Genomic DNA, 72,089 nt, shown 5'->3' with positions numbered 1-72,089 from the left:
ATTTTGCCTGTCCCAGTCCTAGCTGCTGTCTTCTGGTTTAAGATATTATTTTACTATAGTTGACTGGTTTAACCCCAGACACAAGAACCATATTCTGTCTCACTATTTCCTCCATCCCTCTCCACTGAGATAAGGAGAATAATCAGAGGAAAAAAAGGAAAAACCCTCATAGGTTAAGATAAGTTTAAAAATTAAAACCAAGAAAAATGTAATATTAATGATAATACCAATGCTGATGCTGACACTAATACTAATAATAATTGAATTCACAGGAAATATCATGGATTTCATAATAATTGAAAAATCATGATATTGAATTTAAAAACTTTTGCATCAGATCTATAGGCATGAGCAATAATAGGTAGAGGACATATTTGTAAATTAATTTTTATTTCTATTTTCTCACTCATGAGATCAAGGATTTGTCTGTTAACAAATTACTGTTTTAAGTTCTGCTCTAATAATATATACTTTGAGACAGAGAATCTGTTTCTTGATTTTTTACATGTGTACTTCAACAAAATGTGTGGACAAGTCAGTCTTAAATCTCTTAACCAGTCTCTACCTCATGTATCACAGAGGAAGGAGGTCTGTGTGCAAAGGTTGCTTTGGAGAGTGTTCCCATCACAGCTGTCTTCTGTGAAAAGCTCTGTTTGGCCTCATTCTTCTTCTGTGCAATCTCAGATTTCTCTGTTCTTGGGGCGTGTCCCAGGGTCCTGAGACCTCTGTCATGAGACATGCCAAAGACCAAGGTGGAAAGATTGTTTGCAGGAGAGTTCCCATAACAGCCCTTTGGAAACTTCCTTGGATTGAGACTCATTTTCAGTACCCTGAGTGCACTAACTGGCCTTAATTGTTCCGAAAAACTCCATCTAGATTCTCCACCCCAGCAACCTTTACCCAGTGGCCCAGGAGTTGCATTAAAGTTCAGAGCTGGGGCTGCCCTTTGTCTAAGTTGAATTCTGTGTTTGTACACTATGTATGCGTGCATTTTTTTTAGTTATATATAAGCAATAACACTGAAAAAAGAAAACAAATATCCTAATTTCTTGTTGCTACAACAGAAAGCTACATAAAGATATGCTAAATGTGTTCCTAATTTCACTTAATGACAATGCTAAATCTCAAAGCCTTTGTAACATTTCAGAGTGACTTTTTTTCATTTTTCCTTTTAAGGAAATAAAAAGGAAAATGCTAAACAGACTAAAAGACTAAATAGCCTAAGCAAAGGGAAAATGGCTTATACAGTCCTTTTTATTTGCTAATACAAGCAATGTTACCATGATAGTCTCTTTTTTGTTTTTTTTTTTTTTTTGAACAGAGACAGCTGTGAAATCTAAAGAGGTAATCAAAGTGCAATTTTTGTTTTGTTGACAATTTTCTACTTTTGATTTCTGTTTTTCTCACTGGGAACAAAGAAAACTTTGCTTTATTGCCTAACTTAATTTCAGAAAACTTGATTGTTTTGAGACTGCATAGAGCATGTCTCAAGAACTTCTGTAGAGGGATTTGGCTACCCAGGTGGAAAGCCAGCCAGGAAGCCAGGAAATTGGAGCAGGCTGCCAGGTGGGAAGCAGAGCAGCTGGACAGCCAGGACAACCACGAAGCCCAGTGAGATGGGCAGGCAGCTCCTTCACCCAGCACCGTGCCAGCTGGCTTGCAAGAGGTGGAAGGGAAGCCTCCCCGTATGCCTGGTTTCCATAAAAGATGCAGAAAAACCAGCTTGTTTCCAAGGAAAACAGCATTTTTGTGGAACCAGAATCCTCAGGTGGGAAATTGTTTTAGAAATTGTTTCAGCCAGGAGTCCAGGCAAGGACAGAGTCATCATACAGGAGGCAGATCTGGGGTCCCTTCCAAAAAGATCAGGGCAACAGAGCACAGGGCTGAGCAGAAACACTTCCACAGGGCAGCTCAAGCCAGAACTGGCTGTCTGCTCTAGGGCTTACACAGAACTCCCAGAAAAAACTAACAGAGAATGCATGGATAGTCCTTCCAGGTAAGGCTGGAAATGGCAGACAAAGGAATTTAACGCACTCACAATCATCGCACCTGGATAGAGCAAAATTGATGTTTGTGAAGCCACATATGAATTCCACAATGGGGTGATTTGGTTGCATCTTTTTATTGTCTGTATCAGTTATGCATTAAACATCAAAGCCAAATAGGAAGAGAAAGGATATAGAAAACTAAAATAGAATGCAGAGTCAGTAAATCCAATAGTAATGAATATGTTATCTCTGCAACTGAAAATGCAAAGTGCAATGGTCATTTACATCCCATATTTTCCATCCACAAAATAAGTTACATAATGGTGTACTTTTCAGAATATGGACTGTAATACTGAGTATTAAAATCTATGAAAAAAGACTACTGTGTCTTTGAAGGAAACTCTGATATGTAGTATATCTTTCTAATAATGAACTTGTGTCTCTCTAGAAGAGTACTCACTTTTATTCATAATCTTAAGCCACAGAAGATGATGTCTGCACAGGGCATTCTGTTGACTTCAGTTATTCTAAATACCATTAAAATATGGGCTGCATTTCCAAGTTATATACACTGAAGAGATGAAGAGATTTCTACCAGTATTATGTGAGTCATGAAATTTAACAATTTCAAAGCAAACTACCTTCTCACTGAAGTCAGCAGTGTTCAAATGAGTTATCTTTACCTCCACCTGTTTCACTGAACAAGAACTAATAGAGGTGTATCCTTGAAAGTGAGTGTTACATTGAATCAAAGTTGAAATGAAGGTTCTTTTGCCTTCCGTGTGAAAACCTGATTTTGATTTGCAGTGAAATTTGTTTCAAAGAAAAAGGCTGTAAATACCTCATTACACAGATGCAACAGGATTCCATTCCTTCCCTCTGCCTCTTTCTTTCCCTCTTTTTTTTGTTGTTTTGTTTTGTTTTGTTTGTTTGTTTGTTTTTTTAGATAAGTGTTCATTTTCCTTCTTCAGGTCTTTAGCCTACTCTCAATTAAACCTGCCGTCTAACTTGTGGAAGAAAAAACATGGGGACTCTACATATACAAACTTCCCACATATGTAAGACTCAGTTTGAATGTACTGCATTTTTTTTCAGCTATGTAACATTATTCATACCAGAATTTATAATTAAATAATGCAGTAGGGCAATGTTAAAGGAGAAAACACAGCCCCAGAATTGCACAATTCAGAGTGGAGCTACTGGGGCCTGGCGTATTTCCAGTGAGCTCCTTCTAAATCTTCACTCGCACACTCATACTCAGATGGGATGCCTCTTTTTTCAGGCTCAATCCCGTATTTCCTGCAGAAGATTCTCAGGTATCAGATTTTGTAAAAAAAGGAATAATTCAAAAGTGTGGTACAGCAGTAGGTCAGCTTGAGCTGGATGTCTCCAGAAATGGACCCAGAACAAAGAAATCCCTGGGCAAACAGACCCTTGCCATTTATGCACCCATCCTTCACATGCTCTCCACACACCTTTTCAGTTCAGTGGTAATTTTTGGTTTGGGGTCCTCTAACACTTAATCAGATTCTTTCTCTTCTTTCCATCCAGGTGGAGCATTAACTGCTATCATCTTGATGAGTTTCAGCTTCTGCTGACATTTTCAGCCTCCCTCCTTAGCTCTGGTGTGTGCTTCTTGTGTACCTGCTCTATGGCAGAGCCTGGGAAACTAAAGCACTAGATCTGGAATAATCATAACTTAGCAACAACTAAAACAGTGTGTTATCAACATTCTGCTCACACAAAAGCCAAAACACAGCAACATACCAGTTACTTGGCAAATTGTTAAGAAAATTCACTCTATTACAGCAGAAAGCATATCTAGGTGAAGGTCCCCAGCTTATTGCCTAAGGCCTCAACAAATGCAGCTTCTCAGATAAAGCAAACAGAGCTAAGCAATCAGCATGCTAAACCACATGGCATTATAACAATAACTGACTCATTCTGTTTAAAGCTTATTTATTTAAGCCAAACAACTGATGTCCCACAACAGGCACAGGCACAAAAAATACAGTTTTATTTAAAAAGGATTTTTGAAATGGCTATGCATTTGTTTCCCATAATGATTAAGGAGTAGAAATAACTGCCTGTAAATGCCTGGCTAGTGGAGATCCCTCCAGAATGATTATTTAGACAATGCAGTGCTTTGTATTGAATTATTCATCCTTATCCTAAAGAACTTAGTGCCTGAATTATAAGGTTATGGAGGGACATATAGATCCACATGCACCTATCTGGCTGATACTTCCTGAAATTTCACTGTCTATCTGAATTCCTTAGCATAAAATACTGAGCAAAAAATCTAGCTGTTCCACATCCTTCCAGTAATTTCCACTCTAAGCAGTGTGATAAGTGGCAGACCAGGTGGAAAGGTGGGATTCCTACAGCTACTGAGTCTGAACATCAGTCCTGTGATGCTGCTACAGACAGCAGAGCAGCATCCTGCCCTGTTCCTGCTCCAGGGCTTGGTTAAACAGGATTACCACTGTACTCTGAACAGAGAGAGACATAGCTCTCCCAGGATTTGCCTGGGAAACTGTGAGAAGCTGTGAGAAAGCTCAGAGAAAAGAATGAGAAACAATTCTTATCTTCACTTGTTGTACCTGATGTTGTGCACATGTGGAATGTGTTATGGAGATTTGTTTACCAAATGGTGATTTCTTAATTGGCCACTGGTGATGCTGTTTTGAAATCAAGGACCAATCTGATCAAAGATGTATCAGACTGTCTGCAAGAGCAATAAGTTTCTTAGAAGTATAGTATAATAAAGCAATTAATCAGCCTTCTGGAATGATAAAGTCAATGCTAATTATTCCCCTTTGAGGGGCTCAGTGTTATGATAGGCAGCAAAGGCTTTTTGCAGCAGAGGGACAGTGGGAAGGGGGAAGTGAATGCAAGTTCCCCTTTTCTGTATTGGGCCAATCACTGGACAGTTTTCCTATTTCTTTGGGAAAACATGTTTAAGAAGAAGAAAAGAAAAATTGCTGGATAGGTGGAGGAGGAGAAAAGAGTGAGAAACTACATTGTGAACATCAAAGTCAGAGAAGGAGGGAGAGGAGGAGGTGCCTGAGGTGCTGGAGCAGGCATTCCCTGCAGACTGTGGAGTGACCACTCTGGAACAGAATTTTCACCTGAAGGACTTCAACTGCTGGGAGACACCACACTGGAAAAGAGGAAAGTATGAGAAGGAAGGAGTGGTAATGAAAAAATATTATGTTCTAACTCACTTCCACACCCATTCCTCCCTGTGCTGGTAAGGGGTAGAGTAGAGGAGTCTGGAGTGAAGGACTGACATTGAGTTTTAAGAGATTGTTTTAGTCTATGTTTGTCTTCATTCCTTACTACTCAAATATATTTTAATTGTCAATAAACTAATTTGGCCTACAAGTGTTAACTGTTTGGCCTACAACATCACTGCTAAGCAATCTCCCTGGTTTTGTCCCCACGTCCCACTGAGGAGGGGGCTGAGTGAGCAGCTGGGTGGACATTTGGCTCTTAGCCAGGACTAATCCAACAGTACCAGAAAAATCAGATTTAATTAATGTCCTCTTTCTAGGAGAAGGAAAAAGACTCCTAGACTGACTTGGAGCCATAATTTGGACCCTCTTTGTTTTCTATGATCATAAATAGTGCCTCTTCAGATTTTAGTGTTGCAAAATTAAATGTATCTCCCTACTTTTCAAGAATGATCAAATCTTTGTGCAATGCATCACTTATAGTCCTACCTACATTTTCCAAAAATGTCACTTTATATGAGTCTGATATAAAGTCCATTATCATTTGATTTGGTAGGCTTTGAATAGCACTTCAGATTCCAGAACAATTTTAAGAAAATGCCATTTCTAAAAAGCACTGTTATAAGTAATTAGAGAAGTTAGTGAAACAACTTATTAGTGAATTTAACATGACTTTATCTAAAAGATACTTCCTTATAGGGAAATCAGTCACCTTTTCTGCATCTTTAGTTAATGATTTGAAAACAAAAAAAATCTGAGTTTTTATCAATGAGAATGTATTATCAATTTGCAAGTCTTGAACTTATTGTGACTAGCTAACTCTTGATTCTGTATGGATTCCAAAAACTGTGAAACCTCTGGTTTCCATCAAAATTAGACAGTTTCCACTTCCACTGGGAGTATGCCCACATGAAAAAAAAAAATCTACTCATTTACTATTTCATATTTTTCAATTTTTTCATATTTTTCTTCCCCATTTTATTTTTATGAACAGGGTGAATAAAAATACCTATAAAAAAGGTAGGTGGTTTTTCATTCGTGTAAGAAGCTACCAAAAAAGAAGAATTGCTTGTTTATCTTCTAGTCTTTTCAATCACATCTGACGTGTTGCCTCAGCTACTGTAGTTTCCAGAGTTTGCTCATTGTGAATATATACAGTTCTCAAAAAATTCATGTAAATACTTCAGGAATACAATTAAGATGGTTTGTCCTTAACGTCTACCTGTTTTCAAGGGAAAAATAATAACTCACCATCCATGTTGAGATGCCTAGATCTATGAACAAGGAGAAAAGAGTGGATGTTGTGCACCTTAACTTCATCAAGGCCTTTGACTTATTCCCTCAGAGTAACCTTAGAGCTAAATTGGTCAAATAAGAACTCAGTAAATGGGCAGTTGAGTGGAGGTGAGTCAAAAATTGGCTTTCCCATTGCGATCAAAGGGTAATAACAGCAATAGAAACTCCAGTTGGCAGCTGATTGCAGGTGATATCTCTCAAAAATCAAAACTGTGACCTTTTAAAATCTGTACAATAGGATCAGACAGATTTGAGGGCAGAAGCTGATATGCTGACAAGGCTGATATTCAGAGGTACCTGACAAGTAGGATTGGACAAATGGGCTGACAGAAAATTAAGAAGTTCAAAGACAGTAAATGCAAAGTTGTGCCCCTGAGGGGGAATAGCTCCATGCACTAGGGCCTGTTGCAGCCTGTCTGTCTGGAGAGCAGCTTTGTGGAAAAGCACCTGAATCTTTTTCCACAGGGTGCGGCATCCTGATGGGCAGAATGGGAAACAAGGACAGTGTAGCCTGAGGGGAGTGGCACTGGTCAGCAGAAAGATCATTCCTCCCCACTGAGCCCTGTTGATAACATATCTCATTCAGATTTGGGTCTGCAGCAGAAGACAACATTGAATTCCCAGAGCTCTCCCTGGGTGCCATGGCCTTGCCAGGGACAAATGGTTATGTACTGACCCTTATAAACTTTGGCTGTAAGAAAGGGCAGATGCACTGGTGGAAAGGAGTGAAAAATGTTTACATGTAGATTAGTAACCACAGCAACCTAAAAGGAGCATGAAGTAAACTGCATCTGTAGGTGAAAAGGCTGAATGAAATTATCAAAACTAGTATGCAATTGTGTGACCCACATACTGCATTGGAGCCTTACAGGAGGAAGCATTGGAGTTGGGTTTTTACAGCTGGATCCACAAAAAGGTACGTTACATGTTTTACCCAAATATGGAGTGCAGAATCCGAATATCCTCAGTTGGAAGGGACCCACAAGAATCATTGAGTCCAACTCCTGTCTCTGCACAGGGCAGGCCCAGGATCCCCCCTGTGTCTGAGACCATCATCCAAATGCTTCTTGAGCTCTGTCAGGCTTGGTGTTGTGACCATTTTCCTGTTCCAGTGTCTAATGACCCATTGGATGAAGAATCTTTTCCTAACATCTACATCACAATATAAACTTCTCCTGACACAATTTCATGCACGTGGGATAACCCCTCCCTTTTCACTGCTTGCTGCCAATACAAGTGTCATTCCCAAATGTCTGATGGGGCAGGTGCAGGGAAGCAGGACTGTGGATCTATGGCTGGCTCTGAAGGGAGGCTGAATCTGTAAGAGATCATGTGTGAATGGAATAGATGTGTTTCAAAAATGACTAGAGGTCACTGAATCTGGTAGTCGAGGTTAAATGACAAATGAGTCTGAGAGCAAAGATCTGATGGGTTCTGATACATGCAAACACACAGAGAGCAGGCACTCTGACACAATTTATACACTGGAGAGAGATCACCAGGGCAGTCAGGCCACTGGAGAATTTGGCTTTGGAGAGAAGACTGGGGACCTTGGCTTGTTCAACCTTCAGAAAAGAAAGATCAGGGTATTCTTTCTGATGTTCTGCTCTGCAACTGCAAGGTGATGATGGAAGGTGTAGAGCAGATTAGGACACTTTCAGAAGGGTGAAGTGAAATAAGAGGGACCAGACATATAAAATTTTATAAGACAAACACAAAGCAAACTCAAAGCTATGTGTTACACACAGCATTTTATCTCTACTTTGTATGAGAATTGAGAAGCAGCAAAGAATCAGGTTATAGAGTACACTTTCAACTTCTCATTTCTTTTGAACAGGAAAGAGCCAGTGCATCAGAAAAAGACCTCTGGGATGCTTTTTATACACATCTCAGACTTCCATATCTTTAAATTTATATTCAAGGAGCCAAATACAACTACTTGATGATTCTATGATTTTTGGGCAAAAGAAACTGTAATCTGTTCCATCTTCAAAACATTATTTTTCTAAAATTAGGCTAAAAGTGGTGGTGAAAATCTGACTTCTAAAATTATCTTTTCTCCTAAAACACTGTGGAGAGGTTTCATTGTCCCATCACCTCTAATAATGAAAAAAAAATAATTATATATAAAAAATCCCTAAAATTTTGGTATTCTTAGGTCTCATCATCAATAAAATAATAACAACCCATCATCTGATTTGCATATTCTCAAAGAAAAATGAGCAATATATTTAGTGGGAAAAAAAGGAAAAACTTGAGTGTTATTAATTTATCTCAGGGTTTAGATCATTATTTATCATTGTCTAAGTCGTAAATCGTTAGTGGGATAACAGGTCAACTGTTATTTGACCTGTAATCCCACTCTTAATATCTATAGCCTCAAAACATTTTTAGGAAAGTAGCACTTTGATTTTTAAGATTATTTCTTTCCTTTTTTTTTAAGATTAGCTGCTTCTTTTTCTCCTTATTCATATTGTGACAACTAAAATCCAGATGAGCTGATAAAAAAATATCAGACTACTTCAAGAGCACAAGCAGTTTTATAATTTTTTTCACACTGTATTTGCTTTAATTGGTAGATGATTGTTTTGAGTGGTGTATATATCAGCAGACTTTGAAAGGCTTCTTCTCTAACAAGTCAAAGTTGCTGTCAAGCCTACTGCTATTAAAGGTCAATAACTGATCTCAAAGTTGTAAATGACAGCATTTACATTTCCTTTGAGTAAAGACTTAGAGTTTTATAGAGACATATTCATTTATTTAAAATAGAAAGATAGAAAACTGAAGAAAATATGTCATATGAGTTCAGGGGGGAAAAATTAATTATTTTTATCTTTTAAAAGTAACATTTACTATGAAAAGAATATGTGAAAATAACAGTTGAGAATTTATCTACTAATGCTTAGGAGAAGTTTGTTGTTCTCATATCAACTCAAAGGTGCTTTCATCTTCCATGTATCTTAGTTTTGCAAAATACCCAATGGTACTGCTGGAAGTCATTCATCCTAGGAGTGTTCAGGATGATTACAGGAAACCTGTGTGAGTAAGTAGGGTTCTTAGTGCAACTGATTTGAAAAACTTCTCTTGTTGCCAAGACTCCAAATGGGTGACAAGCTAATCACCAGGACTACATGCAAACTCACATTCTGTGCCTTTCCACATCCTACAAATATGCATGTCTGATCAAATATCCATGGAAATTAAAATACACAAGGCTGGTTTCTGTTGGAGTCTCTTCCATGGGTCATCAGGCCATGCCTGGTGCTGACTTTCAGGGCAAAAATCTTGAGAGTGCTCTTGGCCTAACATTTACAGACTTGAATTGTAAAGTAGCATCACACCAATAGCTGCATGAATAAAATACCAATTCCATCACACATGCACAGAGTGGGATCTCAAAGCACTTGATAAGCCAGTCAAATAATAAAAAGTCCAACTTTCTAGACCTTTGTCACCAGTAAGTATCAGTTTCGTAATCAAGTATTTTCCTGCTTGCTCCTGCTGCCAACATCCTTTGAAAAGACGTCATTGCTGCAGCAATAAGCTTTATTTCTTTGTCCTCTCCTGCAAGTTATTTGCTGAAGAAAACAGGATTCTTACATTGATTTCAATGGGTTGTATGTAATGTGCCACTTGTTAAATAATGACTGGCAATTTCTTAAGTCGGCAGAAAATCAGTTTTCATATTAAGTATTAAGTGTGAAGTACAGCTACCTTAATCAGGTATTTGTTTATTTGAAAGAAATTGAAATTTCAAAGGATTACATTTTTTTTTGTTCTTGTTTAAATCTTGTAGTCTTCTGATGTTAAAAAAAAAAGAGTGCAAAATAATGCAAGTTCTTGTTGCTTAAGATTATATCAGTATATGTATTTTGTCTTATTACTTTCTACTGAAAGACACTCTCTGTAGTTCTGAAGTACTTGGTCATTACTCCCACAGAACAGAAGGCAAAGGATCTTCACTGTTAGTGGCAGAATAAACAGAATAGGAAATTCCTGTTGCTAAGTACAATAAAATACAGTTTAGGATTGAGATAACTGGGCTGGGGGAAAAGCTTTAAGATATAAACAAGATTTCATTGTATTGAGGCATATAAAGGCTGCAGGATTTAGGACACACCGTCTAATTTATCTTCCCTTATGAGAAAAGGATCAAAGAAAGATAAGGATAATGTTTTGGGGGTGTTTTTCTCCCCAGGATCTGCACACAGGCAGGGGTTTTTTAACATTTATGACATGCTGGCCTAGATGAGGGATTGTGTGGGACTGCTATGCAGCAAGCTGCTGAGCTGCAGTGGGACTGGCACTGCATGAGAGCTCTCAGAATGCTCCATCCCAGGGCAGGAACCTGCACAGGTGGGGCTGAAATTGAGGACTGGTTCCATACTGCCAGCATAACTCACTGCTCCAACCAGCAGCACCACTGGGGATTTACTGACACAGACATCCCTCCTTTGGACTGCAGCTGCCAGCCCCTGCCCAGCTCCTCTGGCTGCATACCAGGAGGAGGATGGAGGAGCCAAAGGGAAGGCAGAGGAGAGCTGCTGCTGCTGGTTGGGAAAGCCACAAAGGCTTTGGACTGAGAGGCTCACCCTGGAAGGAAACACCAGCAAGGGGGAACTGTAGTGACAAAATGTGGAGTGCAGAGGTTCAGGGACATCATGCCATGACCAATATGATCCAGTGAAGCCAAATTTATTATCCCTAAAAAGACTATATTTATAATAAATATTTATAATAATTTATAATAAATCTCTACTGTCCAAGTGTCTCTAGCTAACACATGATTGGTTAATCCTGGCTGTTCACATGTCTAAATTAGAATGCTGATTGGGTCACCTAATTTTGCACGTGTCTTGCTGTGGTCGTGTGGCCCACACATGACTCACTTTTTTCTTACTTTCCCAAGCTTGCTGACAAACTTGCTGATGACTCTTCTTCTTGTATCTCTTTCAAGGATATACCGACCCCATTTCTGAATATGTCCATTATTTTGTTTGTGAACGTGTCCCTTGTCCATGAGTACAAGCAGGCTGGATTGTGCATCGGCTGAATATGGCCATTGTCTAGCAAAAACTCCTCAATCTGCAAAATACTCTCAACAACAAAGCACAAAAAAAATAACCACCAAATTTACCTGTCTACAGGAAAAGGAGGAGATACAGCAATCTGCAGATACAAGATTAATTATTCACTCTTTTCTCCTAACAGCTCTGATATTTTTCCAGCTGCAGTGGTAGCTGATACACAGAAACTGAAAACACCTGCTACTTTTCAGATCAGAGGACACAGACTAACACATATTTTCTCTCAGAGAAGTGTTTGTTTTCCTGTGAATCAAACAATCTGGATTTTTTACCCATGTTGGGCTGGTTTTTCCTCCACTTGTGGAAATGCTGTCCTCCTTTTATCTCATGTGAAGTAGTGTGATTGAGTTTTCTTGTGAGTGAGAATGATCTTTGTCTTTCACATGAGGCTTATAACATTATGTGGTGTCTTCAGTCACCTCACAAATTCACGGTACCAGCACCACTGTGCCATCACAAACATCAAGGAAATGTTTTATGTCTTAAAAATAAAGCTTGAGCAAAATTTAAAAACAAAACAAAAGGAACAAATGATGGCAGAAACACTTGTCATACAAAAAAAAAAACCAACTCCAAGCAACCAAACAACTCCAGCATAAACTGGAGCATAAACTCCTGACACAACAGTAAGAGATATTGTTTGAAAAAAAATTTTTGCTCACTATAGATGTATGTTAGAAGTATCAAGAACCTCTAAACTTTTTTTTTACTCTTGGGCTTATTGTTTCTTGTGACATTTTGAAATCATTCCTTTTTAAATGCTCTCCAAGAAAATGAATATTAGCAGGTTCCTACAAACTTTAGCTTTACTAAGATTTTTTTATATCTGTATTTTGTCCTGGAAAGCTTTAAGACCTGACATTTCTGCATGGACAAGAAGTATATTTCCTTTTTCAATAATGTTCTATTCTACCCAGGCTGTAAAGACACAGTTTAATTAATTTCTGGTTTGCAATTCAACATGCAAATAGAAAATGACTGCATTATTATATTGAATTATATTTTTCATCACAAATGTATAAATTTTGTCATTATAGCTATTTTTTTTAGTTTTGCTGATGTTTATGCCTAATTATTGATCATTTAAGATGAATACTTAATGTATTAATAATTAATGTATTTTAGCTTCTAGAGTTAAAATGTTAACATTTAATGTATTAACTTCTAGAGTTTCTCTACTTTCTTTAGCCTAAATTTCACTTCTGCTTACTTTCCAGTTTGTTCCTGATACAGACCCCACTGGACAAAAATGTTCCTCCAACTTATTTATTTGATTTTGGTTCAGGACCTTTTACTCTTTTTTGCCTAATTTAATTTTCTCAAGGTCTTCATCATCTCTTTTTTTCCCCCTTTAGCTGATAGTCTTCCTCTTTTCTGATATTCTCATGATTTTTTTTCCTTCATCCGGTGATTTTATTACCATCTATCTTATCTTCAAAATATGTCTTCATCAGTGTTTCCTGCTTCAAAAACACTTCAAAACCTCTCTTCTTCTGCTTATGCTGTTCTTCCGCTCTTTATTTTTCTTATTCAATCCACCATTCATCTTCAAATGCAGAAGTGTAAAACTAATAAATAAATTTACATAAATAACTGAAGCAAGAATCTTTTGTTTAGTGGCTCTTCAGCTGAAAGTTTAATTTCTGGACCCACCCCAGAGTTGTTGACACTGGGAAAATCTGGGGCCTCTCTCCATTTCCTTCTTCTCAGTGCCAGGAAGAGCAGTTGTTGTCTTTTTAATATGAGAATAAACAGATGTAGGATTATATCACAGTCAGACGGTGCAGTAATGGGGTTGTGTAGAAATCTTAGAGTGATGAGAAGTTTTTGGCATTTTGTCCACGTTTTGTATGGTTTCAGGTCAGCAAAGTGACTCACTTGTTATCTTGTGAATTCACAGAGCAGAAGACTCCAAAGCACCTACTGCTACATTCCAGAGGGGGCAAAAATGTCTGCCCTTACCCAGCTTATTGATAATATCAGAGCTAATTCTAATTTGTGAAGAACCCCAGCACTATCACTAATTATCCCATGCATGCTAGGTGTGGAGCTAAACCTATGAAAATATTTACTTTAAGATTGTCTATAGCTTGTTCTTCATTCTGAATTTCACAAATTAGAGATTAAATTCATTATAGCTTAAGAAACAAGAGCAGTTTTACTCTTAATTTCAAATTATTGAAACAAAGAAAATAAAATTATATAATTTTTTTTGTTTTGTTTTGTTCACCATTTTCTTCATAGAGCAAAGATGGAAAATTTTGAAAACTTTGAAATTTTATTCTGAAACATTATGAAATTCCAACCCCAAACATATTATTCTTGTTTCAGACAACCTTTATGTATAGTAAGAATTTCTAATTTGTTTAAAGCAGTTTATTCTCTTCTCCATGATAATTCTATTTCCTCTCTTATTTCAACAAATCACATGGTAGAAAACCTTTTTTTTTTATACAACTGATTTAAATTTTCATTTCATCCATTTAAATTGATAGTTTTAGAAGGAGGGGGAAAAAGAAAAAAGGCAAGGAGTAATTAATTAAACACTTCCTCAGTAACTATATTTATATACTTATATATTGCCCATAGAGGTGGTTGAATTATTTTCTACTTTGCTTTGTTCTAAAAATATAAACAAACTGGAAATTGACCTGGAAGCAACTTTTCTGGAGGGAAATCTGTGGTTTCTGCTCTTCACAGATGTTGACACAGAGGTTTGATGTTTAATGAAAAGCTATTTTTAGCCACGTAGGAAGAAGAAAAGATAAGTCATCAAGATGTAGGCAATTTGTAGGTTATTAAACCTTGGGGAGTTTTGGTGTACCAGACATTGACCATGTTGCAAATAAAACTACATTATCAGCTGTGTCCCTATGCACTCAACTAATGAATTAATGCAGAAGTTAATTAATACCATAAAAATGATTTCCTGACCACTGGTTTACATTTGAAATTTATGTGTGTTGCAAATGTACATTTGTGTAGAAGACATTTATTAGAAAGGCATTTCTTAATTAAAAAAAACCTACTAAACAAAACAAAATAACAACAAAAAACCCCACATACTTTTGCATCTTTAGTATGGTATTTTACATATGTTCAGAAAAAACAACAAACTCTTTCTATGTGATCACCATAAGAAGATTCTCTGTGCTCCAAGACACACAGAATAAATCATTCAAATATACTAGCATGTCAAATTGAAGTAAATTCATTCAGGGAAGAACTCTTTGTTGTGAAACTAAAGGAAGATTAAAAAAATGAATAATAATAGTGATATGTAGGTCATAAATCTGTTCCACTGGTTTTCATATTAAAAGACTGGAAGATATGTTTGCAGGAGCTATACCATAATGAAATAAACATAGTATGGGTCATAAAGGATTTATATAATTCATTTTAGCGATCTTCAATAAAAAGTTTAATATAGTGTTGGAAAAAATAAACTGTGACAAAATTCTGACTTCCCTCTCTTCTTTTCCTGCTGCAGTTTGTTTATTTGTTTGCGTTTTGTGAAAAAAAAAAAGACTAAGGTCTTTAAGATCTTCACTAAACATCTTTGACTTTTTCTCATAACTCAGACAGAAAGCTCTGGGAAATAATACATTATTCTTACAATGTAATAATGTCAGATGATTTTCACAATATGACCTTAGTAGGGAATTTTCCATCTGTCCACGAATCCTTCTCTTCCCAGCCGGAAAGGAATGATTCCACATTATTGTCCTTGTTCTTCCTCTGGAAGCTAGACATGACACTGTAGGTACATGACTATGTAGGTAGATGGATGCCTACATACATGATGAACAGAATTTATCCCCTTCTCCAGCGCTGCTGCAACCAAGAAAACACATTCTGCATTATTTCTTTATTTTATGTAGTGAGTTTAAGTCCATTTGAAAGGTGAGAATGGATCATTAAAGAGAGAATTAGTACAACTGCACAAAACTATTTGAGATGGAGTCATGATTTTCAATGGCATGGTCTCATATCTGCTAAATTTGGAGTGAATGAGTGAACGAGTGACGGGGAAGGAGGATGTAATAGATCCTCACTGTTCTAGGGAGGGTGTGGTGGTGGTGTGGATGTTTTCAACAGCAGAGGACATTCCCCATCAATGTCTGAACAGTGCATCATGCTCCAATGGGGAGCTCAACAGATTGACAAAGGAAAATACATGAATTGCATGAATCCTTTGTAAGTATTTAGTGTGGAAAGATAATTGAAAATATCCGATAGTAAAAATAGGATAAGGAGACGCAGGAGAAATTAAAGTTTCATTGCATATGATTTTTTTTCTGAATATAGGGATCAGCTGGAGGAAAACAAGACTTCTTTACAGTACATCTGGTAGAATGGATATTATTTATGAGGAAGCTAATCAGAAGGCAGCTCTATGATACTTGCAGGCTCTGTAACATTTTCAGTGGGGTTTTTTTCCGCTAGGTGCAGCTAGAGCTTGAATTTGAAATTTTATTTGATAAAATTAATGTAGTGCAAAAAGAGAGGTGTGTTTTTAATCAAAGACCCTGAAAAAAGTAATTAAGCCTGGATTTACTGACAAAAGTACATAAGTAGGCACATGATAATTGTGTTTCTGGTTCTGCAAAGCACTGAAGAACCCACTTTTACGTGAAGTCTCCTTTAAGGATGACAGTTCCATAGTTATTACAGAAAAATTTAGTCAAAAAAAGAACAGAAAAAGGTCTGGTAAAATAAGAGAAATGGAAATGCTTTATAGTGGCTTCAAATGTAAACAAAAGTGAGAAAGCTATTAAGATGTTGCTTGCATCAATAGCACAGGCCAGATCAAATACATGATTATGTACTGTTGACATACACAATATAACTCCAGAATGCTGTTAAAACAGTCTGGAAAGGGGGCTTTATTCTTAATTTTTTATTTTTACTCCATATGAGAGTACCTTCCGGAAGATCTTCTAGTTTACTGGATTGTTATTGGGTATGCTTTGCTAGCCACAATATGCTCAACAGAATAATTAACATTTAAAATGAAACTTGGTGTAGTCAGGACATCTTTAAATAGTTGCCAGGGAAATAAAGGTTCATAATATCTGAATATAAAAATAAAAAAAACTTGTGGAGCACAAAACCAATAGTTGACACTAATTTTTTTATAATGTTTGCTAAATCATTTTCAGAAGGTTAACAGTAAAATGTAAACAAGGTCAACTTAAATTTTCCTGCTTCATTTTTGTCATCTGCTAGAGGAAAATCTACCATTTCTATAGAACAATGGGGGGGGTTTGGAGGGGAGTTTTTGTGTGCTTTTATTCCTTCTGCTATGTAGGTTAACTTATCAGCTGCACTAATTGGAGAAAATGGATTCAGTCTCAAAGGAATCTTCACATTGCATCTCAGTAGCAACGAGCTGTTTTGGGAGGTAGAGACTTATCTTGACAAAACAGTTTTAGACACCTGGAGAAGATGGAGGAGGAAGAGCAAAAAAAACCTCCAGAGACTGACAGCGCAATATTGCAATACTAATTTATTCATTTTTCTTCATATCATTATTTCAGGATCCCTCCAGCAACAGGGGAGATGGCTGCAATGTCATTGTGTCCTGCAATAGTTCAGTAGCAGAAATATGATGTGCATTAAAAGTGACAAAGTGATAAAGACAGAGTGGAATCTATGCTAATATAATTGTTCAATAAAGAGTGAGTGAAATTTCAGTTTCTTTGTGATTCTTCAATCAGATGCATATATGTAGGTGCATTTTCCATCTTAGAAAACTTAGGTATCATTTGAGGGAAAAATTATGTAGGCAAGAATGATAGCAAGTGGGATAATTAAGTTTGTAAATTAATGAGTAGATATAAGATTGGATTGAAATCTAAAATATTTTGTTACTGCTATATCCCTATATTAGTTTCTCTCTCTTTCCTCACTCACATGCAAAACTTAAAAATTGGTTTCATTCTCTGTCAGAACATACATGTTTGCAATATTCTTACAAAAGATGATTCACAAAACCATGCCAAAGGGTTAATTTTCACCTTTTATAGTCAGTAGTAAAGAGCTTTCAAAAAAATTCCCTAACTTAAAGTTATGGTAGAAGAATTGTTATTAGAAGACTCAGGAGGTTATAGTAGAAAGATTATAGGGGTATTCTATTAAAATCAACAAGGTGAAAACAGATGGTCATACCTTATTTTTGATGAATCCTGCAGCACATGTTCATAAACCATCAAGATATTGGGGAGAATTGAAGAATGTAAATCTAGATTAAAACTGAGAAAATGGTGAAAGACAAATATTGTGATCTGTGCTACACCAAAGTACAATTACTAAACTCCTGTTAGTAAAAGTGAGGTACATTGTATGTGAAGTTATAATGCAACAAAGGCCCAGTGTGTGATCACTATATAAACATCTAGTAGGATGAAGGACTTGACCTTCTGCAAAGAGTGAAAATGCAAAGCAGCAAGCATAAGAAGACATTTAGGTTGCACAAGTTTTCCCCTCTGCATTCCTGTCCTTGGACATACACCATCTTCTGTAATACCTAATTAGGCTTAGATAATGATGATGATAATGATCACATTTTTGGTCTTAGCATGTACACAGGTGAAAGGATACCAATGAAAGACTATCCCAATGTCTCCAAATTTGGTGTTGAAGGTCTACCCAAATTTTTACACGAGATGAGCAATAACTGATCCCAGGGCCCTGGAGACAACTGGGCAAGGGATCTCCAGCACAAGCTGTGTTCTCTTTTGTCTTGCAGGAGACGATGGGGCATGTGGGGTGCAGTAGGAGGAACAGTGCCAGGAGATTGAGGGAGGTGATCCTGACTCTCCACTCAGCCCTGGTGAGGCTCGTCTGGAGTGCTGTGTCCAGTTCTGGTCTCCTCGGTACCAAAGAGACTTCACGCTCCTGAAGTAAGTCCAGCAGAGACTGACAAAGATGTTGAAGGAGCTGGAGCACCTCTCCTATGAGGAAAGGCTGGAGAAACTGGGCCTGTTCAGTCTCAAGATGAGACTACTGAGAGGAGAGTTCAACAACACGTCTCCAGAGATTTATAATAGAAGAAATGGGAATTGAGTAAATATCTACTTAACTACTAAAGAAGTGACAGTCACATAAATACATGCAAAAGACAAATTGTTACATTTTCTCAGAGGAACAATGAAATGGATGCTAGATTTCCGGTTTCAGTAGCACAAGCATAAATTCTATTACAGTGTTAAAATAATTTCCATTATTAATATTTTTAAACCCTTTTTAATAATAATTGAGTGCTTTTCCTTATCCATGAGTAACGTTCATCTTGACAAATAATATAAATGCAAATATTTTGATATATACATAAATTTTTCACTTATGTTCCTTAGGCTTATATGGATCTGTAAACATAAAAGAGCTGATACCTGCACTTTCCAGTTTTGATTGTGTTCTGAAATGAGACAGTATGCCTTATAAACTTGTAGAACGTGCTGATTTAGTAAGTAAGGAGAGTTTATTGAAAGAAGATCACAAGGAAACTGTTACAACTTTAATCCATACAGCTAAAACAATATTATTACTTCATAGCAGGTATTACTTTAGCTCTTGGCATCAATAAAGTTGAAATACTCATTAGGAACTGTTCATTGAGTTAGGCCTGTCTTTTATTTATGAAGTGTTTGCAAACCAGTAACTTTGTTACAAATTAGATTAATCTTCATCAGTTTTCCATTAATGGCTATTGTAGACACATTGTATATTATCCTATAGATTGTTAATCTCGGGAAAGTGAATACTTCTTTGCCAGTCAATATTTGAAATCTGCTAATGGAACTCTGTGACAGATGACTTGCTACAGGCATGGTTTCTCTACCCTGATTAGATAGAAAATTAGGATCAGTGCCTGATGGTCAATATTTCAAGAATAGCATGCAGGAAGTGTTACTATTTAAGACTTACAAAGAGAACTAAGCCTTTTAAACTGCATCATTCAGCAGTATTTCTACTCTTCATTTGCACAAGTAATACTATGGCTATTTATGTGATGTGTGATGTAGTCAAAAGGAATCTGTGAATACAAGATGGTCCAATTTCCACATTTCCACTCTCCTTATGAACCCCAAAACTTGGGGGTTTGTTTGGTTGGTTTGTTTTTCTCTGGCCAGTAGGGATGCTGCAAATGTTAAGATCTGCAAGGACATCTTTAAAAGAAAAATAAAAATTCATGAGTGTCTCTGGGCTCTACAATTGTATCTTAGAGTACCTAAAACTAAAATGCTGTGACAAAACAGGAAGATCTTTTTCAAGTCTTTAAAATCTCTTCTCAATGTCTGATCAAGCCTTATTGCCTTTTAAAAAGATGTATCTTATATGCAAATTGCTGACTCTTCCTTCAGCTTTTGTAAAGTTTCTCCAGGGAATCTTACACAAATCTAGCAGGCATTCCTCTGGAGATTAATATTTATTCATTATAGCACAAACACGAGCACAAAATTAGGGCTTCTTCGTGAAACTGTAGGATTCATATGCATTGTAGTTTTTAAATGAGAGCAACCTGAAAAATCCTAAATGGTAAAAATAGCAGCACATTATACAGTATTTCTATTATTTAAGTTGAAACATAAGGATGTTTCTGCTTGAATATAGGCTCCTATTCCTCTGCAGATTTCAAACATAATGTGACCTGCACGTGTAGATCTTTTCAAAGTGTTGCTGAGCAAGCATTGACACCCAAAGTTTCTCACAAATTGCCTGTTTCTCCACTCAAGGTCATGCTCTATTAAGGCTTTGATACTAGAACAAGCATCCCAGAAGGTTTGCTCTGAACCATTAGCTGCACGTAGCCAGACTGCTGTAACATCAGCCCTTCTCCTGACTGATTCCTTACAGAGGAATTTTTTATTTCAGAGTATTGTATGGATCTGTTGGAAGCCCTATTGTTAAGCCAGGACTTGTTAAGTTTGCACAGTGGTCTCTTCCACAATAGATTAGAGAACTAGAATGTGATATGGCCTCATACAGCCTCAGGTTTCTGCTAACATTTTTCAGCAATAGGTAATGTTTTATTTCCAATACATAATTTTGCATTATACCATGTCAGCACCACTGATTTCAAATTGTCCTAAAAATCTGATTACGATAAATCTACAAGCTCCTTCACAACATTTCTGGGTTTGGCTAAAGTTATATGTCTGATTTCTGCCTGAGAATTAGAATATTTTCAAACCATGTCTATTTGGTTATTGTTGTTTGGGTTATTGTTTTTTGTTTAGTTTTGGGGTTTTTTTCCATTTTAAAATTGGTGCCCTGAGTCAGATTTTCCAGCAAAGACAATAAAAGATACTCAATGCTCTCATTTCTTGGTCATGTTGATTACCATGATTGATTAGCATGTTCCAAAAATGTTCTGATAAGAAATTTTCATTGCCACCTTGTGCATTTCTTCTGAACTGTTCAATCTACTACTTGGTCACAATTCGTTATAAGAAGAAAAGTCTTAAGAAACATCTTTTTGCGTTCTTATGAATGATGTCAACAAGGCAGGTTGCAGTTCATGTCAGAAAGACAGAGTTAGAAGAGCTGAATAACTGCTGCCCTTTTAAACTTTTGTGAAAGTCCACAGAGATTTTCTTTCCCTGATCTCACACTGGGAGTTTCCAAAAGTTTTCTAGTTCTAAATTAATTCTTCTATTAAATGTGTTCCTGTGCCTATAGTTATGTTATTATTGTTATTACTTACTGTATTTCCTTTACTCTGCTTTTCTTTTATTCTTTAAGACCTGTCTTGCCAAGATGAACTATTTAAAATTAATATTGAAAGGATGTGGATATAGGTAAGCTGCTCACATACATTTTCTGCTAGGAAATGATATGCTATATTGAAGTTTGAATTTGTTTTGTTTCATATTATGTTCATATCTTAGCTGCCGGATATTTTTAAACAAAAATAACTTGCATTTCAGGAGCTGTTTATAGAAGCTTTTCATTGTTGGTGTCCCATCTGTCACATAGCCAAGAGAGAAAGAAGAATCTGTGCAAATGACAAATAAACCCAGCAAGTTAATTTTCTATGACCAAGTCTTGTTAATAATTAATTGTGCTGGATTCCTAACCTATTATCGTTTAAATAGAATGCAGATTTGACTCTAATTGAGATGAGAGAATGGATTAGGAGGAGGTTTAGAGAAATGAAAAAAAAAAAAAAGCCATATCTGAAATTCAGCAGTGATTCTTTATTAGGAGGGATGAGCAGAAAAGTATGCTTATGCATCACAGAAAGTGGGACTTTTAAAGAAAAGCAAAAGGGAGTACATTGAAGAATAAGTCCAATAAATTGCTGCCTATTAAAACTGTCTCCCAGGCCCTCAAAGCAAGAGCACTTTGGGTGCTGTGTTATTATCTACTTTAACAGCAGTGTCACTAAAAGACATGGGATGTGTGCTGAAACGTGTGATTTGCTGAATATGTATTAAGGGATCCACAGCTAAGATTTCTGTCCATCTTGCAGTTGTAGACATGGCAGTAATGAGAAGGTCATCTCCCAGGCATAATTGAGGTCAGTAGATTATTGCTCAAAACACCAATATAGCGTGACAAGGGAAAGAACTAGCAGATTTAGTTCAATTCCTTGTAAGCCAAGATATTGCTTTTCGTCCATTTAATGTAGGACAGGAAAATCTTGACAGAACAAAAGTATATCTGAATGAGACTGTAAGAGCATCAATTTCTTTGCTATAGAAACTCCATCATTATTTTACCAATCTCCAAATTTACCTTATGATATAGAGAATGCTGCCATATAGTCATAATTACCTAGAGAACATTTTTTCATCATCATCTAAGTGTTGCAGAAGAAAAACAATACTGCTGCTTAATGGAGATTTAAATAGGTAAGCACTATGCTTACAGCAGCTGTTTAGCTCTTCTGAAGCCATTATAATACAAGCAAAGAGTAACATTTCCCCTGCCTGTGATCTCTTTTCAGTTACTGACCTCCTCAAATTGTTGCATGCCTATAGAAATGAGGCATCCCTTCAATAATGAAGAGGCAAATTTAGGGGTTGACTTTCACTTTCCCCCTCTTTTTCACTTGGAGTGCTATTCTTTCTGCTCTACAAATTCAGTTCATTATGTAAATAAAACACTCATATCAAACACAGCCTGAGTGCCACTTAAGTTGACAATGTTAAAGGACTTGATGAATGTCAAGAAGCTCTTGAAGGAAATACAGGGAAAATGTGGCCAGAGCTATGTTGCATTCATCATCAAAAGATGAAGAAAGCTGAAGATCAAGATCATTACGTCTTCCTTGAAGATACTCTAGGACTATTCAGCTCCAGTCCAATACAATCATAATTAGCCAGATTTTCTAGCAGCTTGACAGGAAATACTTACACTCTAGGTCCCAATTTCTGTTTGAAGGAAATACTCAGCTGATCTGGAAAGTTAAGCCTCTTCTCTTGGGTAAAGGGAGTTGGTCTGACCCATCTGAAGTGGGTTGCACTTGAAATGAAAAAAAATACCTTACCTGCACAAAGAGAGCTAATCTCTGCAAAATCTACTCTTTGGGGGTTACAATAATACTACAAACAAACCCTTAGTTATATTGCTACTCTGGGATTTCTAATCACTTCCCAGTTGGTATCACCTGAATATGCATTCTGGTCATCTGCAGAGCCCAGCACAAGCTGAAGCCTTGGAAGCCTCTCTGTCCCCCTCACTGCCCTGTTTCTGATGTGAGCCTTGTTGCAGAGGTTGGAGTGGGAGGAATCCCCCTGTCTGGGGGAAGGAGGAATCAGCTGGCCAGCACACGGTGAGAGCTGTCAGCAGCATGCCTACTGGGCAACAAAGACCCCAGGAGCCCTAGGTGTGACTGTGAAAGAGGAATGTTGACTTGTAAATGCAATGAAGAAGCTGCTGGACTGAAAATTTCATCTCTTTAGATAAATGCTCATTTCTGTGTTAAATATTCTTTTGGCTGAATGACTCAATGGCCTTTTTCTTTTTACTCTTTCACCGTTTCATTAGCTATCATTCTAGGTTTAAACTCATAAATTCTGGCCAATGCATCCATTTTTCCTAAAAACATGTGTTTCAGAATTACATGACTGCTAAGGTATCAGTTGGGTACCCATTTCAGTTTGGCAATATCTCACTTTGTACTTTTATAAATGTAAATACATTATTTAGGAATACTCTTTCTATACAACTGCATTCCAGGTCACAGTGAAGCCCACTAAGCAGAGGTTAAGTAATAAATCATTAAGTTCTCCATGCATTGAATTCACCTCAAAGGAAAGGGTTACTTATGGCTCAAATTTAACAGGCAAAGAAAACAATAAACAAGGTATAGAGTACAAAAACTGTCAAAAGTTTGATTTTTTTTTTTTCCAGCAATCAATTTTAAAAGGATTTAGCTATACTGCTGCAAGCTGTGTGCTTGCCATTAAATCAAACTGGCTGTATCTTGTCAGTATAAGATAACTTATCAGGAAACTTCCAGAAAGACCTTTAAGAATTTGTTATTCACAGAATCACAGAATTGGTCAGGTTGGAAGGGACCACAGTGGGGTCATCTCATCCAACCTCCCTGCTCAAGCAGGGCCATCCCAGAGCACATGGCACAGGACTGTGCCCAGGTGGTTCTTGAATGCCTCCACGGAGGGACACTCCACAGTCACCAGCACAGGAAAGAACTTCCTCATGCTCAGATGGAACTTCCCATGTTCCACTTTGTGCCCATTGCCTCTTGTCCTATTGCTGACCACCACTGAGAAAATCTGGCTCCATCCTTCGGACACCTTCTGAATGCAATCCTTCGTTGTGCTTTTATGTACCCTGAACAATGATTTCACTAATGATAGCAATCCAAAACCAGGACACTGATAGTGAACAAAGGATAGAATGATACTGTCAACCAATAACTAACACATTTTTTCCTCTCAGACAGTTGAACTAGGGTGTGGATGATTTTTCTTCACAGGATCTCCAATTACTACAACAATAGCTGAGATGCCATGGCCATACCAAACAGAAAGAAAGCCGTGCAAAATGGAAAGGATGGATCTGCAGAACTGGAGAACTGGTCACAAGGATCTGATGTCCACACTATAGGCATTAGATTTTAATTTGTCTCACTTCTAGTCTAGTCCCATAAACTGAACATATTTTTATCTAGAGCATCTCTAAGTGAGTCCCTGGAGTTTCCAATTTTTGCTTCCAGATCTTGAAAGATAAAGCTGTATCACACCCTGGGTTCAACTCACGTCCTTTAAATGAGCAATATGGCACCACTGGATGTTTTTGGAGGTCTACCTGGCCTACAGCTGCCTTTGGAAATCACCCCAGGCCTCCTGTAGCATTTGTGCTTCCTGTGCCAGGACCGGACCCTTGAGGTTCTTTCATGCACTCTCCGGGGTCTCACAATTGCACTGAACACTTTCATAGGAATAACTGAATAAAGAATGGATCTCTGTAAGTAAAATGGGGAAATAAGGTGGAGAATAATTGTGATGTGCTCACTCCTTTAACACTTGATGCTTTTTCATATTTTATTGGCCTGCCTGTGGGGTGGCAAAGAGTTCCTTTAGAGGACTTCTATCTCTGATTAGAATAATCAAAAAAAATTTATTAACTCTGAAGAAAAGACTTCATAGGCTAACTAAGGAAATACTGTAGAGTGATTCAGAAAATAGAGATGGATATTGAGGAATTTTAATGACCTAAAGTCTCCATACTCTAAATATAATCTGTTTTCCTTTTGGAGGCATATCTTTGGACATTAGTGAGGGTCTGGCAAAAGCTGCAGCATGTACCTGAATGGAGTGGTACTAAATTGAATAGAGATGAGATAATAATTTTTAGATTACAGAGGAAAAAGTGCATCTTTTATTAGAGGAAAAGCTAAGGCTAAATGCAAAAACTGTCACCCTCCAATTAAGCTGTCTGTGCATATTTAGTAGTTTGGCCATCATTACTTCAGTACTAGACACATCTCAGCAAAAAAAAATTTAAATGAGTTAAATTTTTGTTTAATTATTACTCAGACGAGCTTCTCAATTTAATATATTGCTGAATATAAACAACATTTAAAAAAATTAGAACTTGTTTTTCATACTCAAGAATGGAAATATATTCTATCTCAGGAGTCACAAACCAATTAAACAAAGGAAGAGGAAAACAAATAAAGATTCCATGTAACAAAGGACAGAAATAAAATCTCAGTCAGGAGAAAGTAATGACCAGAATCATGATTTGCTTATACCCATCTCTACCAAGAGAAAAAAAGCTGCCTACTGAGAACATAAATAAGACAAATCAAATACCTCAGGATGTATCTGAAGAAATTTTATTCTTATCAGATAATGAACTTGGGTTTTGTGATGAGAATGCTAATTAATTCATTTGTAATATAGATAGCAATAATAAAGATAAAGTGACTGTCCTGGAAAGATGGATCTGATTATTTGCTAAAGTTAATCAGAAATTAAAGTGACAGAAAAAACATAATGTAAAGTCTGATATCTGACTTAATAACAGAAGCCTATAACTTTGAAGGAAAACTTTGATAATACCAATATTGATATGCTGAGACAAATATAAGGAGTTAATCTTTTGAATTTTAACTTATCTCTTAAACTCAAATATAATACAATTCATTTAGAATATGATCCCTAAAAGTTTTGCTAGAGTGACTTTTTGCACAAATATATTTTCAACCTCAACCTTTGTTTGTACAAGACAAATTTATATCAGTACCTCTCCTATCCGAAACCTCTCCTTGTTCCTCTGAAACCCATCATGGATAATTAGTCATCAAATAAAATTTAATGAGACTAAAAAGCACAGCTTGGCCTTTTGTTCTGAAACCCTCAGCTCCATTCTGTACCACTGTGGACAGCACCACCAGATCTGGAGTCCTATTTGACTTTTATAATTCTAACTTGTCCCATTGATTCTCTCCTCATATAATACATTAATGACACAGCATTTTCTGTTAATGTAATTCTAAATTTCACCAAACTCATATAATTTTACTTTTCAGTACAGAAGCATCTTTATTTTAGTCTACATAATTTGTCCTTCTAACAACCATGGAGATGCAATAATTTTTATAGGTCAAAATGATGCTATTTCTCCTCTGTGTGTCTTTCTGTTAGTGATCTTCTCCATCACATAAACAACAGTTTTGGGGGAGTATTGGTTAAGGGTCAAAATGCCAACAGGTGTTCTCTTACCCTCCTCAGCAGGACAGGGGAGAAAATGTGATGAGAAAGCTTGTTGGTCAACATAAAAACAGAGAGGTCATGTTCCTGTCGCCATCATGGGAAAAACAATACTCAGTTTGAGGAAAAAATTATTTATTTTTTGTAAGCTAAAATAGATTTGAGTGGTAAGAAACAGACAGAAACCTTAAAAAAGTGCCTTTCCCCATCCCTCCTTACCAGGCTTACTTTTAGTCCTTCACTCTCAACTCCTCCCACCCTGTGCAGCACACAGGGAGTGAGGAAAGGGGGATTTATGGTAGATCACGGAAATTTCTCTCCTTATTTTTTTCCTCGGTATCACTACAGTCATGAAATTAATTCCCATTCCTAACTGGATTAATTTTTCATTTTTCATTTTAACCTCTTCTGGGGAGATAGTTGGTTAAGAGGGACCACAGATATTTTTTTCAGTAAAATGGCAGCTGCCTGGCACCAAGGAGTAGTTTTTTTCTTTCAGAGTAGGAAAAGGAGAAAAAGTAAAACCAGGAGGGTCAATTTTAGAACAACAATGACAGCAAAAAAATAAATCATAAAAGGTCTTGTAATTAGTGCGCAGGGATGTAAAAAAAATAAATTTATATAATTTAAGATCTATAATATTCAGTGATATTTACAAATTATATATGTCCTGTTAAATAACAATTAATTGTTCAATCTATGGAAGAATCTATAAGAAAATACAGCTGTGCCATCTCACTTGATATTGACTATCTGTTAAACAAAAACTAATAGAGAATCCTGACATTTTATATTGGTGCATGCCTAAATTGCTCTATTTTGTCACAACAGTGTTTCCTATTAGCATTGGAATACATATTTACTTATTTCTTTTTTTAATGGGACATTTTTTAGTTTATTGTATTTACAGTCTTTAAAGCCAACTGAGATAAAATGAGTGTCCTCAAAAACACTTAGTAAACAAGGACAAGGAGTTATTTCTGGGTCATGAGTGTATTCAGCAAAAAACATTGCTGTGTGACAAGCCAAGGGAAAGGGAAAGGGAAAGGGAAAGGGAAAGGGAAAGGGAAAGGGAAAGGGAAAGGGAAAGGGAAAGGGAAAGGGAAAGGGAAAGGGAAAGGGAAAGGGAAAGGGAAAGGGAAACTAATTTGCTGGTCAATAAAATAACTGGTGTGGATTGCCCCAGCTCATCCTCATCTGTTCATAGTCTCCATTGCAGATGTTCCTCTGAGTATTTTTGATGCAGTAACAATATGATTTCATCAGGACTGTTGCATTGCAGTGTGAGACTGTGTTTTTACCAGACACAGATGTTGCACTCACTGATTGGCTGTTTACCTTTCTGCATGTGCATTATCAGCAAATGCTTACTGGCCACCTATATCACTATTTTCTACTTGAGTTACCTTTTAAGATTTGTGTGTTCCCTAGCATAAGGTTATCAACTAAAAACTCTGAGGCAATAGCTGGAAAAGGAAAATTCACATTTCAGTGGCAATCTTTTCCTACATATCCCAACTTTACAGGTGAGATAATATTTCCTGAATCCTCCAGCATGAGGCTGTGAGGCTAACAGCACTTTGGGACAAAAAAAGAAAAGGTACTGCCACAGCAGTCTGGGGCTGTGTGTGTGTGTCAGGTTGAATACAAAATGAAAGGCAGACTGTAGTCCTAGAAGTGAAAGACAGCAAACTTAAAAATGTAAGCTTTACATAGCAAAGCACTGTGCAACACCAGCAGTGGCTTGTGCAGGGTAAAAGAGTCTCCCTTGGTTTCCCTCAAATTCCACTGGTCTAGTCCTGAACAAAACCAGAGAGTCTGTACACCAACCCATTCACCAGATCACGCAAAAGGAATCTCATTCGTCACCCTTTATTTCCTGAGGAGGTGCCTGCTATGAAATTGTACACGCTTTTTGTACAATCACAGCCCACAACCAGAACCTTCAGTGGCACTAAGTCAGCAACTGAAATGAGCCAGAGCGTTTGCAGCAGGAACAGATAACTTCAAATGGTTCAGGGATTAATTTGCTGATGCAGAAGACAAAAGGGGTGCATGTTGCTTGCTGTCTACACAGGAATTAAATTTTTCCCTTATACTATTTCTGATGCTTGCCTTGATACACCTCTAAATGGGATTATCTAAGTACAGCATTTTTAGGCCTATAAAATTAAGTAAGCACATATCTAAAGTAAATGAGCTCAGAATTAGCCCTAAAATGAAAATAGCCCCAAAATTATATTTGGTTTGGTTAGAGTTGCACTAACACACCCTAGTACTTGAGCTGGTGATTTGTCTCTATGATTTTATGGTTTTTAGGCATATTGATTTAATTGTATACGTCTGAGTCTCTCTCATTCATGCACAGTGAATACTGGGAGGACTGTTCTGTCTTTTGGAGGTACCTACAGGAAACTGTAGAACATCCTGGAGAGTTTATCTACATTTAAATAGACACAAAATAAAAAGGTCACATCAAAAGTTCTCAGAACTTATCCTAAAATTCCTGCGATAAACAGTGAGCAATGAGGCATTAAAACATGAGTAAGAAGCCAAAATGTCTTTTTAAGCTTTGTTATTAGAAGCAGATAAATTATACTATTTTCAGTCCTTTCCTATACACACCTCAAGAAAGATAAGAATTTCTGCATATGTTTAAACTAAAATGAAGTTAAATAACTGAGTTTTACTACATATTAATTCTAATGTAAAATATTTTTTGTTCATACTAGCTAAGGCTTTACCTAATAATATTTAATCTTGACATAATAATAATAAATTTCAGAACAACAATAATATGAAGTCTTAAGATTTAATAAGTAGGTACAAGGCAATTAAATAATAATTTAATCTAATTTTTAAGTTTTCATGAGCACATGTAAGGCTTTCATAAATCTAGGTCTGCACATGCTTTAGCATTTTTTTTGTTGCACAGAAATGTAAAATAAAACCATGCAGTCAAAAGAAATATGTAATTTTCTGCAGTTCAACAAATGAGAGTCCACACAATGGGGAGCCTTGTCACCTACTTTCACTGCAGTCAGGGGTTATTTCTTGCATACCTGCCTTGTTTTACCACCACAGCAGTGAAATCTGCTGCTTTGCAAAGATCATCCCTACCTACTGGCAATGGCAAAACGTGAGAAGAGCTGGATGCAATTTCACAGCATCTGACTGTGGCTGCCAAAGGCCTTTCACCCTTCAGCTTGGGAGCAGCTGCTCTCAGCACAAGCACAGAGTTCTCACAATGTTTCTTGTCTGAGAGATTAAAAAAAAAATAATAAAATTCTTTGGCTAGAGGAATGACAGTTTTGCAAGGCTGAAATAAACAACTTTAAACATCATGATGATTTTCTATTGAGCCACAAATTGTGCATTGATCAATACATTAATTGGACTACAACCTACATATCAAAAGAGTGTTCATGCCTTTGCAGAAGAAGGTAACAGTTCAGGCCATCTCATATAAGAGTGCCATGCTTTATGTATCCATTCCTTCTTTCTTTTCAGTGACATTCTACTGGAACATGTTCCTTTCTTAGCACAGCCTGGCCTATTATCAAAAACCAGCATGTAATACACATGTTCATGGTTTGGTACTGATTGAGGTTAATTAGTGGTGCTCCTTACATAGATGTCTGGAATTATAACAAAAGGTTCAAAACCTACAATTAACAGTGGCAACTAACCTATAATTTTTGTTTCCAGCTCCTCTACTAATTCTGATTATTATCCACTGCACATCTGATTTCTTGCCATTTTCTTTGACCTCTTCACAGCAGAGATGAAAATTTCATTGTTTAGGTAAAAGTTCCATGTAGTTTCTTTACCATGAGAGACAAAGCACTTTAACCTCTCACAGAGAGTTTGGGAGCACTACTCCACCAAGACATAAACTATTAATCATAATTCTTTGTCAATTGCATTGCATTAAATGTGTTTGAATTTAGATGCCCTTACAGTCATAACTGTCAAGTGGAAAAGGTATTTAAATTGTACAGCTAGGACTGCAGAATTCAGTTTAAGACTAGTATACACATTTTATCTGACAATTTCTGTATGAACCATTCTGAAAGAAAAAATATTTAGGAGAAAAATATTTATGCTGCATTTTCTGCAATATTCTCCATGGAAAGCATCCTGAGGAAGTATTCTCCTATGAGCATATGCAGATATAAATTTTCCTGAAACTGGAACTAGAGATCTCTAAGGTAAATCTGAACCTTGACTGGTTTTTGAAGCTTGGGATCGGTAACCAAGACTGGTGTGGTGGATTCAGTGTCTCATTTCAGAGCCCTTTTGAACTCCTTCTGTTAATGCTTGAAACCTGCAAAATATTTAGGAAACACTTAGATATCAAAGTTACATCTCATTAAAACAGAAGTAAAAGGGATCAGTGAATTCTTTCAAGCTTATGCTGTCAAGTAGTCTGCATGTCACTGTCTAAAAATGCACTACACTTGAAAAAATGGAAGGTTACACTACCTCTCACCTCTGAAAGGAGATGAAACAGTACATGGCACTGACATTTGTCCACTAAAGAACATTCAATCTTTTTAAATCCTTTCAATAAGGGTCAGGGAGTCAGAATTCCCTCATGTCAATGACAAAAATATGTCTGTTGTGCTGTACCAAAAAGTGCTCACAGCCAGTTAGAGTTCACAGAAGATGTCTCAAAACTCCACCCATGCTCCTCAGCTTGCAAGAAATATATACAAATACACATAAACAGAATTACACCAGCAGAGTTCCTCCTTTCTTAGCTGAAGTCCGTAGTCTGCATCCCTAGTTATTGGTCAGGGGAATTACCATAAATATTTCAGGCACATGACACAATGGATGCACAACAGAGATCCTGAGACCCTTCTCACAGTGCAAGAGAAATGGCTTAGATCCTGTTGCTGTATTCTTTCTTAACTGAAGTTGCTGTATGGATGAAAGAAATCCCTTGCCTGGTATGGCAGCCCATGGGCATCCCCTGGGAGTCTTTACCCTTCCTCACCCTCCTGTGTCATTTTTGGCCTTTCAGCTGCACCTCGTGGTGAGCTGGACTCCTGAGCCAGCATTCAACCCAGGCCCTTGGTTTGCTGGTAAAGTTGTGAGCCATGTGCAGAGCCCTGGTGCAGTCCTGTGAGTATTCTGTGGCTGGCTGACAGGTTGTCACAAGTGTAGACACTCAGGAGTCAGTGATTTATTCCAGGCAGCCTATACACAAGGGAAGTTATTGACAGTATGTTCCTCAGACATTACTGACTGGGGACCTTCATCTCCAAATAGTAATGAAATATGAGTCGTGCTGATTCAGAAATAGGAAATCAGAGTCATGCGCCTCAGAAAAATGCCTTTGAGTTTTTGGCACAAGAGTCGTAAACCGAACCTTTAAAAACTGCAGGTGTCAATTTCTTTTCTTTTAATAAACATGAATATTTCCATACCCAAATGATTAACTGCCTATACATGTCCTAAATTAAGCACATAAACACTGTCATGTCAGCCATATGGTAGCTTTTAACACATAATCCTTCATACCTCTAAGACAACTTTGTGTACATTTACTCGCAAGCCCAATAAAGCATTCCATTTTTTTGCCATTTAATGTAGGGAGAGCGACTAAAACTAGAGTTCATTGCTGATAAATGCATCCTTTACGTTAGTTGCAGGCTATTTTCAATCTGCTGACATGCCTGTCCTTCCTAGTGATTCTTAAACAAGAGATGTTCTCCAGCATGCCACATGAACTCCTAGAATATCTACATTGATGTCAACAAAGAGGTAGTGGAAGTTACATCTATGAGCAATTGGAATTTTGATGGGCATAATGCAAAGTTCTCTTTAAAATAAATACAAATTTGAAAAGGGAACCCAAAACACTATGTGAGTTTTTTCAAATTAAACCTTCTATACTTCTACTGCTTTTCAAGCTCTTCACAGTCTTTATCACAACTCAAACACGTGTAGATGTCATGAAGATTGTCATCCTCCTGTCAGTACTTACCAGTTTAAAGAAGATAATCTATCTTTGCTTTCTATTTTCTCTCTTCCTTGTTTTATAGCTGTACTTTGATTTTCTTCTCCATTTCTTAAATTTATTGAATAAACTCACCAGAAGTATTTCTAGGACTTTGTGAATGTTCAATTAAATTATATCATCTTTTTTCCTGACAGTTTGTTTTATTTTCTTTTTGGTACAATCATAATTTTTTAAAAGATTTGGCAAGAATTTGATTAGAAAAAATTAATTTTATCCTATTGTTTCAAACTGCCCATCAGCATTTTAAGGTCTGTAAGTTAAAAAGACTTCTCAGGTTTGAAGCTTGGAATGCCAGTTACTGCCCAACATTTTCATCTCATGTAAATACCTCCCTCCATAAACATAAATATTCTGCCAAAATTGCATAAACCTAAATCTTCCAATTTCTGTTTTAGGACATGAGGGCAATTTAGGTATAAAATATAAATTCAGTCTGTGAAGCCCAATGGTCTCTCCACTGTGCTGCTGCCTACATGAATACACTTTCCATTTCCTTCCTTATCCAGAAGATATTTAGATATTTTGTGCGAAGTGAAACTTCAACAGGGCACTGGAATCTGGCTGCCCTGGTGGGCAGCAAGAGCTGGAGCTGGAGGATTTGGATGGCCTTGAACTCCTCAGCCAGAGCATGGATCTGGTGCTGGCAAATGCTTGTGATCAGTAAAGGTTATCTCTAGGCTGGGTACTGATTAGCCTCTCAGGGAAGGTAGAAAATTCTGTAAATTACATTGATTTTCAGGCAATCTGAACTAGTCTCCCAATTCCCTGCTTAAAAATATTCTAATAGTAAATATACTCATGAAATATATATAATCATGGAAAGCTTATGTTCAATGTCTTTGGGGATTAAGACTTTCTCTTATGTTTCTACTGAACATTATTTTGTCCTCTCCCTACTACAAACACTAAATCCCTGTCTTTCAGAAAACCTTCTCCAGTCTTAAGATGAAAATCTCTTAAATTAGGTTGGAAACACAAATGTAGAAACAATCTTCTCCATATGATTACTTGCCTTAACAAAGTTTTTGGAACAAGTATTTGGGTTTAGTTTTACACTAGAAGAATCCATTATGTATGCTCTGATACCGGTCTGTGATAAGAAAAAAATATATATAATAAAAGTAATGGAGTTTTTTTTTTTTTTGAAACTGCATTCCTTTCCTAAACTATTTGATGTAAAAGTAGCCATAGATGCACACTGGTAAGATAGGTACTTTTTCAGTTTTTCAAATACTGGGCAATAAATTTGTCTGCTAAAACATATATAAATACATGAGAGCTAAATACATGAGAGCAATACTTCAGACCATTAAGAAAAATTCTGAACTGCATTTTGAAATAAATATATCTTCACAGAGATGTTTATGTGCTCTAGTTTCTTCTCACATAAGCAGATGGAGTTTCAAAAGATAAGTTCTACTTGCTGCAATGCCAGATATATATACACCTGTTGCTAAGTGGAAGTGGGAGGGAATTCCTCAAGGATTACTCTGCAAATAAGGGCTCAAATAAAAGGATCTTTGAAAGTGTAGACACATAAATAAAAATAAATCACTACCAGTTGTACATGAGGAAAATTAATTCGAATATACAGGACAGGATATTTTTCAATCCGTAGCATTATGTAAAACCAGGAAGATCTTTAACAAATATTCATTAAATAATCAAGACACAATATTATGCTAGTCGTTAAAAAAAATAAACAAATTTATCAAGTTCTGGAGGAAAACTACATTGATTAGAAAAGGTTTTTGTTATGAGACTAGACAAGAGAATTTGTAGTAACCAGTTCTGCCCACAAAACAGTGTTGGTAGTGGATCCTCAGCCTCACCTCTTTCCCTCAATACATTAACTCCTTGTGGTATGCGCTGTATCCTAATGCAGAGACACCTTTTCTCTTCCTTCTCCCTTCCTCTTCCTTCTGAAGAAATGTTTGTAATTTACAGAATTTTCTACCTTTCCTGAAAGGCTAATCAGTACTCAGCCTAGAGATAACCTTTTCTGAATTAATAAGATTGGAAATTATTCTGAGAAACAGGTTTCTCCCTATGGAGGTAACAACATCTTTGAGAAAGGTAAATAGGTATTCGAGTTTGTTTTTTGAAGATACCTTTCCTTAGAAAACACCTTAAACTGTTTTATCTTTAAGAGCCTGACTGGACAGAGGCAGTTTTGTCTTCCCCCTGTCCTTTGCAAAACTTTGGTGGGCAGGAGTGCAGCTGCAGTTTGGATGGGTGCCACATTACAGGGCAGACTTCCCTCCATCAGGCAGGAAAAGGGAAAGCTGCTGCTCTAGTCCTTGCCTTAATTTTGAAAGCCTTCTTACTCCTCCTGCTTCCCCCAGTAATTTTTGTTCATGAGCTAGAAATTTCTCAGATCTCCACATAATTGTTGATGCACAGATAAAAAGAGAAGTCACACTCCCAAAAGAGCATAAGCCACAACAAGAGTCTCAGAAGGTATGAGACAAGGTCAGTGTAGGGTTACTGCACTTACCAAAACCACACTGGAGACAGAGGAGCTCTCTGCCTAATTTAACAGAGAGATTGTTGTTTCCATGTTTGGGTGTTTTACTCTGTGATTGTACATGTTCCTTTGATTAGGCAAGAGATTTCTGTTTTGTTTTGTGTAGACTAATTGCTACAAAAATTAAGACTTTCTTTAAATAACTTGCCATACATGGTAAAATTAAAATTTTATATAAATTACAATATAAAATTACTACATTCAGTCAGATGAATGTCATTTTAGCTGTTCAGATGTGGATTCTTGATGCCCCATGATGTGTGTTGTGGGTCAGGATCCTGGGATCTGACACACCAGCTTCTGTGGCCTGACAACCCTCTTTTCAAATAATAATAGCTGGCATTCACTCACCGTGTTCAAACAGGAAAAAATAAAAGCATGTAGCAAATCCATGTGTATGTTATTAATCTTTTCAAGTTCATGTAAGTGCTGTTTATATGTCACAGAAAAAAAAGGAACACATCTCCCACCTTTGGCTCATGGTGCTTCAACTAATTGCTCTGTTAGCAGACTGCTCCTGACTTCAAAGACTGATGATTATGCAGCTGCTGATGGAGAGTCTCAGCAGAAGGGAGGAGGATCGTGGGAGTACAGGCAATTAGCAAATGTTTTCACAGCCACCAAAGAGGGTGAGAGCAGTATCTGAAGTTTACGCTGCATTATATTACATTACATTGATGTTTAAATGAATGCCACCAGCGCTGTTTCTACAGTGCTTATTTTTCTGGGGTTGTTGGATTTTGGTTTGTTTTTTGTTTTTGTTTTTTTTAGCAGCCAGTAAAATGTTAATTCTCATTGTATTTTGGCAAAATTACAGGCAGATGTGATAAAAGTTGATTTTCGACTGCCTGATAATATTTGATATATAACTTAAAACTTTACAGTATATTTTCTTTTTTTTTTTTAACTGATCAGCTATGATTTGGCAACAGGTGAAGCAGGAAAAAAACACAGTGAATCTAAGAAATTCATGCACCCAAAATTTAATATATCTAAAAGCAAAAATTATTTGAAAAAGAAAATCCATAAAAGGCTTTAAATATGTAGGAAAGACCTTAGACCTTGTGTGATTACACTGAATATTTAACTAAGCACAGACAACTCCTGATCTGAAAGGGTAATATAAATTTCAAAATTTGAGAAGAGCCAAAGAACAGATTCAGGAAATTGGCAATCAGATTCATTTTAAAAAGATGGGATTTAAACACTAGGTTTGGGCAGAGTATCCCAACACCTGAATGTAAACATATATAAACATATGTTTACAGACCTTATGTTTACACCTTGTAAACATAAGACTACACCAAACAAGTACATCAGCTTTTTTCTCCTGAGCCTCTCTTGACTGGAAACCCAGAGAAAGAGTTCCTGCTGCTGCTCACACTATCAAACTGAAACCAAATACTTGATCAAGTCTCCATTTAAGTACTGCTTTCTAACACATCATAGCATTTTATAGTAACCTGTATTCCAGCTGTGTGATATGCATGTTTTATTTTGCACTTCAGGAAACTACAGCTGTTCTTGTCCTTAATCACAGAATCACAGAAAATGCTGAGTTGGAAGGGACTCGCAAGGACCATTGAATTCAGCTCCTGGCCCTGCACAAGACCATTGCTCTTGCTCTGTAGGACAACTGCAAAAATGTCAATGTTTGAGTCTCAAGCATTTTCTTAATTCAGACTCCACTGAAGTGGAAGCAAACTGTGACCATAAAATGATAAGAGGTGACAGGAATAAAGCAAAAACCAGGATACAAATAGAGATTTTATTGGTTTTTCTTAATAGAAAAGCAAGAGCTACGATGGCAATGCTATCATGTATTATGTTTTCCTCTCTCATCTGAGTGAAATAACTTTTAGGTTCCTGGAGAAAAACCAAATGATAATAGGAACATTTCAGTGAGAGAGATTGTGGAAAAATACTAAAAGACAAAACTCAGCAAGGAGAAGTGCCATGTTGGCAATAGTTCACCAGAAACAAACTCTCTGCAAACCTTAGGAGCAGGGACTGTGAGGGAACTTGGTGTTCTGCCCTGGGAGAGGAGGAAACAAAGGATGGAGTGGCACTGAGGGGTAGTGGTCATGTCCTGTTTCAATCAATGCAGGTAATGGGAATTAAGCCAAAGGAATGACCTAAACAGCAACCAAAAGCTGAACCATGTTTTATCAACTCAACAAAACAGTTGAATTTTTATGCTCCAGATATGTTAGTAAAGTAAAAACCTGCACATGCTTTACATGTAATTACTAAAGTCACTTAAACTTCACCTAATGATGAAATTTTCTCTTCTCTCTTAAAGAAAACAATATAAATGTAAATCAAGTGAAAAAGAAGGTTGGAGAGTCTACTTCTGTATACTGGAGGTCCAAAGGATGTACCCATCTCCTCCCCCACAAGAATGCCTTTTGGATAAGCTTTATTCTGCAGTAGTAGTATTGCTTATGTTTTCTGATATCAGTGGATTTATCAATGGTGATTTCTGAACCTAATCCTATCACACTAATCTATAAATTTCAATATTTATGAATCTGAAATCTTAAGGAATGTGCCCAGGCTTATAGTGGAACTCATGCTATTGTGCATCTGGGACTGCAAATGTGCCCAGACTTATCATGTCAACACCACCCTATTTTACCTTTTGTGATCATGAGAGTTCTAATTAGACCTGGAGTGCCAAATTGGATTCCCTGCCGTATTGTCTGTGAAGTTCTCCTGGGCTCTTGGATAGACAAAAAATACACCAAGTAAGGAAAATGACTTGAACAAACACCTGGATAGTCTAACAATTTTTGCAATGACCAATCAAGATAATCTTTTTTCAAAGGCAGGTAAATTGTTGCAAAATCTTTGCAAGTAAGAAGGACTCAGCTGTCCCTGGTCTGGCTGTGTTCACAGTCAACCAAGAAAAATCAGAGACTCCCTTTTCTAAATTTTTATAAGACAGAGGTGCAGGCAGTGGTAACAATGTGGTTCAACAACCGACTTTTTCTCCACATGAACAAAAATGTGTTCAACATGTTCCTATCCAGTTAATGTTGTTTTCCTAGAACAATTGCAGAAATGCTAATTTTTCAGAAGATTTCTGTGTTAGGAAAATTTTCTATTCTCCTAATTCTATTTGTATACAATTTCATTTTCTGTTGAAATATCTGTCACCATGATGTTTTCTGAATAATCCCTTCACCAGGATTTCTTTTCCTGGGAAGCTGGGAAGCTTCAACTTCTCCATGTTTTGCTGCTCTGGAACATGATCTGGAGATTGTTTCTCCACCACGTGAATTGTTTTAATTTAATGACCAATCATGGTCCAGTTGTGTCGAGACTCTGAGGAGTCACGGGCTTTTTATTCATTCTTTTCTAGCTTTCTGTCTGTATCCTTTCTCTTTCTTTAGTATAGTGTTAGTACATAATTTCTTTTAATAGAATAGAATATCATAAAATAATAAATCAGCCTTCTGAGAACTTGTAGTCAAATTCTCATCTCTCACCTCATCCTGGGGACCTCACAACACCACAAATATCTTCAATGAAAAAGCTACTGAAATAGAGCTTTCCTTTTCTCATCACCAGAGATCACCTTCAGGACTCCAATTCATCAAAGGCAGAGCAGAACCTGAGACTGTGTAGCCTCAGCAAGGAGAGAAGAGTTGGGGAAAAAGTAGAGAAAAAATGGATCATGACTAAAGAGTTTCAGGATAAATTTGTATTTTGAAAAAAAAAATTGTCACTTTTTTGGGAAAATGGACCTTGTTTTCTTAAATATATGCAGTTCATATGCAGCACCCATAGGAGAAATGTGTGAGATAATGACACAAAAAAATCTTTTGCTGTGTCTTATGACAAAAACTATTGAACAGAAAATGCAGAGATGCATAAGCTGGATTTGAGACAGCATTTTAAAGTAAAGGACTGCAGGGTTTATTTCCAGTGCTGTCAGGTTACAAAGCTGATTTCAAGGAACATGGTTTTTATTGCCAGTTTTGAAACAATGGAAGTCTCAATGGTTAATGAAAGTGTCTAAATAATGTGGTTCAGTGTAAATTTGCTGTACAAAATCAAAGACAGAACAATCAGTTAATACTGAATATTAAGGGAGCTATGAATCTAACAGTTCTCAGAAAAAGAAAAAATGTAAATTCAAGGAATAATGGATAATTTTTTTCCAATTAGCCTTGACCTTGTAATCCACTATTAAAGCATAGCTGTGTAGCAAGGCCCTTTTCACTTTTCTTGGAAAGGAAAGATTAAGGCAAGAGAGATTTGTGCAAAAGTCCTTCCTGTAGGATCATCTTTGGCTCCAGTAACGGAATGACAAAATGGTTGAGATGGGTTTGTATCTCTGGGGATCATCTGGTGTTAACTACCCTGCTCAAGAAGAGTCTCCTAGAGTTATTCCTGACAACTTTTCAATATCCTCAAGGATGGAGACAACAACCCTGGGCAACTTGTGTCAGTGCTCTGTCACCCAAACAATGCAAAAATGTTTCCTGATATTCAAAAAGAGCCTCATGTGTTTCGTTCTGTGCTTACTGTCTTTTTAATGCTTCTTTAAAAATTTAAATACAATACTTTGGGATGGGATCAAAGGAAGAAAAATTCCTCAAAATTACAGTAACTCACAAGACTGTTTTCAAACAATTAATAATTCATTCTTTTATTTTATAGAATATTTCTGCCTTTGTTGCCATCTTTTAAGGTTTTTGGTTTCATATCATCTACTGAAATGAAATTCTGAACCATGCTGGACTGGAAAATCTTTGCAGGAATTTATATTTTATATTTAGATGGCATCAAATGACATTGAATTCCAAGAATTTTCCAAGCATATTTTCCTGATGCTTGATGAGACACACAGGTTTAATATGTCCCTAATGTCACTCCAGTGACATCTGTAGAGTTACAGAAAGGATCAGTTTAATCCACTTAATATTATTGTTGAAAATAAAATAGAAACGAACCAAAAAAGATTTACCTTAGTAATTCACAAAAACTCTATGCAAATTAGACATTTAAAAGCAATAATGTCCCTGAAATAAATGCATATATGATAAATCTGATCTTTTGCTAAAATCTTTATCTAACATTTATGTCAAGAGTACTCGAGCATTGGAGGAAAACAAGCACTGGTAAAACCAGATGTAGATGGCTTTTCTGGGATTTGAGATGAATTGTAAATCAAATCTGAAACATTCTCTCTAAGGTGGCTGATTTTGCAGCTGTGCTTGGATTTGGCCACTGAAGTAACATTAAAGTTATTTATGTGAGTTCCTTGAGCCCGCTGTTTTTAGTATATAAATATTTTCAAGAGAATAAGTCTAATATAATATTTTATTCTCATGATTACCTGATGGGAAGCTCCTAATAAATATATGTTTTATAGTAATATCATGCATCCTTTCAGCTGACTCCAGAAGCAATATTGCTTTCAGGGGTTATAGATATCAGTAAAAATACCTGAGCTCTCTATTTAAATTAAGTAGATTTTTTTTTTCCTAGAGTTTTCAGTGAAAAATAGCAAGCACTCAACTGAGCAAGGGGGCAGAGAAGAGAATAGAGTTTAAGAAGTAAAATGGGCAATTAATCTCTTTTTTTTAATGCTTCATTGAATTGCACAGCTCCTGTAATGACACCTCATTTGCAAATCCTTATCAGTCCTACAGTAAATACCCACAAAACAGGAGCAAGTTTTCAAAATTATTTACATATATATTGAAATGTATGTGTAAATTTACACTGATTATTTTGATGCAAGTTGTCTTTATTTGTTTGGAAAAATGCAGAATATTCTTGGGTTCCAGTGCAGTTGGAGTAGTGACAAACAGGAAACAAAAATCTCCATCTTAAGTCTTCTTTAGAAAAATATAATTCTCAGCTCTTGGAAACAACCACGAAATACAGTGCAAACAAAGGTAAAGTGAAAATGTTTCAAAGATTTTAAAATAGTCTCTTGCTTGTGAATTTTTTATCAGATTGGGAGCTCTGGTCATTCACAATGCATTTATTAACTTTGTCTAAAGCACTTAGTCTTAAGTGTCCAGAACCTTTATCATAGATTACATGACAGGCAGTTAAAATCCTGCCCTCAGATAAATGAGCACATTTTTATCTGGCAGAGGCTGGGACTGGAGGCTCCATGCAGTTCCTGGGTTTCTTCCTTTTGCTGCAGTGCCATGAGTGACACAAGTACCATAACAGGAGAGAGTTTATGTCATTTTTCCAATTGCATTAGAAGCATCTGATCTCATTTAAGGTCCCTCAGTACACCTGCTGCATTGTAGATGCACTTTACCCACAGCAAAACCCTTCCTCCTTTATCTTTTTTTCTCAATAAGGTGGAAATAAATACTTATGTGTTCTCATCCTTTTCTCCCTCCTTTGCAGAATGGGATAGAAATATTAATTGTATTCTTCAAGCAGGACAGCTGAGCTTTGCCAAGGCAGAAGCCAGAGCCCAGAGCACATCACAGGGGTTGATCAGTGCCAGGCAGGGCAGAGCTGAGCTCTGCAGAGCTTGGTGAACTCTGCAGTTTCCTTGCACAGTACACCAGACAGTCTCCAGCAGCCCAGAACACGTCATGCTTGTACTCACACAGTGTTTACAACACCCACTCCTCCATCAGAATTGTAAATAAACTCTCTCTTTTTAAATCTCTCTCAGCGTTTTGCATAACCAGAAAATAGCAAGCTAGAAAACACTTGTTTTTCTCCTTTAAAAGGTAACTTGCTTTTCATACTACTTTTTCAAACTTCCAGATTACAATACTTGTTTTTCCTGTGTTTTATCTATTACCACCTTCAATGAAGTGAAACAATATTTACCTCATTTCTGCTTCTAATCCTCTTCTCACTCGAGTATTTTCCTGTGCTGGTTTTGACTAAAAAAGTTTTGCAGACACTTTGGAAGTCAAAAGTAAGAGGAAATAGTTACAGCTGAAAACACACAGGAATTTCATCAAATCCTACACAGAGAATGAATAAAAAGACAGAACTTTCCACAAAGGTTAGGCACAGTTTTTCCAAATCCAGAAAGTGCAGTGTCATTTTCAGGAGCCATGTAAACAAATATCCTAGGATCTCTCCAGAAGAGCCTCATGAAGTCCTTTGCTGCCCTCATCACCTCATTCTGCTGAATGTTCTCATTCTCTGGGGTCAGTGGGAGCACACACCAGAGGAACATTCTGCAGAGGGACCAGAGAGGAGTGGGAGATACATTCCTTACAGTCTCCATGAGGAACAGTGCACAATGAACATTCCTTACAGTCTCTGTGAAGAACAGTGCATAATGAGGAGTCCCCCCTTGAGGAAGGAATAGAAAACTTGCCCTTCCTAAGAAGCTGCTGTGCCACACTGCAGGGTTGTGTCAGCCTTGGGAGGAGTGATCCTACATGTCAGCAAGAGCTGTACGTTTGTTTGTCATCCATAGGGATCAGTCCTATGGAGGATCCTCCTTCCATCACAAATGTGTGATCAGATGTTGTAGATAAAGCTGGTAAGCACCAGAGTCTGGCCTATTTTATATCCTGGTAATGATTTTGTCTCCAGGAAGCTCAGAGAATTAAATGAGTAGGCACTCCCCAGCCAGAATCCTTACATGACCTTTGATTATGAATTTGAACATTAAATTCATGAGGCTGGGTTCACAGCTATAAGAAGCTGCAGTTTCCATGCAGATAGATCTTCCCCAAAGAAATTTTTATTCATGGTTTGTAATTGAATATTTTATTTTTCTCGGAAAACTAAAATCATTAATTTCTAAAAAGGCTCTGCAGAACTTTTCCTCTTCAAGCAAGTATGTTGAAAGACAGAAAAACTGCATTAATTCCTTAGATTATACGGGTAGGGCCTTTACCTGGATTGAAATATGATACAAATTTTAGGTTTCTTACTTCAATCCTATCAGCATACTTTCATAAGAAAGGAGTTAGACTTTGCTAAGCAAATGTAATGAAACAGTTTCTTTGGGTGATGCTGCTCTGTGTGCTTTAAGTAAGAAACATGTCAATGCATTGAGTAGCTTTGTCTACTTGATACACACACATAAATCTCAGGTTTTCTGTAAAGAAAGACCATTATTTTTTTACTCTGATTGACATTGGGCCATTTAGAAGAAGTTGGCTGCAAAAGAGGCTAAGAGCTGTGTCTGGTCAGGAAATGAGAAGTTTCAGACTCAAAGAAGAAAATTGTTTCTTTCTTGTAAAATACATAATACGTGTCCCAAAGAAGTTTGTGATGTCAATAACATCTCTTACTGGCTATCCATTAAATCAGGTTTAGCCTGTTTTAAGTTAACTATTTTTAGTTAAAAGTGTGTATGCAACTGAAGAGTGATATAAAGCATTTACACAAAGACTGGCTCATGGATTTTACAGGTACTAGAGCTCTCAAAGGAACCATTAAGGTTCAGGGCATCAAGGCATTTCAAAATGAAGTGCCTTATGGAAAATTAATAGTATGGCACCAATAATGATCTGCATAAAGAAGCATCTTTGGTGCAGCTTTACATAGTATCCCCAGTCTCTCAATGTGTAAAAAGGAGTTCACTTTGTGCTTCAGAGAGGCTTAAAAGAAGTGCTTGGTTAAAGAAACCCACAATAAAAATGTCGATGGTACAGCACAGCAATTTATTTACATTACTGATATTGCTGCTCTCATCTTTGTGAGAGCTCAAGAAAACTGCTCTGGATGAAGCATAGCTTCACAATTTCCCATTTGGGGTTGTAATGATTTTTTAATGATAGTTTGAAATTCGGCTGCACAGTCAAAGGTGATACCCACTACCAAAACAAATGAGAGCACTGGTGATTCTGCTGCTGGGTGCCTGCCTTTGCTGGTGATAAGTGATAGAGATGACCTGTGCAGTGCTGTGATGACAAGGTACTGTATAATCCCTGAATTATTTTGTTATCCATGGAGAGGTAGCCTGCTGTCTTTCATCCAGCATTGATCTCTGTGATGCTAAAGAATGAACCTGCTGAAAACAAAATGCAGTACCTCAGAAAATACAGCTTGGGTAAATAATGATCAAGATTTTGCAATAAAAAACTGCTTGAAGGTCTGGAAAAGGGAGGCTGTAGGACAGAAATGTTTGGTCATGATAGTCATAGGAAGAGGATGGATTTTGAGAGTAGCTAGCAAAGATGTTTTCTGTGATACTTTCTCTTTCTTTCTTTTATTTATAAGGTTGAAGGGCTAAATGCCACCCTGTTTCTGTGTAGTTTGAACAGTGAAAGACAAAAAAATTTTTGTGGTTTGTCTTTTTGTGGTTTCTCTAATAATAACGAAACAGGTCTTGAGGATTATTGGCAACCAATCCTCAAATCAGTTTTCTGGTGTGCTTAGACTTCATAGTAAACTCTCTGTAAAGTCTGTTTAAAAAGAAACCCTTTAATTCTTTCAAATGGGGGAAGTATGCTAAGGTCTTAAGCAAGGAATTTGCTAATTAAGGTACAAAATAGAAATATTTTTCAAGAAATTTAGGAACAGAGAAAATTATCTGAACATTGTTTCAGTGTGGGATGTCACACAGACCAAGAAGAAGCTGCAAGAGAATGTTTTTTAAAAGGCAAATTATGCTTTTTCAGCCTTAAGATAGAAAAGAACAGCTCATATAGATTTAATGATAGAAAATATGTTTCATAAATATTTTCCTTTATTGTAAATAATATATTTAAAAATTTTCCCCTTAGATGCTTTAAGTGATAAAAATTACTCTATATATTCTTAACACATAAGCTCTTATACCACACATCTAGACACTACAAAGTCATTTTCCAATGGCAAATTCCTTGAATGTCTCTCACCATACAGGTAGTTGGGCTTCCAAGAATATACAGAATGTTATACCACTAAACTGCAGATTTTTCATTGCACATCAAGTCATAAATTGTCAGTTATAGAAAGATACATTTTTTGTCAAGGAAGTTGCCAATTGTCACAGAATCACAGAATCACAGAAATTCTAGGTTGGAAGAGGCCTTTAAGATCATCGAGTCCAACCCATGTTCTAACACCTCAACTAGATCATGGCACCAAGTGCCACATCCAGTCTTTTTTTAAACTCTTCGAGGGATGGTGACTCTACCACCTCCCTTGGTAGATGATTCCAGTATTTGGTAGATGATTCCAATATTTGACCACTCTTTCTGTAAAATACTTCCTCCCTAATTCTAGCCTGTATCTCCCTTGGTGCAGCTTGAGACTGTGTCCTCTTGTTCTGTCTGTTGTTGCCCGGAGAAAGAGACTGACCCCCAGCTCACCACAGCCACCCTTCAGGAAGCTGAAGAGAGTGATAAGGTCACCCCTGAGTCTCCTTTTCTCCAGGCTGAACAACCCCAGCTCCCTCAGTCGTTCTTCATATGGCTTGTGTTCCAAGCCCCTAACCAGCCTCGTTGCTCTCCTTAGGACACGCTCAAGCATCTCAACGTCCCTCCTAAAGTGAGGGGCCCAGAACCGGATGCAATACTCCAGGTGAGGCCTCATCAGTGCCGAGTACAGGGGCAGAATGACCTCCCTGCTCCTGCTGGCCACACTGTTCCTGATACTGTCTTTGCAAGGAGTGTGGTAGTAAGCAGGAAGGAGCTGGGACACTGCACTAAAGATGCACTGAGTGTCCCTCTGAACTCCCATTAGATTCGGGAAAGGTGGGTATCTTTTCTCTTCCTTATGCAGACACACCTGGATAGCTTACAGGACACTGATTTGGGTGGTGAGGCTTCTTTTCAAGTCAGTATCCAGCAAGAATTTAGCTAATTTGTCTTTTGGAAGACCACCCCTACTAAGCTGTTGGCTATTCTGTGCTTTGAGCTGTGGGATGTTCTCTCTCATTTTGGCCAGGATATTCCATTATGAGATAAACTCCTAGTCATTGAAAGGGGCATATTCTTACAAATATACCAAATAGTGGCTAAAAACTAGCAGCATTTACCCCTAAAAATGCCTTGGTTAAAATATCTGATCACTTCTCATGGAAGATTTTAACCTCATTTCCTGTCAGTGTCTTGGCTATTCCTTGGAAGAAATTCAGTTAGAATCTATGTTTTCTACCCTGAAGTAAATAAATTATAGCAATGATGGCATTATTACTCTGCCCACAAATCAAACTCTGTTATGGTCAGTAGAGAAGTAGACTGTTCCTTTCACTCTTTGCATAATATGAAAATTTTTGGCTTTCTAAGATGATGAAATTTGTCATAAATTTAGAGGAAATCAAGATAACATAGGAAGGATTTGTCGTGCTCAGAGAGAACAAAAAGCTAAGCACAGCAACACAGTGGAGGTTCAAAAAGAGAAATAACTCCCAGAGCTGGAGAAGAACAAGGGGCCAGTGAAAGCCATCCAAAGGTGAGAAGTAACCACAGCAGAATGAACCAAAGCCAAGCTCTCTGGAGCAGCCTGCACTTCTATCACAAAAGGTAATAATTATAGAAATATGTAAGAATAATTAAAGAATGCTAACTAGATCAATATCATAGTTCCATGAATCAACTCTCCACCTTATTCTCCTACACCAAACCCGCTCAGCATCACCCGAGTGCCTTCTCCCCAGTCCTAACACATTGCTGAACAGTCACATAATCAAAGGAGTGCTGGCTCAGCCATGGACCTGGTAAACCTTGCAGAGGACACTTAAATCAAATTATACATTTCCCAGCCTGTGCTCCTGCATCCCAGTCATTGAATAGCTTATCAAAGAGGCTCAGGCTCCAATTCCATTTCATTTATTTTTTTGTATTGATGGAGTTTCACCTCAAGCACCTATGTTTCATTCCGGTAGGCAGCATAATATTGGAAAATGGAATTCCCTCTTCCATGCCCCCCATTTTACAGGTAAACCCCTCAACCCTTCCAAGAAACAAAGATAAATCAGACAGAGATCCCTGACCAGCCAAAATTTTCAGCTGCCTAGGTCAGGATCTTACTGATTTCCACAGGTATTACAATGAGGTATTTGAGTAGTTTAAATCAATAGAATATCATTTTTGTCACTATAAGTTCATAAATCCCTACTAAACTACCTAAAATGCATGACTGCTGAACAAAACCTCAGCAGCTGCTCCACTTTTGTCTGTTGCTATAGACTGTACTGCTCACAGTATTCATGTTGTACTCCAGAGATAATTTTGCATCAGACTTCCTTTTCACTAAATAAACTCACTGCTTCAGATGGAAACAACCAAAGTTCAGCATCCATGTTTGGTGTCCTTGGAAGGAAGGACCTGCTGTCCTAGAGAGAGAAAAATCATTGCCTCCTCTTTCCACAGATCAATAAAAATTCTAAATGAAAAACAATAACTAAGGTTCTTCCATGAGTGCTTACTCATTTATTTCATTTAAGGGAGACAAAAAGAGAAGATTTGAATTTTCTTTCTTGTGCCAATTGCAAGTTTGTTTTACATTTTTACATTTCACCAGGCAAATAAGGTTTGTGCAGACCTAGGTCAAGCAGCTAAGGGCAGATAAACTTTCTTTCTCAATCTCATTTTTCCTATGCAGGATTTTGATGCTTCTTTATCCTTCTAATTACCTACACAGAAAAGTATGAATTTCTGTACATTATTAGAAGCTTTCTTTTCTGTTTGGATATGCAAATAAAATTTAGAGTTGCTTATATTTAGCAGTTTTATAAACTGAATTTTCTTTTTACTTGGTAGCAAATGCACACTAACTTCTTCTTGTTTTCTAGCTGTTCTGCATAGACCTCATAAATTTCCTCTTTGGAGCAATCTTAAAATTTTCTAAAAATAATTTCCCTGCAGTTAACAATATTTCACTAAGATTTTTACTTTGACCTTGAAGCAGGTATATTTTAAAATATAAAAAATATATAATGAATAAATGTTAAATTTTGGTCATACCTTCAGTATGATAGAATATCCAGTAAATTTTCCACTGTATAAAAATAACCCCCTAACTATTAAGTCTGGTTTTCACCTTAAGGTAAATCAAAATTCTCGATATTAAAAAGAACTGAAATTATTCTATTTGCTTATAAGCCTTCTCTCCAATTCCTGTAAAAACAGGACATGCACGAGGGTTTAACCAGATGCCAAAAGCAAAGCTTTGTGTTTGTCTGCTGGTGTGCAGCTGGTGAGAAAAGATTAATAATGATCATGGTGATTACAGTCTTTGGTATTTTGGGGATTCTCACCTCCCTCTCAGATCTAGAATAGATAATAAATGAAGTACACAGCTGCACCCTGTAATTTAGATGTCTTCTGTCTGCATTTCTGTGATCTCATTATCAAAGGCAGTTGTCTCTAACTCCTGCAGAATTCTATGTGAAATTTAGGTGTTCAGACAATATTTTATATGCCACGTTCCTCTTTTTGTGTTTTTTCCACACTGAACACTTACACTATTGTAATTATACTTGTTTGCAATTATTGATTAATCTAGATTATCACTTGATTAGGCAAATTATGTATTGCAGGATCAAATTGATCTGCTTAAATTGTCTGCAATTTTACAGCTGTTAGAGATGGGGCTCTGAGTCCTGTGATGGCTGAAAATGTCAGATGAGAAAAGTGAGCTCAGACGCCTTCAGGTAAATGAGAAAATGAAACCTATCCCCCATGCCCATTAAAGCATTATCCAGTAAATAAAAAATGGATGCAGCTTCCTTCTCTAGAGCAATTTTGAGTTATTTCCTAAATAGAAAATTCCGGAAAAACTATATTGAACAAAATTATTTACCAAGCTTCATGTGAAAATTGTTCCAAGATAACATAAGAGAGGAGAAATAACTTTGGGTTTTTTCCTCAAATTTCCTATAACTGAAAATTTATTTGGCAGATCTGAGCTTCAGAGACCTGACATCTCAGTGTTGTCCACACCTTGTGTTAGGCAAAATAATGGTCATATGATTGCTCTCCTCTGAAATGACTCCTGCAGATATGGATTGAGGTAACTGATTCATCTTCAGTCTCTCCTCTCTGGTAGTTCAAAACATTTTGATCTTCCTCTATATGAACAAACCATACTCCCACATATATAGAAGCAAAAGGAAAATTAAGGTTCTTGGGTCCTTTTTAACACTTCAGTTAAAAAGATGTTCTCTTCTGATACCTGTTTTTTGGTTTTGCTATTGTTCTTGTTATTTTGGGTTTTTTTTCAAATAAATTAATTCAGCTATATAAGGAAATCTGCAACCTGATTTTCCAAGTGGTGATCTTTGGAGATATAATGCCTGAGTACTTTCTACGCAAAATACATTTTGTACATATTTGTATATATTTGCTCTGTGGTCCAGGAGCAGTGTACAGCTAGTTCATCCTTCCAGAAAGCTTTTTCACTCTCACAAAAACCCAGAAGCACAGATTTCAGAAGCCACTAGACCCCAAAGTTTGCTTTGGTGCAAAGAGAGGACAGATTCTGCTGCCCTATTTCGCCTCTACTGGCAGCAGAAAGTAGAGAATTTAGAACCTTAGTGATTAAAACTTAAGAGTGAAAAAAACCCCTTAATTTTCTTACCACTCTGTGACAGCAGCAAATCAGCATCATCATCTGCTTTAAAAGCTTGGTGTGAGGATGCACCCCCTCAGGAAGGATGCTCAGTAACTCTTTGCACATCATTGCCTTGGTTCAGCCAGGTCTGACACTGATTACTGAAAGGGACAAGCATCACTTATGCTTAGGGGTGACTGCTGTGTGCCTGTTGCCACTATGGATAAGTCTGCTGTTTCACCATTAATTTTGATATGATGAAAGAAAAAAACACTTTGAACACTCTTAAATACTTCAGCTTACATTCTAATAAAATTCAATAATAGGTTTTAATATCAAGAGTGGGTGGTACAACTTTTCTTGTTGTATCACCCACATTTATTTGGAAAAAAAAAAACTAAATTAAGTTTAAGATTAGTAAATCTCAGTGTTGCACAGTTTTGGTGATTCCTATCAAAATTGATGTAACATGTTAAAATAAATAGTGTCTTTTTCTCCTACGGGTGTACTATAAAGCTGCTGTACAGATATCAATTTCTATCACCCTTTATTTAACTCGTAAGACCCAATTTGCCACTCAGGTTGTAAACTTTCTAGGGATCAGAGACCCTTGGATTTAGTGCTTGATAACCCTTTCTAAGGCTTGTAGAGTTGACATATGTTGTATCTTCAGCTCTGGAAGAAATGTTCTGTGCTGGCTGGTTGGATCAGCCAAAATAAAGTGTCCTGTATTAGCTTACATGAAATATAATTTGCTCATTTATTCATAGAGACAGAAGTTCCAGACAATAAAGGATAATTAATTTTCACAAAATTAAAAATTAATTTGATGCCTTTATTGTATATGTGTACATACTCTTTTACTAAAATATAAATCAATGAGTGAGCACTATACATATTTTCAGGAAGGAATTCATAAGAATCAAAGCCTGCTTTTCTATGAAGGTATGTCAAATGAAATCATTAAGAGCCTATAGGCTGTGGGAACACAGGTGAAAAGGATTGACACAACACGCCAATACACAGAGAAAAAAACAAGTTTCAAGTTTCCTGGTAGCTGTTATTTTGCCTCAAGTATTTTTGGAAAGTACTCTGATATTCATAAATATGAGAGCTTTCCTTGAAGTCATTAAAACTTTTCAATATAATTTGTAGCTTTTCTACTTCCTTCATTCTATAAAAGTGTTGATACCCTTAAGCATTTATTTATGCATTCAGACATTTATATTATTTAAAGTCATGTCCCTTCCCCCTAGTGTATCTCATGGAAAAGTTGAGTATTACAACTGTACAAAGCTGTGAAATAATATGACACATTTACTCATCTACTGTAGAAAACACTACTCTGAACAGATGAAACTTAGAACTGCATAATATATATCCACAATCAAAAGAAAAATAATTCTGCTAAATTATCCGTAGATCCATGGAAAGCAATAAGTCCTTCAGAGATGTTTTAGATACTGTAGGATACAGTAAGAGTACTACACTAAGGATAAGAGTTCCCTAACAAACAGTACTGCAGAACTGGCAAATGCAACTAAAACAGTAATAAATGGGGAATGAAGAAAAAGACAATGGAGTTCAAATCTGTTAGTTACAGAGAAAATCCAACATAGTTAAAGCCAGAGGAACATATTCCCTCCACAGCATTTCCAGTTTTTTGTCATTAATGATCTATTATGAAAGGCATAAGCTCTGAATAAACTTCCTCTTACAAACAAACAGGCCTTATTTATCAGTGCGTTGTATCACTTTTCCTCCCTTTTAATTCCACTCCTTTCAGTGGAGTCACAGTGATGTATGAGGGCTAATCACAGTAGGATATCAGTAAGCACAGACTTTCCCCTAAATGAGAGCTTGGTTTAAAACAGAGCACTATTTCTCCTTTCCCAAAACAGACTAAATTTTGAATGTACGTTTTTTATTCTGTCTTATTTGATTAACTGCTTGCATAGATAGAAATGTGAGGGTGAGGAGAAGGTGGATCTGAGTGGGACAAGGATTGTTATCCTTTTATTTCCATTTGTTCTGATCTGTATTTTCATAATCACAGAAGAGCTGAGGTTGGAAGGCACCTCTGGTCATCACCTGGTCCAACTTCACCAGTTCAGCTTCACCTACAGCTGGTTGTTCAGGGCCATGTCCGGACAGAGTTTGAATATCCCCAATGATGGAGACTTCAGAACCTCCCTGAATAATCTGTTCTAGGTCACACTCAAAGATATTAACAAGTATCACATAGAGCATGTGGGGTACTATATTAAGTATCTCTGATGTTTCTGAGCGAGTTTTGGTTGTAGAAAGACAACAAGTTAAAAAAAAAGGGGGGGAGGCTAAATAATATTAATTTCATAATTTGCAACTCTTTAGACACAAAATTGCTCAATTTTAGTTTTCAAAACAGACAGGTAAAGGTCCTAATGAATCACTGCTTCCATCCTGTCAAAGCGACTCAAATTAGATATTTCATCAATTTTTTTTCTCAAACTGAAAGAATCCTAGTAAGAATCAGAATAATGTATGAGATTATGTGAAATAGAAAATAATATCTCAATCAATTCTTTATTTTAATTTTAAAGTTGAAAAAACCTTCTTAGGTATAATTGATGTGAAAGCAAAAGAAAATAATTTCTACTGTAAATTTGAAAATATTGTGATTTTTCTAAGAATTATCATTCTCTTAGACTGCAAAATATCTTTAATAATATTTTTTAAAGTGTAAAAAACATATAATTTTTTATGTCATTCTCATTTGTCTCTTTTTTCTTCCTTCTTGTTTTTGTTTTTTCTCATAAAGAGAGTAGCACCTGAACAACAAGATCCTGAAAATAACAAACTCTCTTTTCTCCTCTTCTCTTCTCTTCTCTTCTCTTCTCTTCTCTTCTCTTCTCTTCTCTTCTCTTCTCTTCCTTCTCTTCTCTTCTCTTCTCTTCTCTTCTCTTCTCTTCTCTTCTCTTCTCTTCTCTTCTCTTCTCTTCTCTTCTCTGTAAAGGTTAGGAAAACCCTACAATTATGTACAGTAAAAAAAAAAAAGTTTCGTTTTCCATTTAAAAGGCAATCCAATTTCTTCAGGAGCATTCAATTTCCTCTTTTTAGGTAAGCTGTTAGGCAAATCTAATCAAACCACACTAATTTCTGTTGTTGGGGCACTACATTCAACCGTGTAATGGCTGATTCTCACTCCCCGGGTTACTTGACTGCTCTTGAATGTGACACAAGTCTGGATCAAGATTCACATTTATAGGAGGCCATTACTGAGCCCCTGAGAAATAAATTCTTCCAGCTACAAACTCAGCTTGCCTATTTATCTGTTAAAGTAGTTGGCACTGAGCCATTCTGCTGGATGATCACCTCCAGACTATAAAATCTGGGACAAAATGACAATTGGCCTGTGAGACTCCTGCATGGTTGGGAAGGGGCAGGACACCTTCTCTCCTGCACGTGGCCTGCTAGATGTGTTTTGTAGGTGAATGGTCAGATTTGAGATTCCCAGAAAGGAATGTCCCTTGTTATCACTCTGTCTATGGCAGCAGGTGTTAAAGATTTCTTTCTTTACATCAACTCACACAGAGTACAACCCCCTCTTAATGTCCACACCAGTATTCCAACTTTCTTTTTTTCTGGCTACTTGAAATAGGAACTTTATATTCTTATTTCCTGAATTAAATGCTATTATTATCAAGAGCAGTAATAAGCATTTTTAGTGCCTGGAATAGGAAAGGACTTGCTTAGGGCCCTTCCCAGCTATGGAGCTGGAATGTTGTTGAATTTAGCAAGGGGTGTGAGCCAGCAGCAGGTGCCTTTCTACAGAAGGATCTTTGTGCCATTTGTGAGGAACAGGAGCTCAGTTCACCCTTTCTCCTCACTTCTGAGCCTTAAGGAGGCAAGGGTTCCATCCTCTTTACGGGACTTGTCGTGCCCCAGCTCTGACACAACCAGCAGGTTGCCTTCTCATATTTCACCAGGATTTCCATGAGGTTCGGGCCTTAGCTGGATAAATCAGCAAATCCAAAAACATGCATCACAGACAAATGCAATAAACAACAAAACATTGAAAATTTTCCACTCAGGTCTTCAGCCGTTTAAACATTTGTAACAGTGCAGTTTACTACCTGAGACTTCTACAAAAACAAACAAGCACACGCTTTTTTTTCTTCTTTATTTAGGGATTGCATTTGTCGTCTTAAAAAACAAAATAAAAAGAAACCCAGACTTGCAGTTCTTTGAAATTAACAGAATGTTAGTTAACTAATGTTTTAAATATTCTAGGAGAGAATTATAAAATGAACCTCTGATGCCACTTAGACTCAAATTTAACATAGCTAGAATAGCTGACAACAGAAAATCTCATATAAACACTGGAATACAAATAATTTTAAGACTCAGGCTAAAGAAGTACATATTCTTAAGATGCACATTCTTAATTAAGTCTTCCAAGGTTCTAAAATATCATCACCATCCTCATTCCTCTCCCTAAATAAACATTTGGGGAAGGAACAATGAGCTTTTTGCAGCTGATAGGCACTACAGAAGAATCAATTGCATTTTTCATTCCTTGCCACCACTTTTTAGACCACTCTATGTATTGTGGCCAACAGACTCTTTAAATCTATTCAGGAGCAGCACATGCTCCTGGCCACATGCATAATACATACATATATTTATTTCCTATGCATAGTGTGGTTTCAGTCACCCAGACCCTGTGCTTGAAATCCTTGTGGCTGTGCATGATGCTCCCCAGAAGTAGCTGTAAATTACTGGTGTGTGAAATGGCCAAGCTAGCAGAGTTTTGTTTAATTTTCTACAGCCATTGACCAAAGGAAAGGAAAGTTGTGTAGGGTCCAGATTCTGCAGTCATCTCATATGAGCCTCTGCAGTGTACTCAGCACGGAGGAAGGTGCTTTCTTTCAGTAAGAGAGACAAACATACAGGTGCTGCACTGCCACTTCATTGGCCATAACTGTGTTATAATCACAGAACCATCATAGTTGGAAATTGAAAATCATCCAGTCCACTCTTCAACTTAGCACTACCATAATCACCCCCAAACCTTGCCCCCAATGCCACACCCAGATATCTCCTGAACACTTCCAGGGACAATATCCCAGCACCTCCCTGGACACCTGCCCCAGTGCCTGATCACTCTTTCAAAGAAAAATAAAATTTCTCATATCTACTCTGAGCCTCCCTGGACACAATTTGAGGCCATTTCCTCTTGCCCTTTCACTTGAGACATGGCAGAAGATACCAACAATCTCCTTTAGGGTAGTTGTAGAGAACAATGAAATCCCTCTTTTTCTCCAGAGCAAACAACCCCAGTTGCCTCAGCCTCTTCTTACAGGATGTTTTCTAGACATGTTTTTCTAGATTGAGATTTCTAGATCTTCATCAGCTTTGTTGCCCTTCTCTGTACAAAGTCCATCCCCTCAATGTCCTTTGAAATATTCTTAGGAAGCAAAAGCTTTTTGTCTAGAGTCCAGAAGGGAAGATCTCATAAATAAATTTTGTTTCCTATATCACTCACAATCTCTTTTAGACAGCTGACTAACACCTAGTGCAACAATTCATTATAAGTTTATCAATGAGTCCAGAAGATAAAACAGAAGTTAAAAGAGGCTGAGGTAACAAAATCTATAAAAATATGCAGATCATTTTCATGCATTGCTATAAATACATATGAATATTAAGTCTTACTAATATCTGCAAAATATTCCCCACTTGATGTATAGCAGCTACTGTTTGCTGTGTGATAAATTAGCCTCAACTTTTCTATATGATAGCTATATCACTTTCTAAAAGACGACAGAAGAGACTGGCATGTGGATCAACTGGGAAAATATTTCATGACCAGAAACATTTAATGTTATCCAGAGTAATATTTATGATGATGATACAAGACAGGCCAACATCAGTTCCCTCACTGGATGATTTTTAAAATACTGACTGTTGACAGTAAGGTTTCCTATCTATATATTAAAGTTACATGTTTTTCTACAGAAGAGCACTGCCAAACACCAGGATTTTCAAAGGCTTTTGTCTGTCATGTTTTACATAGCAAAGGGTTGGTACCACGATACATGCCTTGGGGCCGTGGATTTAATGGTGACATATAATAACACATTTCTGGTCACTGTCAAATATCAGTGTAGGGTGCAATTACTGGAAACCATCAAATATAAAACTTATTTGCAGCTTCCCTGCTAACATTCTGTCACCCACCAAACTGCAGGCAGCACATGCCTTTTATTAATCTACTGATAAAATCAGATTACTAATATTTGGTCTGACTTTTGAGAAGAATTTTCTCAACACGCAAAAAAAGACATCTTTAATACTGCACACCTCCTGTGGCTGAGCCCCTGCTGAGAAGCTGTGCTATTCTATGTCAACCAAGTTAAATAAATTGTATTATCTGAAAAAGTATGAAAGGATGTATCAAGCCACAAGAATGGTGCAGTAAAATCACCCTGGTTACCACAGATCATTTTTACATAGTTTTTTATTTTTTCATGAAACATAAGTATTTGAACTAAAAACAAATGTAAAAAAAGACGAAATCCAAAATCCAGACCACCACTGAGGATAACTAAGCATTGGCACAGTCTACTCCAAGAGTTTGTACAGCTGTCTTTAGCAGTTTTCAAAACTCTACTGTATTCAGCCTTGATCAGGCCTTTGATCAGGAGGTTGAACCAAAGATCTCCCAAGGTGTCCTTTTCAACCTGAGATACTTGAGGATCACAGATGCAAAATTTAGGACTGTGATTAAAACACTTTCAGTAGTTCAGGAAGGAAAACCTTTCTACTGCTTTTGGATTTTTTTATAAATATGTAAAATATTTTTGACACGTAGGATTTCTAAAAAATCATGTGTAAAAGAAAATGGGATGAAGCAACTATTTGGCTAACTATTATTTCTTCTATTTTCTAGAAAATAAGGTTGAAAATGTACTACTAGGGTATGAGTCTGATGTCAGAGAATAAAAGATTCTAGACCTGTGCTTCTGACTAAATGAGCATTTTTTGATGCAGGCTTTCTATGTATTTAATATATTTTTTTTTAATTCAGATTCTGATCAAAATATCATTGGATTTTAGAGATATTCCTCGTTCCCAGGAAACACTTAAAATTTAATATTAACAAAAAACTCTGAAAAATTACTTTATAGTTTGGAATTTTAGAAATTAAACATTTTATGAAGCATTGAAATTTGTTGCTAATTCAAGAAGGTAAGGAAAATGATACATTTAAATTTTAATGAACAGAAGCAGTGGAATATTTTCTACTTACTGAGCAAAGACCAAAAAGGGAAAATGTTAGCAGCTAATAGACTGAAAGATGAGAGTGAAATAGCCCTTTCTGAACTAGTAGTAACACATCTTAAATGCAAACACCACAACATACACAGGGAATGCAGGAGCATGAAATCATCATTTTTTTTTATTTTTTCTCTTCTGAAGCCTACTTATCTAAGATGATGTTACTGAATTAATAAATGCAGCTTTTGATATCAGCAAATTACAACAGCAACTCATTTTTATTCTATTCAGAAATCACCTTACGTTTGGCTGGGAGAATAATGAGATTTGAGCTCCCACAATAACATTCAGAAACAACCTCTTCAAGTCCTTTCAGGCAGCACCAGCAAATAGGAGTTGTTCAAGTGTGTCACAAAGCTGTCAGCATGTGAGCCTGGCTCTGAGGCAGCTTTCAGGAGCTGCTTGGTGTGTGTGCAGGATATTTTGAGACCTAATTCAGTTTTAAATGGAGTACCTAGAAAACTTCTCTCTGATTTAAATGAAAGATGACTGTTTTTATGAAATTCTATTTTTTGTGGATGAAAATAAACAGTCTCTGTTTTCTTGTTTGATTAAGAAAAGTGTGTTTAATATTCTTAGTCTTCAACAAGATGAATCCTAAGGCAGAGCTGCTGCAGCTGTGTAAATCCACTCTATTAAGCCTGGTACCAGTTTCTGTGCAGACAGAATTGACATGGAGTGTTTTGGAACTGAATTCTTATCTCCCAGCGGAAGAGTTTTCAAGACATAATTACAAATGCAGCCATGTAATAAATGAAGAAAATTATGACCCAGAGCATGTAAATGATACAAACCAAATGATACAGATCAAATACTAACTGCTTAATAAAATTCTATTTAGATGAAAAATACTTAAAATATTAGATATTTTTGATTGAGGTATGGATGTGAATTCTAAAGTTAAAATATTTTTCAACAGTTAAAGAAAATATTTATTTACTCTGGTGGATCATAACTATGGATAGTTCTGCTGCAGAATGTCAATAGGTTTCTGGAATTAACTAAGCTCCTGTTTGACATTCCTTATGCACAAAATAAATTAGGCATATGATAATTTTAAGGTGTGTCCATAAAGCCCATTGAACTCAATGGTGTTTAGGGATATGTGTAATGTTAAAAACACACTGAGTTGTTTTCCCCAATACATGTTTGCTAGCGATGAAGTCTAGTCTAAGAGAATTTTAATAACTTTGGGTTTATTGATTTAATGGGAAGCAACCACAGTTTTGTCTGAATATAAATAGCATGAGTTACAAGGGCCACAAAAGAATCCATAAATTTAAGGCACCACAAAGAAATACTTAAAACAAAACAAAACAAAATAAACCCACAAGCCCTTTTCAAAACTGACTTGAACCCAGGACAATCTTCCTCCTGTTTATTAAAAAAAATAGTTTTTATTTTATTAGGTAATTAAAATCAAATTAATTCCATGCAATTTACTCAAATAACAATCTAATATTTTAAGTTTTAAAAGACCTTGGGAAATTTTATGCAGAATTATGAGAAAAAATAAGGTGTGTATTTTTCAATGTTTCAAAAGGAACCATTTAATTGCAGTAAGAGAGGATGTGTATGTGCAGCTACATTGTCTCTTTCTCTTTGAACCAGTTTGTGGGTGTATTCATTATGATTTTAGTGCTGATCTAGAGAAACTTTATAATTGCTTTTAAAACTACAGCACAATTATGCCAGGACAGAAAATTCTGAGAGCTTTAGCTCTCTCTTGCTCATTTTTATGCACATTTATGTTATTTTCTAGAGATCAAAACAGCTGTCAAGATATGCCAGTGCAGATATATATTGAGGAGTACTCAATATTCTACATTTATCTGAAAAATGTCCCTATCTCCAATTTTAATCATCTTGATAAGATTTAGAAACCATTGACTTGATTTAGGTGACTCATGCCATATACAAAATGAAAAGGTTTCAGAATGGTTCATTATGGGAAGCAAATTTGTGAAATATTACTAACTAGCAAAAACAATCAATGCATTCATAGAAGCAAATCTTTATGATGGATGATTTTAATAGAAATAAAATATTTGTAAATTATTTTAATCAGGATCACTTCATTGTTTTGATCTACTTGGTAGATTATCTCAACCCTTATATCAACAGTGCAGGGTAGGTAATAACATTTAATAATGGAATAGGAATTACATGCCAATGATGATTACTTCTTCAATCAATTTTGTACTGAGAAAAAGATGAATATCACTGTATCCTGAGGAAACATTCAAATACTATTTAACTTAAAGCTTGTACTCCTTGAACTAAAATAACTTGCATTTCCCAAGAACAGTAAAGTGATTTACACTTTTATACATTGTACTTTTGTGGTAGACAAAGGAAAATAGAGATTAAATCAAAATGCTCTTTTAACAGTTTCTTTTTTGTTCACCAGTATAAAATTACTACCTTAATTTCAATTTTGTTCAGTGGTATTGTGAGTAGATAGACTATTAAATATCACTCAGTTTGATAAAAATACGGTTTTCATTTTTAATTAAATTACCTTTATTAATGTAATTAAATACATAATATTTATACTAATATGTTCCATTTTTATTTTTTGACGTATGAAAGCAAATTACGACATCCAGACTTAATAGGTATTTTCAGAAGTTCAAATACATAGTGACTCTAAGGCATCCTACTTTACATCTTGTTCTGACGGAAAACTTTCTCGTTTGCTGTGCTTTCCCATTGTCGCCTACATTTCTAGGTTTCATGAATTATCAAAATGTGTGGTTTGGTTAGGTGAGAGGCACTGCCCTGTCAGAGGAACAAGCAGAGAGGGAGTCCCTTGATTTAGTTCATGCATGGAGGAGGTACCTCTTCAAATGCCATTTGACTGTTGAGTTTGTCTAGTGCAAGTCTTGCGCGTCTTTTTCCACTGGGCATGGCAAAATCAGCCAGGTTGAGGTTGGTTCACAGCTCGTTACCTCCTCTTTTGGCACCTGCTATTGGTCCCCGAGGATTAAAAGCACAAGAGGCAATTCAGTCCCAGCAAGCCTTGAGTTACCTCACTTATACCTTCCCCTTGCTCTGCGCACACAGATTGACAGAAGATGCTGGTGTTCTTGGGAATGGTATAATTCTTTTGCCCTTCCCATGATGCCATCCCTCTTTTTAAACATTACCTTGCTCTTCTGTAAAAATATTAAGCACAGCGTTTTGTGATTCAGAGAAGATGTCAGTTGTTGCTAATGCTGGGTAATGAAAAGGAGTTGATTAATCAAAACAACACATGTGGTGTAATCATGAATGTGGCAACAGCTTAAAATGAGTTAAAGATAAACTGCCAGTTTGTGACAGTTAAACAGCCACAAACTATGCAGATACGAAAGTTGTGTTCCAGTTTTTTCCCTTTGTAAAGGAAATAATGAATAATATTTTCATAGACAGTAAAATTTCATAACCTCTGGGACCTGAGGATGCAACTAGAAGCTTTGATCTCCAATTTAATATGGGGAGATCGTCATGAACAATTATATGCCACATTTGCTCCGGTTTGCTTTGAAACACTAATTCATAGGCTTGCTTGCATCCTGCATTAGCACCTGTGCTTTAGAACCAAGATTTCTAAAGCTGAATTTTTTTTGGCTCTCAGTAAAGTTCATTGGAAACTTGGACAAGGACCCAGCAAGGTATTTTAATCTGAAGTATCTGTGACAAGATTTTTTCCATCTTTGAATGTAATTGAAACTTTCAAATTACTGTGAAAAGCGAATTTGCAACATTACAATTCTTCATTTTCAAAGATTAAGAAAACTGTGTTTACTATTTTAGAGGCTATTGCCCTCTCTTTAGTTTTAATCCATTACTGAGGCTCTTGAATTAATTTTTTATTTAACATGCCTATTGAAACCAGAGCAACAGTGCATCAGAATGAAGACATAGAAATACATATTTGAGGAGTTCATAGAGACATCAAAATATGACAACTTTTTCTTTTAAGAACCATCCTGAGGTGCTGAAAAGTGAATGAGTTTTAACTTAATCAATGAGAGTGGCAGCTCTGTAAGTAATCTAAGCAATACATGGGATTTGCATAAATTTTTACTAAGAGAATTTCATGTCCCTGATGATTTGTGTTTTACTCTACACAATACTTTTGTCTGATTCAGAGTTTTCCCTTGACAGCTTCCCAACACATTTTGGATCCAGACTAAAAAGATGTTGAAAGCACAAATACCTGCTGATTCAAGCAGCATTGTGTTAATCAAGTAACAGTTTTAGCTGTACTTATCAATTATACTAATTACAAAGCCTCCTTACATAGATGTAAGGAGGCTACACATAGCTCTGAACACTTAGGAAGCCTGCTCAAACCACTGGGACTATTCATTTAAAGTTATGGCCCTTTGTAGGAGAGAATTATATCTATTCTGAAATAATTTTATCCTGGTGTAATGGTAAGCAAGGGTTTTGGACAAACCTTTCTCTAATAGTTGATGTGCTTCATGGTAGGAGAGACAGAGAACAAAACCAATATCATGAGCATTCTCCCTCTTGAAGTAAAATGAAAGCATGCACTGAAATTCTCAATATGCAACCATATAGCATGTTTGATTCATAGGGAATCAAAAGTTTTCTAGTTGAAGAATTCCTGTTAGTCTCCACAAGAGGCAGAAAGGGTTTTAGCCAGAAAAGCTTTGATAAGCAACTTACATTGGCATTTTGGGCTCCACTCAAAAAACATCAGTTAGGCTACAGATTACGGAACTATTTAAATGTGATAAAACAACTTTCCATAAAGAGTGCAAAATAGAGTAGCCTGAATTTAACCAGTTCTGCAATGCTTCAAGAAGCAACAGTTTCAATAGGAATAGGCAAGGTATATTTCTAATCACAAAAGTCATTTTATCTTAAGAGCATTTAAAGGCATCAAAGTGAACAAAACTTCTTGTGTTGCCCTCACTTAAAAAACCAAAAAGATGCTATGATTAAGATATCAAACCACTAAACTCATTATTTGTTTTAAAAAATTCTAATATCCACAATGGGACAATCCAGATCTGCTGTATACATGATCAGTAGGTTGAATGCTTTAGCATAAGAAATAAGGGTTTTATAGTTAATAAAACATATCTAATTATAATGAAAATATGTCTGTGACTGCCAAAGCTGACATAAATACTGAATACATTGTTCTTATCAGTTTTATAATAATGTGGAAATCAGCATTTTTAAAGAATAAATACACATATATATTTCTTTCTGACTCTGTATCAGTCATTAAGCTCAATTTTATGATTTCTGGTTTAGTTTATATCTCTTAAGATCAGGAGCAGTTAACTAATAATTTAGATGCTACTTACAGCTTAGAAAACCATCATGAACCATGAGTTATCTAAGTTATTTATGAAAGAGCCCATTGCCTCAAATGGGAACAAACTAGTTAAGTCATGTTGAAAGTAGCAATATCTGCCTCACTCACTGAGAAATAAAACAGTATTTAGGAAAATGACACAGAATACTGACAGCAGGAATGAATACATCTATATTTTTATTCATACCAACAGTGAAATTCTCCTGCCATGACAGCAGCCTTTTCATGACAACATTTTCATCACAGATTTGGAGATGGATGCAGGCAGTTGTGAGACAAATTGTTATCCGATACTGAAGGTAAGCTTTGTTCCAGCTCCTTCTGAGCTTTATAAGGCACTTAGCTCTCTAAGTTCATTTATACCTTTCTGTATCTCCATTTTGTGGGATCAGAGCTCAGTAAGTAAAGTTATATGAGCCCTCAGCTGATCTGCTCAGAGATCAGATTTCTCATTTACTTGAGTCCATCAAACTGAAATATCTTTTAAAATTTCTAGCAGGACATTTGGGAATCTCCCACTATCACAGTAATTCTGGAAATACCAAGCTATTGGAGGATTTTCTTAAGGCTTTCACAGAACAGAAATTCTTTGAAATTCTACAAAAGATAACTCAGATTTTTCATTTTCTTCATTTAAATTTAGGGCTCAGAGTTTCAATGTGCTACTTCTTTGCCAAGGAGACAGTTCTGTGACCCTTCATTTTTGTGTGTGCACTTGAGAGGAATAGAAAACTCATTTCTACATTTAACCTGAAAAGATAGAATGCTTTTTCACTTGATGAGGTGCATTTGTGCATGTAGCTGAGGAATTTCTTTGAATGATTAAGAAGAAATTATCTCTGGTACATTTGAAAAATATGCCTCTCTCCTTCTCATTTCTTAAGGACTCAAGGCAGCCTATTTCTTCCTTGCTGCCTACTGGAACACCCAATAGGCAAAAGAGTTTTAAACAAATTGTGCATAGAGCTAACATGTCCAGAAGCCCTTAAACTTGCAATTATCAACTCATCTCAGAGTGAGAAAAAAATACCTGCTGATGAAAATAAAGTCAGATGTATCAGTAAGTTACAGATACTGACAATTGTTTTGAAGCCTCTGTTGAAATTTGGGATATCAAATAATAGATAGTTCTCCATATGTGTCTCAAGCTGGAATGCTCAACAAGAATGCTGCAGTTTGTGGCTGACAGAACAGAAAAAAGACAATTTGTTTCTTCTCACTTTTAATTAAGGCTCTGAAAGTTTTACACAGCAATGAGACAGCTCTCCACATTAGCTGTGCTGCTGTTCTGCAGCAAGCAGCACATTTTGACAAGGATGCATTTTATTCATGTTATTTTCTCAGACTATCTTCTGCATTTGGCATCTATATTTTTAGCTAATCAGTTTTGGGTTTTCTTCTCCTTTGGTAAACCATTTTAAAAATTGCATTGAGGAGCAAATAGAAGTACTTGGTGGGAAAACAACCTAATTGCTGCTGATTATTAATGTTGAAGATATAGGCTTTTTACCAGACCTTTATGCTTTAATCCTAATTATTATGATTGTTATTAGTTTGGGCAAATAAAACTTGTTATTAACTTTCTACAACAATGTTTCCATTCTGTTTTCCCAAAGGGATGTTTCCTTTTTCATGGTATACTCAGAGAATTGAGATCAAATGGAATCCTGTGCTTGATACTTCAAAGCTTTACCCTTCTCAATATGAGAAAATTGAACAGTTTCCTTGGAGGACCCTGAACAAATATTTTTATTTTCCTAGTTTCTCTTGCTAATATTCCACCTCAATTTTCATTAACAGTCTTACAGATCAGAAAAGATTCTGTTTGTGGATGGCTGGCCTAAATACACTGTATATATAAAACCAATTCTGCATATCTATATCTCCAGATTAATGCACATTTCATCCACTAAATGTAACTATTGAAATAAAAATTGTGGTGTTGCTTTTCTCCAAAGTGTTGTACACAGATTATTTCTGAACCTTTATTTACAAACACTCACATAACAGTGAGGTGTTTACATAAAAGCAGAATAGGATTAATGAAATTAAGCATGTAAAATCAGTAATTTCTTTAAAATAAGAAAGGCTGTTCAATATCTGTGGTAGATTAACTTTCACTAAAAACCACCTACCCATGCAATCAGTCACTCCCACTTTGTGTATTCTTGAATGAAAAATAATAGGTGAGATCAATGACCAGAAAAAAATTAAATAGTTCTTCCTTACCTGTAAAAAGGAAACTCACCTAGCAAATCTAATGCATATGTTTAATTTTCTTTGCTACATTTAGCAAATTGTCAATGAGTCAAACAAGTACTTTCTTGCAACCATTTTTGCATCAAGGATTTAGATCCAAATTTTAAAGGGCCTGAATTATTCCTATGTTGAACATGGGACTATTTTACCATTTCTACACTGTCATAAGGGAAAGAGTATTATCACTCGTCATACCATAGTCAAGAGTTTCAGAGCAGCTGGTAGAGGCAATAGCTTTTATTTTTCTCTGGAAAAAAATCTTGTCAAATATACATACCCTTCTGAAAAAGAAGTTGCAGTCTCCAGATTGTCCATGTGGTGTGCACGAAGCTCTGCCTGAGGATGGGTGGGAAGCTGACCTAGAGTTTATGGGTAAGGACCAAAGGGACAGCAGGGACAGGAGACATTACAGTGGGGATCTGCTGCAGGCTGCCTGACCAGGACAACTGAGCAGATGATGCTTCTGCATACAGATAGGAGCAGCCTCATATTCACAAGCTGTGGTCCTCATGGGGAGCTTTAACCACGCCGATACAGGATGGAGGGCACAGCAGGGCACAGGCGATCCAGAGGCTCCTGGGATGCACTGATGATAACTTCCTTCTCCAGATGACACAGGACACAACACGGAGAGGGGCTGTGCAGGACCTTGTTCTCACCCACACTGAGGGGTTGTGCTGGGAAATGTGAAGGAGCATCCTGGGCTGCAGCCTGGGCTGCAGTGACCACGGAGCAGTGGAATTCAACATCCTTAGGGATGTGAGGAGGGTTCACAAACAAGCTCACTGTACATCAGGAGAGCAGACTGTGGGATAAAGTCCTGCAAGGAAGAGGGGCATAAGAAGGAGATCATCAGAGGGCTGGAGCAGCTTTGCCATGAGTATGGGCTGAGAGTAGTTCATCCTGGAGAAGAGAAAGCTCTGGGGATACCTTCTAGCAGCCTACTACTGAGTTGAAGAGGGACTATGTGTAAGAGTATGTAGTGATAGGACAAGGGACACTGGCTTTAAACTAAAAGAGAGCAGATTTAGATTAGATGTAAGGAAAAAGCATAACTCTGAGGGTGGTGAGACACTGGAGCAGATTGCCCAGAGAAGCTGTGGGTGCCTTGTTCCTGGTGGTGTTCAAGACCAGGCTGAATGGGGCTCTGAGCAACCCGGTCTACTGGAGTGCTCTTGCCCATAGCAGGGATTGTTGGAAGCAGATGATCCTTCAGGAGCCTTCCAATTCAAACCATTCTGGGATTCCATGAGAAACTATTGGTTCTTGTTTTTATGCAGATTAAACAAAAGCTAACCACATTGCAAGAATTTTGTAACCTTTATATAAGATTAACACTCAAAGACTGAGGCAGCTCTCCAGCTTGCACAGGCTGTCTCTTTTATCTGTTGGGGAGTGCAGGTGACTCCCACCAGCTCTAGGGGTCTAGAAGACCTTTAGGCTTAAGGAAGCACCACCAAATCATGTCACTCTCCTGAGTGAATTCACTGTTCCTCTTTGTAGTCACATTTCCCATCTCTTACTCCACTAAGAATTACTGGTAGTATTTATCAAGTGCCCAGCTAAGAGTGCAGCTGACAGATTGCTGTCAGTGCACTGTACCCATTATGCACTAAATTCAATGTTTTGTGACTACTGCCCTACTTTCTGCTCTTAATTCCTTAGTTTTATACTTTTGTCTCCTCCAAATTCTTCTGGGATAAATACCAAAGTGCAATAGCACACACAGCAGGAAGAACTCACCAAATTCTTGCTTCAGTGTTGTTATATCATCTATTCATCCCTAGTCACTGTTTAAAAATATATTTATGAAAATGAATTGTGAAAAATGGGGTAAAAACAAAAGACTGATTGATTTCTACCACAAAAAAAAAAAAAAAAAAAAAAAAAAAAAAAAAAAAAAAGAAGCGCCTAACAAAAACCCCCAGCATTTTCAAGGGGCCTAAGCATCACTGACAATGCAAAAAGAGGTCAGTTTATATGAATCTCCTATGGTTCATCAAGTCTCTGTATATGATGAATTTTAATCTTAATTTAACATAACAACAAAGCCTCAGGAAGTCAATGGTCAGATGTCAACGTCCTGCTTGTCAGTGATATTGCTGATCTCAGTGACAAAGCTTCTGCTGCAGGGTAACACAGCAGAGGAATAGATTTGGGCTGTTCAAATTTCTTCCCACTCAGAACATGCTGGAGATGCCATAATCATGTAGGGGCCCATAGTTAAGTCAGGCATTCAGATGAAATTCACCTCTGTAATATTCTTTCAGCACACAAGTTTTTCTCTTAAGAGATAACACATTAACCCTTATCCCATGGAGAATTCTTTGAAATACTACTATTTTAATGACTTCATAACTGAAAGTATTATATTAAATAAAATATCTTTTCACCAATAGAATAAGAGTAGTAGATAATATTTTGCCCTTAAGACTTCTGGAAGAAAACACTGACTGAAGAAGAGATAATGCAAACATTAAACCAAGAAAGGGTTTCCAGTAGGATTATGATGAAGCTAGAATAACATGTGAAATAGCAAAATATTCAGAGTCTACTTGATAAGGTCTTCTATTTTTCATTGTCTTTAAGGAAGGTTTTTAAACTAAAATGTATACCTTTTATAATAAAGGCAGCTGATTACAAAACCCCAAACAAACAAACAAAAGAAACCCCTTTCAGAACTGACAACACATCATAGCACAGAAACATTTCCAATCAAAGCCTTCCCAAACATTTCATCACTACTGAGAGATGCAGAAATTTGTTTGAGAATTTTGTTTGAGAGATGTAGAAATTTGTTTCAATACTTGCTGGTAGGAACTTCTGATGAGTTTCTGGATTAGGAGGGAATAATCAGATGCTGAATAAAGCTTAATGAAAATGTCCATGAGCCATGAATGCTTTGAAGAAAAACAAGTGTCTTTTGGTAGTTTTATGATTGTATGACAGAAGAATTTAAAAAGGCACAGAGGATTTAAAGACTGCCAAGAAATGAAACATCAAAATATATATTATTAATGCTTCTACAATGACATGTAGGTAACTCCTCACAGATGCAGAGCATTTGTTCCAACAAGTGACTGCAGAAAATGTTTAGAATAGATGCTTAGCAATGTTTGCCGTGTTCAACCTACATTAGTATATTTGCACACAAAGAACTGTGAACCTTTTTTTTTTTGTTAAAACAGCCCCTCTGAAACATTGTATAAGGCCCTGTGGACCCCTGCTGAAATACAAAGGTTAGCACAACTCTACAACAACTAAGTACAAGGAAAAAATATCTTTGCTTAAGGTCATGTAAAAAAAAAATGTGATTTTTTGACTGTACACCTAAGTGCATATCACATTGTACTCCTTTTACAGCATTGACTGCTCACTTTGGTTACCCTTCCTCATTGTGTTCACATTTTTGATAATATCATAACAGATGAATGAAAAATGAAAAGTAGATGTAAAACTTTTAAGAAACCATGTTATCAGAGTGACATAGATTATGATAGCCTCTCTGCTTTATTTTCTCTGGGTTTAGTCAGCATTATAGTTATTGCGCATCAGATCATAAGCAGGAACTAGATTTTTTTTTTTCCTGCTAAATAAATAATTATCTGAAAAAGTTGATAATTTCATTAATTCTTCAGGAAAAGATCCACACTAAAGTTACTAGTGGTTTGATCATTTCTGCAACCTCTTTGTCTCTTTTTTCCTGGCACTGTGAACCTTGCAGGGTCCATTGAAGTAGGGGGCGTGTTCATGGCCAGGTATTGCTGCTGCAGCTTGGGAATTAAAAGATTATTAAAGCAGTAAACTGCACCTTTTGATTGAGCCTACAATATTGTGTCATGGTTGTAATTAGTAAATTACAACTGGGGTCCTGAGGGAATCACATATTAGAGCTATGTGATTACTCAATTTGTTTGCTCATGATTAATATTATTGCATGAAACATAAAAGGAAATGATTAATGACTTATCTACAAATTACTTCATACTGCTGGTAATGGTGCAGGATAGAAGGTAAATGTGCTTGGAAATTGGTTTACACAATCAGGGAAATAAAACCAGCGCTGATAAATTTTCTGCTAAAATGATACAAAAATAATTGTCCTTCAAGGAGTAATAAATACATATAAATTTTATGACATATAATTTCAAATATATTTGTCAAAATACTTGCATATTACAAAAAAAAAAGTATTAATGTTTCCTGTCAGACTTTGCAGCCTCCTAAGACAGTTCACACACTTAATTTCTGGCTTGAAGCAGAAACCAGCAGCAAAATATAATAAGATTTAGAAATAAGCCTGTTTAAATACTAAAATACATAACCTAGCTTTTTTCCTGGCAGAGATTTGACTTTTAAGCTTAGATTTATTAGAAAAATAAGATGGGTATATTTTGTATCATTTGTTCCTAGTTAATTTGCTATGATTTTAGGGGCCTTAACACAAGTAGTAAAAGTCATTACCTCAAGTATGAATTGTTTTTCTCATGAAAAAAATCAATTTTTCTGCTGATGGCTCTTTTAAGGATGAATTAGAGACTAGAGGACAACATAGTGTTCATCCTGATTAACGTGTGAAAGCTATAGTAGAAGGCAGCCAGACCTGGCAGACTTTGTGACTCAGGGAATTCCATGAGAATGGAATTCTTCCTGGAATGTAGAGAGGACATTTATCCCTCTCAGACCTTAAAAAAAAAAAAAAAAAAGTTAATAATTTCATCCAGGACTCATGGATGCAGAGGCTCCCTGTGGCCGTGTCCCATCAGCAGTGACGTGGAGAACACATTACTTGCCCTCAATCAGCCTCTCTTGTTCCAGCTCCCCTGCATTTCCCTTGCCTGTTTTCCCCATCCATCTTCATCCCTCCCTTTCTCCACCTGTGTTTCATCCCAATTATACACCCTGTTGTTAATTACACTTTCCCTACTGCACTTGCCTTTTTTACTCCAGTTTGGTATCTCAGATTGTGGTTGCTGAGGGCTTGCTGACCTTGCTATACCTCACTTCTGAAAGATCCCCAGCTGATCCTTCAATTATTTATGAGCTTTGGCCATCTCTCCCCTCACTGGTGAGTAACTGTGTGCAAAATCTGGCCATTATTCACAGTGCACCCATAACACTTGTCAGCTTCACCTCTGTTATCTGTCGTACCCAGCAATTTCTCTTGCCATGTCCAGCAGCACCTCACGTCCAGTTTAGTTGGTTAAACCCCAGGCCATGCCCTCACATGTGCCTGTTTACATTTATTGAGCTCACTCTTCACAAGAATTTCACTTATGTTTGCCCGCTGGAATAAGTTAAGAAAGGACCTTTTGGTAGCCAGACTGGATTAATCATTTTTAACACTTGCTGCTCAGCATGAGAGCACATAGGAAATGAATTATTAAACAGTACATCTTCTCAAAAGACCTTCATATACTCATTTTAAAATGATATTTTCATTTGTAAATTAGATTTAGAATAGGAAAGTGATGTTTTTGTAGGCAAAAGGAGAAGCAGATCAAAATTTGTGTATGACTAGGCATCTAAATTTCTGGAATGGATGAACATTCTTCTGAAATATCAGCATATAAATGGAAATCAAACAATGCAAATGCATTAGATAATGCACAGGAGAAAATGAAGAAGTAATGTCAATATACTAAATGTATGCCCTACATTTGAAAATAAGATTTATTTTATGCTTTGCTTATGTTATAGCAGTAGAAGCATCTCAGCAAGTAACTTTATTGAAGAAAAAACCAATCAAACTAACAAAACCAAAAACATCAGGGCTAGATAATTACAAATTTATACAATCAGTTCACGTTTTGAGGTTAAGATAAGTTTGGTACACAATTAAAGAACATAATTTCTTTTTTTGCTAATAGTATCATTTAGCAAGGATTTTCACTGAAAAGACATTGATGCCTTGCCTAACCTTTCTAATTGCTAAATTGAAATGCCACCTATGATTTAATTATGTGCATATACAAATTTAATGATCTTTAAGTGAGATTTCTTGGCTTTAGTCTAAAAATACCCCAGGATTTCCATTTCATCTAAATCATAATATTTTGAAGAAATTTATACTTTTCTCAATTTTATTGATCTACGTTTCATTAATAACATCATTCACATTTGAGATTTTACTAGTGAAACTTAAAGTAATCAAAGTTGATATTTTTATATGCTAAAACCTCTTATAATTTAGGGGGTGACTAAAGCCCTGATATGATATCAAAACCAAAGAAAAATTATTAGGGCTACCACTAGGCAGTAATACCAAAAGTTTTCATCATTAGATACATAAATAATTTCAACTAGAATATATTTTACATATGAAAATTTCACCAGTGAATGCTAGCTAGACTTAGTGATCCTGAAATCACTTTGTGTATAAAAAAAAGGGGGAAAAAATCTTTTCCTACCTACTACCAAAATTTCACCCAATAGCAGTATTTTCAGAAGATGTTGAAAGAAAATTCTATTTGCCTGACAAGGAGGAAGTGCTTTTCAATGCATATAAAATCTCCACTTGTATACTTCACTGAACCCCTTGCTTTTTGGACAGGTGTGGGAGCAGAATTTATTTCATGCAAGGTGTACTCGTTACGTTTATAATTATTTACATAGAGGATGGTGCTATTTTAATCCTCTTTGCCTAAAACCCCACTGGTAGGTCCAAATTAAAGGGAGAGGAAATGTGCAGAAAGTGGAGGAGTTTGTAGGAAGTGTTCAGTCCACTAAAGCAACAGTAAGGTGGAAAAAAAGAAAAAAAAAAAAACCTGAAATTTGAGCAGGTGCAACAATGTGTAAAGATTGGAGAGTTCCCTAGCCTGATCTCCTGTGCTGTGCTTCTCTGACAGTTGCTCCACCTCAGCATTTTGGTTGGTGCCTACTGCTCTTAGAGAGCAGCATCATGCTCCCAAGGCAATCAATACTGTGGAATGGTCTTTTAACTCCAAGGCACAAGCCTTCAACAAACCATGTGGATTTTTCCCCTTTGTTTTATGGCTAGCTTTATATATTTCCCATTATTCCTACACAGTTGAAATTTGCAAGCAAGTCCATGTGTTGTTTCTTCTGAGCAAACCATGTCCAGAGAAATGTTAGAAAAAAAACCCAAATAAAAACATGCATATTTTTAGAAATGAATGCTGGTGGAGGTTTTTAATTATGCTGGAAATTCTTCTTAGTTGCTTAGCAATTTTTTCATCTCTCTCTGAACCCCATTCTTGGAGCTGTGATGCTGACCCTGCACCTGCCTGCAGAACTGCAGATGGCTGGTGTAACACCAGCTACTGACTAAAAAACAGGAAGAAGGAGGAGGAGAACCAGATTGCTTGTGAGATGCACACACACAATTCCAAAATGCTAATT

This window comes from Melospiza georgiana, chromosome 2, assembly GCF_028018845.1.
Source record: "Melospiza georgiana isolate bMelGeo1 chromosome 2, bMelGeo1.pri, whole genome shotgun sequence".
Lineage (NCBI taxonomy): Eukaryota > Metazoa > Chordata > Aves > Passeriformes > Passerellidae > Melospiza > Melospiza georgiana.
Note: the sequence above shows the minus strand (reverse complement) of the source record.